Source organism: Lathyrus oleraceus, chromosome 4 (genome assembly GCF_024323335.1).
Source record: "Lathyrus oleraceus cultivar Zhongwan6 chromosome 4, CAAS_Psat_ZW6_1.0, whole genome shotgun sequence".
Classification (NCBI taxonomy): domain Eukaryota; kingdom Viridiplantae; phylum Streptophyta; class Magnoliopsida; order Fabales; family Fabaceae; genus Lathyrus; species Lathyrus oleraceus.
Genome location: NC_066582.1, coordinates 168,701,939 through 168,774,027, shown reverse-complemented (window position 1 = coordinate 168,774,027; position 72,089 = coordinate 168,701,939). Strand labels below are relative to the sequence as shown.

The window sequence follows — 72,089 nt, the reverse complement described above, 5'->3', positions numbered from 1 at the left end:
TTATGTTTCAATGATGCAAGCCTCAAATGACAAAACCTTAAACATAAAAGTTGTATATCTTTTCAAATCAATCAATTTGGAATTACATTTTGCATCATTTGGAGTTTTGATGAGAAAGTTATGGGCACTTGAAGTTGGACTTTTTTCACATTTCAATGGCTTTGGTCCAAAGTGACCTATAATGTTTTATATTATCACATGTGTTTATTTTAGTATTATGAAAATTTGTTCAACATAACAAATTAAGTAGACATATTAAACTTTCCAATTCATTTGATCCCACCTCAAAATCATGAAAAATGAGTGAGTTAGGTCCTTGGGAAGTTGACCCCCAATTAGGGTTTCAGTCAAAATGATCTATAATGTTTTGAAATGGATGATGACCTTACAAGCTTCAAATCAATTTTTTATGAACATGAAAGTTGTTCATATGGTTCTTAAGAACATTTATTCTCTTTGGGTCATCATCATTTGACAAACACATCAAAAGTTAGGTCTCAGTGGATTTCAAAATAGTCAGATGAATTGACTGATCAACTTCTCAAGTCCATACCTCAAACCTTGATGAATGCATGATTAAGGACACTAAAATAAGATCAAATATGCATGAAATTATGAGTGAAATAACTTCCCTTGATTGTATTTGATCATGGATTGAGGTTGCTTCATAAGCAAGGCACAGTTGATGCATAAATGAATTAGGGTTTCCTTGGGAAACAAGCCTCAAGCCCTTTGGTTTAATTTGATCAAATTGACAAAATGAGATGCTTGGGAGGCATATGTGATGATTGAGAGCTTTGTGAACCATTGTCATGCTTGCTTTCACTTCCATCTGGCCATTCTTTGAGCATGGGGGCCTCATAGGAGCCTTGGATCTTATGATTGCTCAAGCTACAAAACAAACAAAGTTAGTGACATATTTTTGTGATTTTGGTTAGTAAACAAAGTAATAAAAGCAATAATATACAATTCAAGCATGCTTGGTGGTCTCAAACCAACTCACAAGTCCCAACCCAAAGGTTAAAGAGCCAAGATGCTATGATCCTTGAGGCAAATGCAAATGCAATGATATGATGCCATGAAGGATCTTAGGGTCAAAATTAGGGTCTTACAGTAACCATATTTTGTTACTAATGCTTTAATTTTATACTATTTTGAAGGAGAAGAAAAAGAATATCTGAGTTCAGATTCAATTGATAGGACGAAAGTCAATTATAATCAAGCCTATGAAGTTCTAACTCCATAATTTTTTAGTTCTCTAAGAACATCGGATATACCAAATCACGTGATTAAAATGAAAGTTGGAACCCTCATTATACTAATGAAAAATTTGGACCAAGTCGAAGGGTTGTGTAATGGAACAAGATTAATCGTGACAAGGTTAACAAATCACATCATTGAAGTCTAAATTATGTCTGGAAAGAGCATTGATAACATAATTTACATTCATCGAATGTTTATGTCACCTTATAAATCACCATGGTCATTCAAATTGATTCGAGACAATTTCCGATCATTGTTTCATACGCGGTGATAATAAATAAATCCCAAGGTCAATCACTTGATAGTGTAGGATTATATTTTCCTACTCCTATTTTCAGTCATGGCCAATTATATGTAGCAATTTCAAGAGTTAAGAACAAGAATGGTTTAAAAATATTAATACACAATAAAGACAATGCATCATGTTTGACTACTATCAATATTGTGTACAAAGAGGTCTTCTAAGCACTATGTTAGTTGGTAAAACCGTTTTCCTTTTTCTTTGATTACAATTTTAATCTCCATCTTTTAAATCTTTCTTTTGCTGATATTTTATGCCAATTGAAGTTAGAGAATCGACCATACAATTTATTCACTTCAACAATTTTTTTAAATATTCAATCATTATAAATGTTTTGCTTTCAGTATATTTGATACTGACACACTTCCTTCCTAATATTCTTGGGGATTTAGTGTGAAAACTGCAGAGAGGCTAATAAGTTATAATTATTCAAATAAAAACATTTAATGATTGGTATATTTTATCTTTAGTAAGATTTTACAACAAGTGTTTGTTTATGCGTTATTATGGATTTTTCATTTTGTAAATTGTAATTATTTTCATATATTTCTTCATACAATTGCATGATGAAAAAATAAGTTATGAACTTATTGTTACAGTGATGAAGTTCGTTGTTGAGACCACAAATTAAATTAGTTGACATAATAATTTTAAAATGTTTAAACATGTTTTCTTTTAATACTCTTAATATAATAAATCACAACTTAAAAAAATTACAAAAATAACTTACTTTTTCAAGTTTATAATTACTGGGTTTTATACTTCTATTGATTTTTAAAATAATAAACTTTTAGAATTATAAGGCCACATGATTATTCAAAATCAACATAGGTTAGCAGTTAGCTTCCTCTAGTAAGAAACATGAAGAAACTAATGAAGAAGTTATTGTTTCAACTAATGAAGATCCTTATATCAATAAAATAGAAAAGATGATATCTCACAAATGGTATAGTAAAATAAATCTCATTATTAAGAATAAAATAGAAAATATGACATCTATTGTATTCACATTATCCATATAAAATGAATAATAAATATTTGTACAATATACAAAGTTATATATAGGCTAATATCCCCCCTCAAGTTGGGCAGTGAATGATACAAACTCCCAACTTGTCCAAACTACTCTTCAAAGATGGTGAATGGAGGGGTTTAGTAAAAGTATTCACCAATTGGTTATGTGTAGAGATAGGAAGCAGATGAATAAGTTTTGAATTGATCTTCTCCCTTATCACATGACAGTCCAATTCAATGTGTTTGCTACGTTCATGGAATGTAGGATTATGTGCCAAGTAAATTGCAGACTTGTTGTCACAAAACACAGACGTGGGCTGCTTAAAATGAACTAAGAAATCTCGAAATAGAAAATTCAGCCATTGTAATTCACAAGTAATAGAAGTCAATGCACGATACTCTGCCTCAGTGGAAGTACGTGAAACTGTGTGTTGCTTTTTGGATTTCCAGCATAGTAAAGAGGAGCCTAACATGACACAATACCCAATGACTGATTTCCTGGTGTCGGGCATCTAGCTTAGTCAGAATCAGCAAAACCAAAAAGTTGTAATTTGCTGTTGGAGGAAAAGAAAATGCCTTTAGCTGGGACAACTTTGAGGTACCTAAGAATTTGAATTGCAACCTGATAATGAGGAGCACGAGGTTGGACACATACTGACTCAGATGTTGTACTGTAAATGTAACGGCAGGTCGTGAGTGGTGAGGTAAATCAACATACCAATTAACCTTCTATATAAGGAAGGATCCTCCAAAACATTGCCTTCATCAACAAATAGCTTTAGGGTAGGGTTGAAGGGAACTGCAGATGGTTTTGCTGCCAAGAGACCAGCATCCTCCAAGAGTTCAAGAGCATACAATCTTTGATTAAGAAAAATACCAGTAGGAGATCTAGCAATCTCAAATCCTAAGAAGAAACGCAACTGACCAAGGTCTTTGATTCAAAACTTTTGATTCAAGAGATGCTTAACCTGTTGAATCTCAGACAAAGAATTACCGGCCAAAACCACATCACCTACATAAACAAGTAATGCAGTGAATTCATGTTTGACCTTTTTAACATAAAGGGAATGGTCATCCTGGGATTGTGTGTAGCCAAGTGAGAGAAGGAGGTGGAAAGTTTTGAGTACCATTGTTTGTTGGCCTGTTTGAGGCCATATAAAGACTTCTGCAGTTTGCACACCTTAGATTCATCATAACCAGATAAGCCAGGAGGGAGAGTCATATATACCTCTTCGTGTAAATCACCATGAAGAAATGCATTGTTCACATCTAACTGTTCTAAGTACCAACCTTTAACAGCAGCTAATGATAAAAGAACTCTGACTGTAGTAACTTTTGCTACAAGAAAGAATGTGTCAAAGTAACCAATACCCTTCATTTGTGTATATCCATTTGCCACTATTCTGACTTTAAATCTCTCAATAGAACCATCTGCCTTATGCTTGATTTTGTAAACCCCTCTGCAGCCTATGGGTGTTTTTCCATGAGGTAGATCAACAACCTTCCAAGTATGATTTTCCTCAAGAGCAATCAACTCTGCATCCATTGCCTTCTTTCAACAGTCATGTTTATTGGCTTGGTTAAAGGTCTTTGGTTCAATATGAGAGGATATAGAAAGGAAATAGTGTTTATAAGAGGGGGAGCAATTATCATAGGACAACACACAGGATAAGGGATAAGCAACATTAGAAAGTTTTGGTTTGGTGTTAGAAGAGTTAGAAGAGTGATGCATAGTATTATAGCAATGGTAATCTGCCAAGTAACTTGGAGGATGAGACACTCTAGTAGGACATCGAGTATGTAAAGGTTCTGCAATATTAGTTGGCTCTGGTTCAGGTAAAGGAACATGTGATTGTCCAGTTATAGCATAAGATTATATAATAATGGGTACATCAGGGGAAACAAGAGATTTTCCATTAGGTAATGGTAAAGGTGGAGATAAGGTATAAGGTGAAGGTGTTAAAGAAGTTCTGATAGGGACAGTTTGAGTAGCAGACCTATGTGCACCCAACAAGGGGCTAGAGTTGAACATTTGTGTAGAGTCATTCATGACAGGTTGTAAAGTTGGACTGAGAAGAGAAGGGTCATTAATGACCAACTGCTAGGGTGTACTAAGAGTAGGCTGAATATGAGAACAAGGCGAAAGCTTGTCATGAGTTGTAGAAGAGGGAATAGGCTGAATAGGTGGCTCATCATACGTGGGAAAGGACACGATAGTGGGGTTTTCAGGTTCAGGTACAGATGTGTTAGGAGTTTTAAAAGGAAAGTAAGTTTCATAAAAAAAAACTACATTCCTAGACACAAAGAGATTATGATGTTGTAAGTCATAGAGAATATATCCCTTAGTCCCTTCCTTAAAACCAAGAAAAATAGCTTTTCTAGCTCTAGGTGCAAACTTAATTCTGTGAGCTTGTAATGAAGTAGCATAACTCAAATATCCAAAGGTTTTTAAATGGACGAGAATAGGAGGATGTTGATGTAGCAATTTATAAGGACTCTTGAGTTTCAGTAGAGGAGTAGGGAGTCGATTTATGAGGTGTATGGCATGTTGGATACATAAATTCCACATATTTAAAGGAATTGAGGAATGAAACAAAAGGGTTCTAGCTACATTCAATATATGTTTATGTTTCCTCTCTACTACCCCATTCTGTTGGGGTGTTTCAACGCATGACTTTTGGTGAATGATTCCTTTAGATAAAAGAAAATCACTAAGGACAACAAACTCACTTCCATTGTCAGATCTAAGGCATTTCAAAGAAGTTTTGAATTGAGTCTCAATGTATGCTATAAACTATATTAAACTATTCTTTGTTTGATCTTTGGATTTAAGGAATATGGTCCATGTATACCTAGTATAATCATCTATCAAAGTCAAAAAGTATCTATGACCCAATATAGAAGTGGTGGCAAACGGCCCCCACAAGTCAACATGTAATATTTCAAAAGGAAAAGAGGAAATAGTATTACTATTAGGAAATGATAATTTCTTTTGTTTGCCAAAATGACATGAATCACAGGGAACATTATTGTGTACATAAGGAATAAATGGAAAAACTTTGGAAATGTATTTCAAACCATCTTTAGAGATGTGGCCTAATCTTATATGCCAAAGATTACAAGAGGAAGCAGAATTGGAATGAAGGGCTTGTGATTGAGGAGTAGCATCAAGCACATATAATCCTCTTTTTAGGTTAGCTATACAAATCACTGCCTTGGAATGGTTCTGCAGAATGGTACAAGAATTAGCAGTGAAGTTAGCATGACAGTCATTGTTATTAACAAGTTTAGAAATATAAAGTAAGTTAACATGGAAGGTGGGAATGTGGAGTACATTATGAAGAGTAAGGATGGGAGATAAAACTATGCTACCAGACATAGAAGCAACTATTTGAGAACCATCTGGTAAAGTAACATGGACAGGAATTATGTCTTTGTATGATTCAAAAGAGGCTAAATCATATGAAATATGATATGTTGCACCTGTAACACCCCGAATAAAATAAGAGAATTATTTAAATTAAGTTAATAATATATTTATTAATTTAATTAAATAAATTGAATTATTGGATTATTATTATTATTATTATTTGGAATAATAATTAGTGGAAAATATATAAGTTGGAATAAGAGAAAAGGGTTTTCATTTTTGGTAAAGAGTTTCATGTGAAACAGAGAAGCGGCTGAAAAGTGGAAAGTGGAGAAAGGGCAAAGAGGAAGAGCTAGAGAGCAAAGGTTGAAGAACGGAAAAGCTTGAAGCTTAGAGATTGCCGGATTATCTCAGGTAAGGGGGGTTTATCGTCGTTTACTGGGTATTATAGATTAACATGTCATGGGTAGTGATAAACCGTTGAAGTGACCCTAATTGGGATGTTGAATGCTGAAATATTGTGATGAATAAGTTGTATTAAAGCTGTAATTGAGTCCGTAATTGTGTGAGTCGCGTTTCCCCGAACGTATAGCTTTTTACGGAAATTGAATCGGAGGTCCGGAAGTCCTCCAACGGCGGAAAATGCGGAGAACTCTGCATTCTGCCTTGTGTTAGCGCAGGAACTGCTGTTTTGTCTGCGTTAACCGGTTAACCCAGGGCGTTAACCGGTTAACACTGTTATATTTTGTGGAAATGTGCTGTTTTGCCTGCGTTAACCGGTTAACCCAGGGCGTTAACCGGTTAACATTGTTGCGTTTTGCCAGAAAGTGTGTTTTGTCCTGCGTTAACCGGTTAACCCAGGGCGTTAACCGGTTAACACTGTTGGAAATTTGAAAAAATTGATATTTTAACGTTGTGAACCTAATTGGTGATTGGCCTATTATAGTTAATTGTGATGAGTAATTTTGTTGGATTTATGTTATGAAGTGTTGATACAAGTATGTTGCTGAGTTGTTCCGTGTACGGAAGGTTGTTGAAAATACGGAGTTGTAGGCTTGGTGAGCCAAAGTTGATTATAAGTTGATGTTGTTGAAAACATTGTTGTATTGCTATTATTATTATGTTGTCGACAGTTTAAAGTCGTGTATGCCATGTACATTCATATGCATTAAGTCGGAGCTTTGCTCACACCACGTTGGCCTGGATTGGCAAATTTTAAGTTGAAAGTTGAAGGCTTATGCCTTGATGCCCAATAAAATGGCAACGATTTTAAGTTGGGAGTTTTACTCCGAATGGTACCACATGCATGACGAGTCGAGTCTCATTAGAGTTGCATTTTGTTGGCTTGTTGTATGGATATTTAATTTAATTGAGGAGTGGAATTGTGTTGATATTAAGTATGATGTTTGAGTTGATGTGCCGTTACTGGATGTATGTTACGATTAGGGTGATGAAATGTGTGAATTTACTTAGCATTACATGATGATTTATAATGCTTATTATATCGATTGAGGAACTCACCCTTACAACTATTTTTCAGGTAACGAACAAATGAGTTGAGTGGAAGCTTATGCTTGGAGTCTAGTGTAGTCTCCTAAGTGGGTCATGCTCTGATAGATGTAACATCGGGAGGGAACATTTTTAATATTGTTGTTGATGATTGTTGAACCAGTTTACATGTAGTATGTTGCATGTTTTGAATGATCGATTTGATCTCTATCCGCTGCGTATTGTGCAAATGTTTTATGTTTTGAGTTAATGAAAGAGCATGACAGTTATTATGGTGTGAAATGTTGTGTGACACCCTTGATTGCATATTTACTCTGATTGATATGTGTTATTTTAATTATATACTTGGGGTATTTTAGAAGGGTGTTACATTAGTGGTATCAGAGCAGGTCGGTCTGTCCGGCCAGTTGTCGTGTCGTTACTGTCTAACAATTGTGTATTGTTACTAATCTAACTTTTAAGTTGTGTTGTGGTGATAAGTTGAAATGGCGGGAAGGAATGACGCTGCAATGGCTGCCGCAATGCAAGCAATGGCACAAGCTGTGCAGAACTTGCCAAATGCTGGTGGTGATGCTGGATCACGTAGCTTGGCGACTTTTCAGAGAGAGAATCCGCCGGTGTTTAAAGGGAAGCATGATCCAGATGCAGCCTTGGGATGGTTGAAAGAGATTGAGAGAATCTTCCGTGTTATGGATTGCACTCCAGCTCAGAAGGTTCGGTATGGTACTCACATGCTAGCAGTCGAAGCTGATGACTGGTGGCTAGAGACTCACGAGAGGTTGACCGTGGCAGGTGAAGTCATTACTTGGGATGTATTCCGTAGGGAATTCATGAGAAAGTATTATCCGGAAGATGTCCGTGGTAAGAAGGAAATTGAGTTCCTTGAGCTGAAGCAAGGAAACATGTCTGTCACTGATTATGCTGCGAAATTTGTGGAGCTGTCCAAATTTTATCCTCATTACACTGGTGCTGGTGCTGAATTTTCAAAGTGCATCAAGTTTGAAAATGGACTGCGCTCTGAAATTAAGAAGGCTGTTGGGTATCAGAAGATACGCATTTTTACTGAATTGGTTGATAGCTGCAGGATATTTGAAGAAGACAATAATGCTCATTACAAGATTGTCAGTGACCGCAGGGGCAAGCAACATCAAAATTGTGGCAAGCCGTATGATGCTCCAGTGGGAAAAGGGAAGCAAAGAGCTGCTCCGGCTCAGAGAGCTAGTGGGGGAGGTGCTCCTGCTGGTATAGTTTGCTTCAAATGTGGTCAGGCTGGTCATAAGAGTAATGTATGCACTGTTGAAGTAAAGAGGTGTTTTCGCTGTGGTAAGATTGGTCATGCAATAGCTGATTGCAAGCACAAGGAAGTGATTTGTTTTAATTATGGCGAAGAAGGGCATATTGGAAGTCAGTGTCAGAAGCCAAAGAAATCTCAAACTGGAAAAGTGTTCGCATTGACCGAAACTCAAACCTCCAGTGAGGACAGACTTATCCGAGGTACGTGTTATATTAATGGCTTTCCTCTGGTAGCTATTATTGACACAGGTGCGACTCATTCCTTTATATCTTTGGATTGTGCTGTGAAACTTAAGTTAGAGATATCTGAGATGTTTGGTAGTATGGTAATTGATACTCCTGCGAAGGGTTCAGTGACTACTACTTTTGTTTGTTTAAATTGTCCTTTGAGTATTTTTGGTAGAGACTTTGGGATGGACCTAGTGTGTCTTCCACTAGTGCAGATTGATGTTATTCTGGGTATGAACTGGTTGGTGTTTAACCGAGTTTCTATCAATTGTTTTGATAAGACGGTGGTCTTTCCTGAGATTGAGGAGGGAAAGAGTTTGTTTCTATCAGCAAGGCAAGTGAATGAGGAAGTAGCTGATGGGGCAGAGTTGTTTATGCTGTTAGCGACTTTGGAGGCTAAAGATAAACTGGTGATTGGCGATCTAGCCGTGGTGTGTGATTTTCCTGATATGTTTCCGGAAGAGGTGAATGAATTACCGCCAGAGCGCGAAGTGGAGTTCTCGATTGATTTGGTACCTGGTACTAGGCCGATATCGATGGCTCCGTACCGTATGTCTGCTGTTGAGTTAACTGAATTGAAGAGTCAGTTGGGAGATCTGTTGGATAAGAAATTTATTCGTCCGAGTGTGTCACCGTGGGGTGCACCAGTGCTATTGGTTAAAAAGAAAGAAGGTACGATGAGGTTGTGTGTGGACTACAGGCAACTGAATAAAGTGACGATCAAGAATCGGTATCCTTTGCCGAGGATTGATGATTTGATGGATCAGTTGGTTGGTGCGAGTGTGTTCAGCAAAATAGATTTGAGATCTGGGTATCATCAGATCCGTGTGAAAACCGAGGATATTCAGAAGACTGCTTTCAGAACAAGGTATGGACATTATGAGTATTCTGTAATGCCTTTTGGTGTGACTAATGCGCCTGGAGTATTTATGGAGTACATGAATAGGATTTTCCATCCGTACCTAGACAAGTTTGTTGTGGTGTTTATTGATGATATTTTGGTGTATTCGAAATCTGAAGAAGAGCATGCTGAACATTTGAGAGTGGTTTTGGGAGTTCTACGAGAAAAGAAGTTATTTGCTAAATTGTCCAAGTGTGAATTTTGGTTAGGAGAGGTGAGTTTTCTTGGTCATGTGATTTCAAGAGGTGGCGTTGCTGTTGATCCTTCTAAGATAGAAGCGGTATCTAGGTGGGAAGCTCCGAAGTCTGTTGCTGAGATTCGAAGTTTCCTTGGTTTGGCTGGTTATTATAGGAAGTTCATTGAGGGATTTTCTAAGTTGGCGTTACCATTGACGATGTTGACTAGGAAGGGGCAAGCGTTTGTTTGGGACTCAAAATGTGAAGAAGGTTTCCAAGAGTTAAAGAGAAGGTTAACTACTGCTCCTATTCTGATATTACCGAGTTCGTCGGAATCATTTGAAGTTTACTGTGATGCTTCATTGTTGGGCTTGGGTGGCGTGTTGATGCAGAATAAGCAGGTTATAGCTTATGCTTCAAGACAGCTGAGAATTCATGAGAGGAACTATCCGACGCACGATTTAGAGTTGGCGGCTGTGGTGCTTGTTCTGAAGTTATGGAGGCATTACTTGTACGGGTCAAGATTTGAGGTTTTCAGTGACCATAAAAGTTTAAAGTATTTGTTTGATCAGAAAGAGCTGAATATGAGACAGAGAAGATGGTTAGAGTTTCTGAAGGATTATGACTTTGGTTTGAATTACCATCCGGGTAAAGCAAACGTAGTGGCTGATGCATTGAGTCGGAAATCATTACATATGTCTATGCTAATGGTTAAGGAATTGGATTTAATTGAGCAGTTTAGAGACTTGAGTTTGGTGTGTGAGAGTACTCACAATAGTGTTAAATTGGGAATGTTGAAGTTAACAAGTGGTATTCTGGATGAGATCAGAGAGGGTCAGAAATCCGATGTGCTTTTGGTTGATAAGTTGACTCTAGTGAATCAAGGTCAAGGTGGTGAATTCAGAGTTGATGAAAATGGTATTCTGAAATTTGGTAAGCGGGTGTGTATTCCGGATGTTATCGAACTTAAGAAGAGTATTCTTGAAGAAGGACATCGTAGTGGCCTGAGTATTCATCCTGGAGCTACGAAGATGTATCATGATTTGAAAAAGTTATTTTGGTGGCCGGGAATGAAAAGAGAAATTGCGAGTTTTGTTTATTCCTGTTTGACTTGTCAGAAGTCAAAGATTGAGCATCAGAAGCCGTCTGGGCTAATGCAACCGTTGGCTATTCCAGAGTGGAAGTGGGATAGTATCAGTATGGATTTTGTTTCTGGTTTACCGAGGACAATTAAGAATTTTGAAGCTATTTGGGTGATTGTTGACAGATTGACAAAATCGGCTCATTTCATTCCGATCAGAATGGATTATCCGTTAGAGAGATTAGCCGAGTTGTATATTGAGAAGATTGTAAGTTTGCATGGTATTCCGTCGAGTATTGTTTCGGACAGAGATCCTAGATTTACATCGAAGTTCTGGGAAGGTTTGCAGAGGGCTTTGGGAACTAAGCTGAGATTGAGCTCTGCATATCACCCGCAGACTGTTGGTCAGACTGAGAGGACGATTCAGTCACTAGAGGATCTGTTGAGGGCTTGTGTTTTGGAAAAGGGAGGTGCTTGGGATTGTTATTTACCTTTGATTGAGTTTACCTACAACAATAGTTTTCATTCGAGCATTGGTATGGCGCCGTTTGAAGCTTTGTATGGTAGGAGATGTCGGACACCGTTATGTTGGTATGAGTCCGGTGAGAGTGCTGTGGTTGGACCGGAGATTGTTCAACAGACTACAGAAAAGATTAAGATGATTCAGGAGAAGATGAGAATTGCTCAGAGTCGTCAGAAGAGTTATCATGATAGGAGGAGGAAATCACTTGAATTCCGAGAGGGAGATCACGTGTTTCTTCGTGTTACTCCGATAACTGGGGTTGGTCGAGCTTTGAAGTCAAAGAAGTTGACACCTCGATTTATTGGTCCTTATCAGATTTTGGAGAGGATGGGAGAGGTAGCCTATCGTATCGCTTTACCGCCGTCACTTGCGAATTTGCATGAGGTTTTTCATGTGTCTCAGTTGAGGAGGTACATTCATGATCCGTCGCATGTGATCCAAGTAGATGATGTACAGGTAAGAGATAACCTGACTGTTGAAATATCGCCTATGAGGATTGAGGATCGAGAGTTGAAGCAGTTGCGGGGTAAAGAGATTGCCTTAGTGAAAGTAGCTTGGGGAGGACCAGCAGGTGGCAATGTGACTTGGGAACTGGAGAGTCAGATGAAAGAGTCTTATCCAGAGTTATTTGCTTGAGGTATGTTTTCGAGGACGAAAACTCTTTTAGTGGGGGAGAGTTGTAACACCCCGAATAAAATAAGAGAATTATTTAAATTAAGTTAATAATATATTTATTAATTTAATTAAATAAATTGAATTATTGGATTATTATTATTATTATTATTTGGAATAATAATTAGTGGAAAATATATAAGTTGGAATAAGAGAAAAGGGTTTTCATTTTTGGTAAAGAGTTTCACGTGAAACAGAGAAGCGGCTGAAAAGTGGAAAGTGGAGAAAGGGCAAAGAGGAAGAGCTAGAGAGCAAAGGTTGAAGAACGGAAAAGCTTGAAGCTTAGAGATTGCCGGATTATCTCAGGTAAGGGGGGTTTATCGTCGTTTACTGGGTATTATAGATTAACATGTCATGGGTAGTGATAAACCGTTGAAGTGACCCTAATTGGGATGTTGAATGCTGAAATATTGTGATGAATAAGTTGTATTAAAGCTGTAATTGAGTCCGTAATTGTGTGAGTCGCGTTTCCCCGAACGTATAGCTTTTTACGGAAATTGAATCGGAGGTCCGGAAGTCCTCCAACGGCGGAAAATGCGGAGAACTCTGCATTCTGCCTTGTGTTAGCGCAGGAACTGCTGTTTTGTCTGCGTTAACCGGTTAACCCAGGGCGTTAACCGGTTAACACTGTTATATTTTGTGGAAATGTGCTGTTTTGCCTGCGTTAACCGGTTAACCCAGGGCGTTAACCGGTTAACACTGTTGCGTTTTGCCAGAAAGTGTGTTTTGTCCTGCGTTAACCGGTTAACCCAGGGCGTTAACCGGTTAACACTGTTGGAAATTTGAAAAAATTGATATTTTAACGTTGTGAACCTAATTGGTGATTGGCCTATTATAGTTAATTGTGATGAGTAATTTTGTTGGATTTATGTTATGAAGTGTTGATACAAGTATGTTGCTGAGTTGTTCCGTGTACGGAAGGTTGTTGAAAATACGGAGTTGTAGGCTTGGTGAGCCAAAGTTGATTATAAGTTGATGTTGTTGAAAACATTGTTGTATTGCTATTATTATTATGTTGTCGACAGTTTAAAGTCGTGTATGCCATGTACATTCATATGCATTAAGTCGGAGCTTTGCTCACACCACGTTGGCCTGGATTGGCAAATTTTAAGTTGAAAGTTGAAGGCTTATGCCTTGATGCCCAATAAAATGGCAACGATTTTAAGTTGGGAGTTTTACTCCGAATGGTACCACATGCATGACGAGTCGAGTCTCATTAGAGTTGCATTTTGTTGGCTTGTTGTATGGATATTTAATTTAATTGAGGAGTGGAATTGTGTTGATATTAAGTATGATGTTTGAGTTGATGTGCCGTTACTGGATGTATGTTACGATTAGGGTGATGAAATGTGTGAATTTACTTAGAATTACATGATGATTTATAATGCTTATTATATCGATTGAGGAACTCACCCTTACAACTATTTTTCAGGTAACGAACAAATGAGTTGAGTGGAAGCTTATGCTTGGAGTCTAGTGTAGTCTCCTAAGTGGGTCATGCTCTGATAGATGTAACATCGGGAGGGAACATTTTTAATATTGTTGTTGATGATTGTTGAACCAGTTTACATGTAGTATGTTGCATGTTTTGAATGATCGATTTGATCTCTATCCGCTGCGTATTGTGCAAATGTTTTATGTTTTGAGTTAATGAAAGAGCATAACAGTTATTATGGTGTGAAATGTTGTGTGACACCCTTGATTGCATATTTACTCTGATTGATATGTGTTATTTTAATTATATACTTGGGGTATTTTAGAAGGGTGTTACAGCACCAGTATCAAATATCCATAGATTAGGGTTCTTACCATGATCATTGTAAGCATGAGAAGTTAGGCCAAAAGGGGATGAGGATATGGAATTAGCTTGAGGTGTGAACTGGGACTGTTGAATTAAGGCCAGAGTGATGTTGTATTGTTCTTGTGTAAAACCAAAACTTGGTTGGGGTTCATCTAACCCTGCATGAACAGATGCAACAACAGACTGATTTGAAGCATTGGAAGATTGGGGTTTACCTTTACCTTTGAAGCCATGTGGATAGCCATGCTTGAGGAAACAAGTCTTAACTGTATGATTATTTCTCCCACAATGAGTGCATACACGGTTGTGTCCTCGAGCTCCACCTTGTGGCTTACCTTTGAAAGTCTGACCAGTCTTTCCATTAGCGTGTCCTGAATAAGAACTGTGAAGCTGAAATGCAGTCACTTCTTCGTTTGTTGAAGCAGTAGGAGTGACCATAGATGACCCTGCATAATTCATCTCTCTTTCTTGTTGAATAACCAATGAAAATGCCTTGTCAATGGTGGGAAGGGGCTGCATCATCATTATTTGAGATTTGGAATGTGTAAACTTTTCATTCAATCCTTTAAGAAACCTGATAACATAGTCTTGCTCTCTGTATTTTCGAATTGAACTGATGGCACCACAAGAACATGGTATGGCACAAGAACAAGCTGGTACGGATCGATAATTCTCGAGTTCATCCCACACTACCTTCAATTGAGTGAAATGGTTCGAAACATCAAGAGAACCTTGACGAAACTTGTACAAATCTTCTTGAATATCTGAAATGCGGAAAATATCACCTTGTGAAAAACGGAGATGCAAGTTCTTCCATACTCCAGTTGCGCTTTCGATCCACAACACGGACTTAGCAATAGATTTGGATATTGAATGGTGAATCCATGCCAGAACCATTATGTTACACCGAATCCATGAAGCGTGTAAGAGATCGAAAATGGGAGGCTTTGTGAGTGTACCGTCAACGAACTTGTCCTTGTTCTTGGAGATCAACGCAATATGCATCGATCTCACCCAAGTATAGTAATTTTTATCATCAAGTAAAGGTGAAACGAGGATGATTGAAGGATTCTCATTCGGATGCAGGTAATACGGATTCGACGAATTTGTGGAAAAATCGGTGAAGCTCTGGTTAGCCATGAAAACAGAAATAAAGAAACAACAAGAATCTGCAAATTGGAATAATTGGTTGAAAGATAACGTAATCGATTGGAGAGGGGAAAGGAAGAACAATGGCTACCAGAGCTATTGAGGCTCTGATACCATGTCAATGTTCAGATAAGAAGATGTAGTAATAACAGAAATGGTGAAGATGGAATCAAGATTCATTGAAGAAGAAGAAGAAGAAGAAGAAGAAGAAGAAGATGCAAAACAGAATTTGTTATAAAACAGTTAGAAGGAAGTAAATGATTTGTTATCTATTGTATCCACATTATCCACATAAAATGAATAATAAATATTTGTATAATATACAAAGCTATATATAGGCTAATAGTTGCTTTAATAGACTCAGGGGCAGATTTAAACTGCATTCAAGAAGGGTTAATCTCAACCCAACATTACGAGAAAACCAAATAATCCTTACGAGGAGCTAATGACAACAAATTACATGTGTCATATAAATTATCCAACACTAAGATTTGTAAAGATCAAATATGTTATAAAACTTCTTTTCTTCTAGTTAAAAACATTCAAGAAGTTATTATTCTATGAACCCCTTTCTTGGCTTTACTTTATCCTTGCATCGTTGATAACGTAGCTATAACTACTAATGCTTTAGGTCATGAAGTTAAGTTTGAATTATTAGACCAACCTATGATTAGAGATCTTAACTCTGTCCAGAGTAAAGATATATCTTTTATTAATATTATTAATAATAAAAGAAAACATATTAATTTCTAAAACAAAGAAATACATTTTAAAAGAATAGAAGAGCAATTGCGATCTTCCTGTGTTCAAGAAAAAATTAAAATTATGCAAAATACGTTTACTAAAGATCTTTATTCAGAACAACCTAAAGCCTTCTGGAAAAGGAAGATACATACTATTTCTTTGCCTTATGAGCCTGACTTTAAAGAAAAAGATATTTCGACTAAAGTCAGACATATACAGATGAATAAGCAATATTTAGATTATTGTAAAAAAGAAATACAAGATTATTTAGACAAAGGTTTAATTAGGCCAAGTAAGTCTCCTTGGAGTTGCTCTGCGTTTTATGTTGTTAATGTTGTTGAATTAGAAAGGGGTAGTCCCCTATTAGTAATAAACTACAAACCTTTAAACAAAGTTTTACAATGGATTAGGCATCCAATACCTAATAAAAAAAGTTTTAATTAACCGATTACATCATAAAAGTATATTTTATAAATTTGACCTTAAATATTATCAAATTCAATTAGAAGAAACTGATAAATATAAGACAACTTTTGTAGTACCCTTTGGGCACTACGAATGGAACGTTTTGCCCTTAGGGCTTAAAAATTCCCCCTTAGAATTTCAAAATATAATGAATTCTATTTTTAATGATTACTCCCACTTCACTATAGTCTACTTAGATGATATTTTAGTTTTCCCAGACTCTATTAATCAACATTTACAACACCTTAATCAGTTCTATGAAATAATCAAAGATAATGGTTTAGTTTTGTCCGAAAAGAAATTAAATTTATTTCAAAGTAAAGTAAGATTTTTGGGTTTTGATATTAGTCAGGGCATGTATACCCCTATTAGTAGGTCCTTAGAATTTGTTAGTAAATTCCCCGACGAATTAAAAGATAAAACTCAGTCACAAAGGTTTTTGGGTTGTCTTAATTATGTTTTAGACTTTATTCCTAATCTTAGAACTATTTGTCTTCCTTTATTTAAGAGACTTAGAAAGAATCCCCCTCATTGGGATGATTTTATGCCCAAAGTGTCACCCAATTAAAGCAAATAGTTAAGAGATTACCTTGCCTAGAAATCTCTGATCCAACTGTCAATCTTATTGTTGAAACAGATGCCTCAGAACTAGTGTTTGATGGTATATTAAAACAACTACTTTCGGGCACGGATAAGGAACAAGTTGTTAGATATTACTCTTGAACTTGATCTCCAGCCCAATTAAATTATAGTACTATTAAGAAAGAGATTTTAGCCATTGTTTTATGCATTACCAAATTTCAAGATGATTTGTTTTCAAAATCATTTTTATTAAAAACGGATTGCAAAGCTGCTAAGAATGTTTTAAAGAAAGATGTTAAAAATTTGGTTTCAAAACATATTTTTTCTAGATGGCAATCTTCGCTATCATGTTTTGATTTTGAAATAGAACATATTGAAGGAATTAAAAATTATTTACCAGATTTTTTAACTCGAGAATTTTTACAGGGTAAAAATGAGCAAGAAACATAATGATCCCGAAGATAATTACGGACCTCCATTATCATCAAATAATAAAGCCATAATTTTAGGATCACCTTCATATATTACAAAAGTTAATTCTCCAATACCTTCTTCCCCCAGACCTTTGATTAAGCCTGTATTATTATCTCATTTATCTTTTACTCAGAGAGTTACTACTCCCTCGTCTTTTCAAAGTAAGCCCACATCAAAATTAGTTTTTTACACTCCTCCATCTTCTACAAAATCTTCTTTTATTACCAAAAATCTGTCATAACCGATTATCCCTTTGGAGCCTATGTATTGTCTTTCAGATGCATCATTATTGCAAGTTATTTCAAGAATTTTCCCTCGTGGATTTTTCTTTTTACCAAAAGACTTATTAAAAACTCGAGAATATTATGAATTTATTTTGGTTGATACTGATTTCATTTCTCTTACTGATCAATATGATGAGAATGATAAATAAAAAATTAAGTTCTCCAAATTCAAAATTATTAAGGTTTTATCTCCATCAGATTGGAAGCAACCCCCAATAGAAGGAAAATCCTTCCCAAGGTCTTACTCTCCTCAAACATACAATTATCTAGATTACATGGACGCCTGATCCAATTTTTTAGCAATTGAGCCATTTAACCATAATTGGTGTATTTGGTTTAATAAAGATATTTCATTAAACTTTCCTTATTGGTTTATCCAATGTTTCAGCTTATTGGACCCAATTTGGATATTTTTTCCAATTATGCTTCTAAAACCTTCAATGACTTTACCTCAGCTACTACTTGTCCTTCGCACGAGGCTTTATTATCTTTTTGTGCAGTTTTCGGGATTACTTGGATTACCTCCTGGACCTTTTCGTCTGAGCAGTTATGGCAAGATTGTTCGGCTTCTCAATTAATTAAGAAATTTTCTATTAAGTGGTGGACAAAGTTTAATCCATACGTGTTATCAATAGCAAAGTTGGAAACCTAGTGTAAAGACCATCCCAACCTTTGCAAAAATACCAATATTAGTTCAGAAGATAGTGCTTTTCTTATGGATCGATCTAAATTACTAACCACATTATCAGCTGCTACCAGTCATAATGAATTTTTAAATAAATTGAAAGATGTTATGTCTGCTTTATCAGAAAGTGATAGTGTTTCCAGCACATCTGACAATTTGAATGATAATGAAGATGACAATTATGGAATTAGAGATCTCGAAGGATAAGGTTGATGTGTGAAGATAAGATCAAATTATTTTTCTGAAGAAGATAATATGGTATTACTTTTCTGAAGATAAGACTGACATTTATCAGCCCATACTGTGTCATGTTACTTTGACTTATTGTATTCATTAAAGGTCGTGTGGTCATATTATCTTTAATTATATATTTCATTATCTGGCCTTGTCGGCCACTTGTTTGTATAGTTTTAGGGTGGTTTGAAATTTATTTGAAATCCGTCTGTTTTTCTCCTCTATATAATAGAAGACAATTTGTCGTAAAAGACATTCGAAAATTTAGAGATTCAATTGAGAAACGATGAGTTTACCATCAACTCTTATAATCACCTCTTGTAAGTGATTTTCATAATAAAATCATGTCTTTAAATACATTCATCCTTACATCTTCATTTACTTCTGTATTTACTTTAACTCTGTTTATTCAATCTATCTTAATAATTATATTCATTATTTTTAATTATAAACCCGTTATATATATATATATATATATATATATATATATATATATATATATATATATATATATATATATATATATATATATATATATATATATATATATATATATATATATATATATATTATATATATATATATATATATATATATATATATATATATATATATATATATATATATATATATATATATATATATATATATCTTGACATTCAACTAGACAGAACCGACCGACCGATATTTTCCTAGAAACTAAAGGATTGGATATAATTTTCTCTAATAAAAATCTTCTAAACATACTACTAATTTTTTAAAGTTATCTTAGGATTGCCGCCAGCCATGGCGTAACTGAATCCTGAACTCTCACCTCTCTGTCGTCATGGAAGCTCTACACATGCTCTCACTTCGTCCCCTAGCACAATTCCAACCAGACACCAACCAAATTCGACGCAACCTAATCAAAAAAGGTGTCACTCCCACACCAAAAATCGTCCACAACCTTCGCAAGAAACAAATTCAAAAACATAATCGTAAACTCAACCGCCAAGCGCAAGAGTCCCCTCCACTCTCCAACACTCAGAAACAAACATTGGAGGAAGAACAGCACTTTCAGGAACTCAAATATGAATACAAACAGTTCACAAAAGCGTTGGAAATAAATGCGGAAGAGAACGAGGGTTTGTCTCTGGTGGGGAAACCATGGGAAGGGATTCAAAAAGTTGAGTTTTTGGAGAGAACGAGAGAGTTCCAAGGAGGAAAACTCAAGAGTGAGAGTTTAATGGAGTTGAAAGAAATGTTCCGTGCTCGGAAAATGGATGAATTGAAATGGGTTTTCGAGGATGACCTTGAAATCAACGAGCTTTGGTTTGATGAAAGTAGTCATAGGAAAAAGACTAGTAAACGCAGTGAGGTTCAGGTTGTTAGGTTTCTTGTTGATAGGTTTGTGTTTGGTTTTCAATTTTCTGTGAATTGCTTTGTTAGACTACTTTTTTGTAACTTATGGAGGATTTTTGTTGTTGTTGTAGATTGTGTGATAGGGAAATTGGGGCTAAGGATTGGAAATTCTCGAGATTGATGAAGCTTTCGGGCTTGCCTTTCACAGAGGGTCAGCTGTTGATGATTCTTGAAATGCTTGGTGTTAAAGCTTGTTGGAAGCAAGCTCTATCTGTGGTTCAATGGGTGTACGAATGTAAGGATCGCAGAAAGTTTCAAAGCAGGTGTTTTTTCTTCCGAAAGCCACCAAATATTATGCATGATTTTATTATTCACATTTTTGTTGTTGTTTTACATGCTTAGTGCTTTGCATATTCGGTTCTCTTTTACGATGAAATTAATAACGATTTTATAGGTTTGTGTACACAAAACTTCTTGCAGTTCTTGGGAAGGCGAGAAGGCCAAAGGAAGCTCTTCAAATTTTCAATTTGATGCGTGTAAGAATCAAGTGCTTAGTTTCTTTTTCAATCTAAAGACTCGTCTTTAATTGTTGTTGTACGTTGCTGGATTGATTTACTCTCAACTTGTTCAGGGAAACATTCATTTATATCCTGATATGGCTGCATATCACAGCATTGCTGTTACACTTGGTCAAGCTGGTTTTTTAAAAGAGTTGCTGAATATCGTGGAATGCATGAGGCAGAAACCCGAAACATTTAAATATATGTATCGCAAGAACTGGGATCCAAGTCTTGAACCTGATGTGGTTATATATAATGCTGTAAGAAAGCAACTAAATATATTTCATATAACTTTCTAATGAATGCCATTTTGCAGATTGATTAAATCTACGGGTTTCTTCAATTAATGTTAGGTACTTAATGCTTGTGTTCCATCAAAGCAATGGAAAGGCGTGTCATGGGTTTTTCAGCAACTGAGGGAAAGTGGTCTGAAACCTAGCGGAGCTACTTATGGACTTGCGATGGAGGTAATTACAGGATTACAATATCGACAACAAGTAACTTATCTTGAAAAAAATAGATACTAAATAACTTGGCTCTTCTTACTTTTCACTACAAGGCTACACACATAATCAAATTGATAACTGCTATTCTGAGTTGGTAGTTATTATGCTGTCATCTTTGTTTATAACAAAAAATTAAAGACGGTACAAATATAAGATGTTTTGGGAGAACTATTCACGAACGATCTATTTGGTTGATTTATTATAGTATTACTTTTTTGAAAATGTGATCAAGTCTTACAGGTGATGCTTGTTATAAGGTAATGCTGCAATCGGGCAACTATGACCTTGTCCATGAGTTATTTCGAAAGATGACGAGCAGTGGGGAAGTTCGAGAAGCCCTTACATATAAAGGTAGTGTTTTACTTCTTTAATATCATTTGCAACTGTTATTCTGATGGCCTGATATATACTTCCTCTCTTCCTTAGTGTTGGTGAGAACTTTTTGGAAAGAAGGGAAAGTTGATGAAGCTGTGAAAGTTGTCAGGGACATGGAAAGGCGAGGCATTATGGGAACGGCTAGTGTATATTATGAGCTAGCATGTTGCCTTTGCAACTGTGGTAGATGGCAAGATGCTATTCCGGAGGTACTTTTCTTTTTCCAATTAAACTCCCAAATTTGTCATTCAGATACTAACAAAACCCTGATTAAAGTATATTTTTTTTCATTGAAATATGACTTGTAGGTTGAGAAGATAAGAAGACTTCCTCACGCTAGACCCGTGGAGGTTACTTTCACCGGCATGATTAGGTCATCAATGGATGGTGGGCACATTGATGATTGTGTATCTATATTTGAATTTATGAAAGAACACTGTGCTCCTAATGTAGGGACGGTAAATACCATGCTGAAAGTTTACAGCCAGAATGACATGTTTTCTAAAGCTAAAGTTTTATTTGAGGAAGTTAAGGTTGCAGAGTCAGATTTACGACCCGATGCATACACGTATAACTTAATGTTGGAAGCATCTACTCGCGCACACCAGTGGGAATACTTTGAGCATGTGTACAAAGAGATGATTCTCTCGAATTATCATTTGGATCAAGATAAACACTTGGCATTACTTCTTAAAGCTTCAAGAGCTGGCAAGGTAGAGAATATACTCGTTTTTCCTATAATGTCTCTGTTTCTTTCCTGTTAGTTATTACTAGTGGCCACGGTTTGCCAATGGAACCACAAAAACCTCTCATCACTTCTTAATATTGAATTTGACGGCATACTATGGTTTCAATGCAGTTGCATTTACTGGAGCATGCATTTGACATGATTCTGGAAGCTGGAGAAATCCCTCGCCATCTTTTCTTTTTCGAATTGGTGATTCAAGCTATGACTCAGGATAATTATGAGCGAGCAGTAGTCTTACTCAGCACCATGGCTTATGCGCCATACCGAGTAACTGAAAAGCAATGGACAAAACTGTTCAAAGAAAACGAAGACAGAATTGATCATGAAAATCTAGAGCTGCTGTTGGATTCTCTTGGTAACTGCACGGTTGTATCAGAAGCAACAGTCTCAAATTTATCGAAGTCATTGCATGTTCTTTGTGGATTAGGGTCATCCACAAACACTTCAAGTATCATCCATTTTGGAAGTGAAAATGTCAATGGTCTGAAAGAGGCAATTGAAAGTGCTGAATCTGGGAATGACATTTTTCTCAGTAGTGATCAAGCTGAACCAGATACATTTACCTTTAACCATAATCATGTCGACGGAGTAAACAATAATGTGGTGGTTTCCAAGCCACAAAACTATGATACTGGAGATAACGTAAGTTTACATGCCGATAGACTGAATTCTTTTGATCATCTGGCACATGAGAAGTCTTCAGATGATGAGCTCTCGGATGACGAAAGTGACAGCGACGAAGATGATGATGTTGGTGAGGGAGTAATTGACAAGCCTTCAGCATATCAAATATTGGAAGCATGGAAGGAAATGAGAGAGGTGGATAGGAGTTTGTTAGACTCTGAAATTAATTGTGGCTAGTCATTGCAACTTGTTTTAGGCTATGTTTAGGAGTTTAGAGGGTTAGTATTTTTCATTATACAAAATCCTTTTAAAATGGAGAAACTAAAAGCAAAGTCTATAGCATGTCTGACAAGTGTTAAAGATGTATAAAAGCAACGAAAGAAAATGTTAAAACACTTCGTTGAATGCATGTGAATCTTTCAAAGAGTGTTCAATACTTTATAGGTATCCTTTGATCTTTGCGCCATGAGTCTCTATATATTATCTTGTTCTTGTTAACCATCTTTTCTCTGCTTTTTAACTATTATTTAATACTGTTTTCAAAATTATATACAACATAAACTATTGTTTAATCAATATATTTATTGTATTGAGTGAAATAAGAGAATGAAATATTAAATAATGAAAAACATACAAATAACTTATTAAAAATTAATAAAGTGCAATAGTTTTTTAGAATATATAAATAACTATAAAACAACTAAAATGAAATAAAGGAAGTAAACCGAATAATATAGTCATGAATTCCCTCCCCGGAACAATAGATGAGCAAGGATTCCTAAATATATGTAACTTCATCACAACTGTGAACCATCTTATAAAATTTGGGTTTTTCCACATTTATTGTGTTAGTTCGTCACGTTGAAAAGTCACAAAAATTTATAATTTTTGGAATGGGATTTCTTAGTGCGTCATATATATTTCTTAGCCATCACACAGAAATACTTAAATGCCCCAAGATTCTGGAAATATTTTTCCGGACACACCCAAGTCTAAAATCGCGTCAGAATCCTTCTTCTTTCTCATTTCTCATATTTCTCAAAAATCACTCTAAACTTTCTCAAATTTATTCTCATCAACAAGTTTAAAACACAAGCAACAAAGGTCAAAGTAACTTCAATCAACATCAGAACCATCATCCAACACTAAAGCAAAGTGAAAAGTTGTAAGTTTTTTGATGTTTTGAATAGTTTTTGGATTTTTGTATAAATGTGTAGAAATTGATGTATAAGTTAGGAAATAAGTAGAAATTAGATGATTGATAGTTTATACGTAGTGTAAAACATGATAATTGGTTGAAAATGATGATCAATGCAATATTTTTTAGTTTCCATGCCTGCATTGTAAGCCATTGATACAATTGTTGAGTTGCAGAAAATTTCAGAGATACGTCTCAGGAATTTTTCAACTTTTTATTTTCCTAGCAACCGGAGATGCATCTCCGGAATTTTTTCTGTTATTTTTGTGTTTGTTTTTGTTGCTTGTAGTATTGTATGCTTGCACTAATTATTTGTTTTACTTTAACTTATAGGCATAATGGTTTATATACACGATCGACTGAGGCACAGGAGGATTGCACAACACGCAACAGTGTGGCAAGAGAAGAGTCAGCAGGTTTCGGATGCTCCTGATCCCTCTGGTCATGCAAAGTCATCTACTTTTGGGGTTCATGCTTCTCCATCTTCTTCTTCCCATAGGAGACGGATTTCACCTTCGGACACATTTGTCCCCCCATCCTCCTACAGGCGCCAGGTTTCACCTATTCAGACGCTTGAGGTACCCGAGTCACCAGTGGTACCGGAGACACCACTACCTCCTCCTATTGTTGATGTTGTTAAGCAAATGTCACCCCCGTAAGGTGAGACTGTTGAGCCAAAGGCATTTGGAGGAGGCCTTGTAGATTGTCACTACTGCCTTTGTACCCAGACCATATTTCTAGACATATATGGGACGGAGATGTGACATTAGTTGTCTTCATTCTTTTTAATTTATGTTTATTTTCACCGATAAATTTTTGACATTGTTTTTTATTTTTTTCTGGATCGTGATCCGCTGAAGTTTATTAACCACAAGCGGAAGATTATTGACTTGCCTCAGCAGAATGAGGAATGGTTCCAAGCTGCTTTGTCCTTATCTGGTCTGAAGGACTTATGCATGACCAGTTATACTACGATCAACCACATGATTCTTAATGCATTCATGGAGAGATGACACTTCGAGACCTCGTCATTTCACCTTCTGCTTATCACACTCGATGATGTATCGTGTTTGTTGCATCTTCCAATCAGAAGGAGACTCCTAGATCATAGGAGGATTACCAAAGACGGGACACTCGTGATGATGGTAGACTATCTAGGGGTTGACCCAACAGAGGCAAATGAGGAGTTGGATAAGACTAGGGGGCTCATGTTAGGTTTGAATACATGAAGCAAATATATAAAAATGAGATCCATATAGCACATTTGGCTACAAGTGATGTTGAGGATGTGGGGCTCCACAGAGCGCATGTTATGAGAGCATACCTGATATATTTGGTTGCTACAGTGATTTTTATGGACAAGAGTGTCACTTATACAGATGTCATCTACCTACGGTACTTCGAGAATTTCGAGCGGATCCATAAGTTCAACTGGGGTGCCTTTGTTTGGTCTACCTGTACTCAAAGTTATTAGATGGTTGTAGGTGGAAGACGAAGCAGGTCACAGGAAACATCACACTACTGACGGTAATATATATTGGTATTTTGATCTTTCTGTGTCATTTTCATTTCATCTTTACAACGCCATTACTTATGATTCGTAGGTTCCAAACTTTTCAGGCTTGGACCCTCTAGCACTTCCCGCGCATCTCGGGTTGGACGAGTGTACCGACTTACTCTAAGGATATGTCGCGTGCTATTGCATTTTCCATGCTCAGAGGGAACCAGACGAATGAGTCGATCAAGGTGTATCTTGACTACTTGGTTGTTAAGGACATGCACTTCAACAACTATGTCGATCACTGTGGAACGCAACCATTTGACGAGATAGTTATATGCTTTGGATGGTTGGCATGCGAATCACGTCTCACTGCTCCTCATCTGCCCGATCGTATCATATGGCAGTTTGGATACACTCAAACCATTCCCAAACACTCTGTTGTATCTGCTCCTCATGTTTTGACACATAGACAGATGGATGACATGTTTGATGATTATGAGAGTCATCTGGTTCTGGAGGAGGCACAAAGTACCATAGCCCCGACTGACTGGAGCTACGTGGACGAGTACATCAGGTGTTTCTTCAAGGTGTCACATTCGTATATGGTGCAGGCTGCTCCAGGAGATCCACCTAGGTCATCTCATTAGAAGATACTAGAGGAGGAGCAGGCACAATTAGATCATGATGAGGATGTCTTGCCTAGGTATCTTCATATTGTGGAAATTACGCAGACAGGCATTGACATAGGTATCTTCCCTGATGGGCCTGATGGGAGGCAAGTCCTAGATGCCATCATGACAGAGGCACGAGGGGCATTGATGTCCTAGAGACAGCACCAGAGGACGGGGGACTGATGGCCGAGGAGGCAGAGGCAATGTAGTCCGACATACACAATAGTGTATTAGTATATAATAGTATTACTATGGATTGTACTATATTTTGACATCATGCTACTTTATTGTTGTTTTCGACATTTTTGCCATTTATTGGTCTTTTATTTATATATAACATTTTTGGACCATCTGAATTTATATACGTCATTATTTGATTCTCGATTATATGGTTTATATCTCGCCACATAACATGGTACATAACACTTATAAATCTTCATCTGAATACGCATAAATAAAACGTAACATGAAACATGTTATTTTGATACGTTACTGAGATGTAACTCCATAAAATAAAAGGAGATACATCTCCGGAATATTTTTACGTTCAATCAGAATTTGGTGCATTTGGAGATGCATCTCCGAAATCTGAGGGCATTTAAGTATTTTCGCGTGGTGGCTAAGAAACATATAGGATGCATAAAAAAATATTATTTTTGGAGATACATCTTCGGACATATCTAAATTACACACCCTCAACACTTTAGTGAATAAGTCACTCCATTTTGCCCAAGAATATTTTCGGAGATGCATCTTCCTAATAATCCTTAATTTAAAAGTCAGTGTTTTAGCATTCAATGAGGTTTACAGAGATACATCTTTGAATGTGGTTTAATCGACATACCTCACACTGGAACCTTTCATCTTCCTTCTTTATTTTCTACACTTTCACAAACCCTTCAACTTCAAAGCTCACAGGAAAGAACCAACAAGACCATTTTTCAAGTTTCAATACTACTTCAACTACATTGCAATCAATCCTAGTAAATTTCATTCACAGTTTCACACAACAAATCTCTCAATCGGTAAGTTTCTCATTTTTTTTCTATTTTTGAGTTGTGATGCATGTATTAGATAAAATAGGTTGTTTAAAAAGCATTAGTTTGTAGTTACATTTAAAATAGGTATTTTGTTTAGACATGCAAACAAATTTGTTGGTGTTTTGGGCATTCTCTATATTTTTTGAAAGTTTTGCAATGTCGCACCTTTTTATAGAGATACATCTCTGATTTTTTCTGGAATTTTTTGTCTTCCCGGCTTTACAAAGATGCATCTCCGAACTTTTTTGGATTTTGTTTTTCTATTTTACGTAGATCCATCTTTGAAATTACTTGCCTTGATTTTGATATTGTTGTCTATTTTGTATTATAGTAACAATGGCTCATAACCAGGACAAGTTGAGGCAAGGTCGTGTATCCCAACATGCGTCCTTGGTAAGGAGAGGGCAGCGCGCTCGAGGCCATGAAGTAGTGCTAGTTCATTTGGCACAGAAGTGTCGACTTCACGTGGTCGCATGTATCATGCTTCATAAGTTCGAGTGTTTTGGGCCTCGACCTCCCGAGGGAACGTGTCTCCTGCTGACCCTCCAGCTTATGAAGCCCCCTGAAACCCCTGCTAATGTTAATCTCGTTCCTTATTATTTTCCAGGAGGCCCATATGACACCTTATTACTTCCTATATATGTTGAACATGTTGATAGGCATGTGTGGGAAGGAGAGATACTTTTATATTTCATTTGATTCATACTAATTGAGTTGCGACTGATGTTGGTATATTTATTTTTACAAGAACATGAAATGGTAAAATCTATAAACTATGCCAGGAAGATTTTAAACCTTGATCAGAATGCAGACGCATGGTTTCAAGATTGTGTTCGTTACTCTGGACTTGCAGGTTTATGCTCCACTAGATACATGATTGTTAACCATGGCATGTTTGTGACTTTTGTGGAGAGATGACACAAGGACACGTCATTTTTCCACTTCCCTCATGGTGAGATGTCCACCACCCTTGGTGATGTCTCACGCCTTCTGCATCTTCCGATTAGGGGAAGATTACTAAACCATTCTCGGATCGACAAATTCGAGAACTAGAACTGGTAGTAAACTATTTAGGAGCTGACCCAGGTGAGACCCAAGAGGCGTCTATGCCCGATTTTCATACTAGGATTACATGTACAAATCCAACCCGGTTGCAGCAGTGGAGGCCGAAGGTGATGACGAGCAGGTTTTGTTCCACAATGTGAATTGAGGTCGTACTTCCTATACTTGGTTGGCACGAAAATATTTGTGGACAAAAGTGCAACTTGCGTCAATGTAGTCTACGTGACATACTTCACTAATTTAGAGTGGATCCATGAGTACAACTAAGGGGCGGCATGTTTGGGTTATCTATACTCCAAACTAGATGAAACTTGTCTTTGAAAGACAAGACAAATGATTGGAAGCCGCACACTGTTTACGGTAATTTATTTACGACCTTTATTGTTACTTATATTTTCATAACGCTTGTGTTACACTTGTTACTAATTTTTTATCTGAACCATTTTCAGGCGTGGATCATCTCTCACTTTTCTCACATATCCGGGTGGCAACTTGAGATGGAGTATAATGAGGATTGGCCATGTGCTTGCGCCTTTGTCCCGTATAGAGGGATTCCGGCGATAGAGTCGTACATGGTGTTTATTGACCGCATTGTAGCAGATGACACATGCTTCGGCCCGTACGATGGCCAACATCAAATGTGTCACTTGGATGACATAATCTTCTACTCTAGATGGTTGACTTATGGGTCACGCCTGATGTATCCACAATTGCCTTAGTGGGTCATGCGCCAGTTCAGATATCAATAGATGATTCCAAGATATCCTACATGCCTGCTCCTTTGATAGTTCGCCACAGAGATCTTGATGCCATATTAGATGATTTCTATAGTGATCTGATACCAGGGGAGGCACGCAGTGTGTTAGCGGGTGACCCATGGGCTTATGAACAGGGTTACATCCAATGGTTCTATCGAGTGTCACATCCTTACACGACATCATATGTTGCAGGAGCACCACCTAGAGATGCACATCATGAGATATTGGAAGAGGAGCGGGCTGGAGATGACCACCCAGCAGACTTGTTATCGATCTATCAACATATTATGTAGGTTACGAGAGATACCATTGTTAGAGGAGATATTGCGGAAGATAATCCTGGTATTGTCCCCTTATAGACCATCTTACTTGAAGTCCAAAATACCTTGGGGTACAGGTGGCAGCAAAGGAGAAACAAGGGGGTTAAAAATACCCAGAAGTTTATTTGTATTTGTATTTTGGTAGGAATTGTACTGTGGTAACATTTTGATTTGTATTCTTGTTTGAATTTATACAAAAACATCCTTAAATTGCATTAGTATAATTAGCATGGTATTAATATATCTCTAATATAATCATCATTGGATAATCGCCATTAGTATAATCGTTATTGCATAAAAAAATATCAATTCATGAGATATTTCGGAGATACATCTATCACCCATAAAACTTTACACTCCAATATATATTTTGAGAATTTTGGGATAGACGGTTCACTTATGAGTGTTGTGTGTATTTTAAATACATCCAGAGATTAATCTCTTGAAATATGAAAAGGCAAATTCATATTTCCAGATTATTCACACTCACCCCATGACATGGATAAAATAATATCATAAAATCTTCCCAAGCAAATGCCTCTAAACTTCATATATTAACATACACACCTCGACAAATCCAAAAGACAAATTAGGTTTGTCATGCATGTAAAAATAATTGTGACAAACCTCAAAAAAAAAAGGTCACAATATATTGCTTAGCAATATAAAAAGTGATGTAACAATGTCTTAGAACAAACAATGTAAATGACCTGCATGTCAATGACAATCCAAATTGCTATTAGAGCACTAATAAAATTGATATCTTTCATCTAGCCCAAATGAAATGTCTATGTTGATCATTCCATTTCAACAATCTTCTTTAGTACTTTGTAACATTCTTCATTGCCTTCCTTAAGATTAAAAAGGAAAAAGTAAGATAAAAGCTATCATCAACTCCTGATAAAATGTTTCAAGAATCGTCCCGCATATTCCAGATTTACAAGCCGAAAGTTATGTACAGCTACAAAAAAATTGGCAGTAGGCACAGCAGTTGAACCATTATCTCAAACCAACTCGGCCGATGATGAATACCTAAAGTCCACGGCATCTGCATAATTCACAAACATTAAGCAAGCTTAACCAAAAGAACTAGTAGAAACTACTTCTACATAGCAACAGACAAAAACAGCACTGATTAATTAAACTAAACTAAGAACTAACAAATTCCTTGTGTAAAAGCATCAGAAAAGTGCAGCAGTGGTTAAAGCTTTAAAATAATTAAATATATAAGTATGTGAAGATTCTAAAGGAGTGACAGATTGAGGAAGCTACCAAATATGAAGCATTTTGCATTTAAGCGCCTTCTTCGCTGCTTTTGCAAAGACTTGAGCAGCCTCAGCTTCTGCTTCTGCAGCCTCTGCCTCCCTAGCTGCTGCCTCAGCCTGTGCAATGGCAACTTCGGCCTCTGCAACTGCTTTTGCAGCTGCAGCTGCTGCTTCTTGAGCTGTCATGCTCCTCGCTTTTGATAGCTCTGCGTCAATTTGAGATTTTGAAACGATGTTGACATCACCACTCTTCTCCACTTCTAGAAAATCTTTGGGCCTCGCTTCCATGAGCATCAAGGAAGAGCTTCTTTTTTCAGAGACTGTTGGACTTGGCATAACTTTGTACTTGTGCTTTTCCTGTCAATATATATGTCATTGGCAGAATAAACTCATCATATCTAAAATTTGACAGCATGTCAAGTTGGTATGGTACTATCTCTTTCTAAAGAAATTGATGATATCAAGTTGTTCTAAGAAAAGAAAACACAAATCTATTTACATCTATACATAATTCGAGAACAATAAAGTCTTATTCTCCTAAATAGGATCCGCTACAGAGATCAAACAACACCGTAATGTTCTATCTTATATCATATCTCTATCCAACCTATTAATCTCTAAATCTTTTTTAGTAATTCCTCTTATAGTTTTAAGAGTGATTTGACTACCCCATGATTTATGCAAACTGTGATTTAACTACCAGGTGATTTGTGAAACTACCCTACATTTAATCTACTCTTCCACCATGCTTTTCTAATTTTGTTTTGTCTAGTCTTACCATTCATCTAACACATCATCCCCATCTTCGTTTCGTTACTTTTGTTTTACTCTCGTGTTATTTTGTTTATCGTTCAATACTCACCTCCCATACACATCAGCTTGAGCGATATTTTGCATCACATAAAACACTTGATACCCTCCTCCATTTCAGTCATCTCGCTTGAATTCAATAATTTATAAAAGACCAAATAAGGGTTGTTAAGAAATGTGTTTGGGTCCAACTCAACCCTACAAAACCGGTTTGTAGGGTGAGAATTGCCCCCATTTATAAAGACATGTTCACATCATATATTGTCCGATGTGGGACTCTTAACACACACTCTCACGCTCAGGACTGGACATCTGGAGCGTGAAAATAAATGGTGGGTGGTCCGATAACGGAAACCTAATAGTAGGTGGCCCGCCAAATCTTAAACGAGGTTCAGATACCATGTTAAGAAATGTGGTTGGGTCTAACTCAACCCTACAAAACCGACTTGTAGGGTAAGAATTGCCCCCGCTTATAAAACATGTGCAGACCATATATTGTCCGATGTAGGACTCTTAACAGGGGTCATAAGAAAAAAAAAGTATTATATAATAATGAGTGTGGTAAGGACATATTATAAATAAAGAGTGAATTAGAATTCTTAGTTGGCAGGTTGGTTAGTTATGCCTTATTACTATAAATAATGATATTTTAGTGAATGGTACACATCTACGAAGCTCTGACACGTCATTCACACGGCGTGTCGCTGTGTCGGACACGTGTCAGACACCGACACGCGTACGACACGTATCAGACACGTTTTGAAGTGTCCAACTAAAATAAAAAATTTAATTACTACGGACACGGATACGACACCTTATTTCAAACAAAGGACACAACCTAATTCATAAAATTCCAGAAGTTTTTTTAAAAATAAAAACTCAACTCAAAATTTAAAAAATAAATACGTTTTTTAGCTTTCATATTCCACTTTTTTTAGTATAAAAACAACACAAGGATTCCTTATTTTTTTATATTTCACTGTTTTGTCTCCACAAAATTCTTTTATCTTCTACGATTATTTTCATCTTTGCACACCATTGTTTCGGTTTTCACAAGGTATCTATGAATATCAATTATCATGTTTGAAATTTGTTTGAAAATGTTGAAAGAATTTTTTATTATTTTATTTTAAATAAACATAAATTTTGCTTTTTATTTTAAATTTTTTACAAATTTTGCCCATAAATTATATTATTATATTAATATGTAAAATATATATAACCGTGTCCGTGTCCTATAATTTTTACATTAGCGGGGTCCTCGTGTCCGTATCTGTGTCGTGTCCTGTGTCTGTGTCCGAGTCCAGGCTTCATAGGTACACATTAGGCTTCATAGGTACACATTATGTTTTAGAATATTGAATGAACCTTAAAAAGCTATCTCCTCTAAAGAGCTTTGCTCTAGGGTAGATTGATTTTCATTTCTTTCTATTGTTCTCTTTCTTCGTAAATTAAATATTTTACATTATTGATATATTTTCTTAACTTCATTTCTACAATGGATTTTAGAGTTCCATCAATTTACATCTCTTTTTTCTCCGTTGTTTTATACTATGGTCCCAAGATATTTAAACCATGTAATTTGTGGTATGACATGATCTCCATCTTTCACCTCGAAGCTAGAAATGCTTCGTCTTTTTGCTAAAACTGCATTCCACATATTTTGTCTTACTTCAACTCGGACAGAAGCCTAACACTTCTAAGGCTTGTCTCCAACCTCCCATTTAGTTCCTCCCTCAACTCTCCAAAAAGAATTACTCTCTCCATCCTACAATGAGTGGCCCATTTGGAATAAAAGAGTGTCCCAAAATGAATGATCCATTTCAATTTCCAATGCATCTTTTCCAATTTTACCCTCTAATTAATATTACTTTCATCATTCCCAATACATGATAAGGGTACTTTAGTAAAAATATCATTCTCTCTCTTTTAGTTATTATGTTTTCTTAATTTGTGTGAAATGGTCAACTGGGTCACTCATTATGGGACGGAGAGAGTATACCATTGGCAAAAAACACTATTGGATGTGTTTTATAAGTGTTAAGAATGTGTGATTGGGCCTAACTCAACCCTACAAAATCGGTTGGTAGAGTGAAGACTGCCTCCACTTATAAACACATGTTCAGACCATATATTGTCCGATGTGGGACTCTTAAACACACACCCCCACGTCCAGGACTGGACATCTGGAGCATGGAAATAAATGGTGGGTGGTCCGATAGCAGAAACCATAATAGGTGGTCCACCGGATCTTAAACCAGACTTTGATACCATGTTAAGAATGTGTGATTAGGCCTAACTCAACCCTACAAAACCGGTTGGTAGAGTGAGGACTGCCTCCACTTATAAACACATGTTCAGACCATATATTATCCGATGTGGGACTCTTAACAGTAAGGACGTCCAAAATTAAAGTAAAATGATAAGGACTTGAGTTGACCTTTGTTGTAGTCTTATGGTTATGGAAAAATCTATTATGGCCTCACTCTATGTTGTCAATCGGGGTCCCCACATGTATATCTTTGATAGCTCGAATATAGACAATCCGAACACCTTCTCCAAATCAATGAAAACTAAGTGTAAGTTTATCCATCCTATAACGCTCAACCACACTTCATAAGAAGTAGATCGCTTACATGGTCGATAATTTAAGTCTTTTTTCTTAATCTCGCACAATGGTATGACTCGTTAGCTTAATTCCCCTATGATTTGTGCAACTTTGTATATCTTGTTCACAAAATAAGAATTAAAGATTTTCTTCTCCACTCGACCGACATTTTCCCTGACCTGATAATTTTGTTATAAAGCTTTGTGAAGCATCCAATGTCTCTATCTCTAAAAAATTACATACCTCAATAGGTATGTTGTTTGGACCAACAACCTTGCCATTATCCATCCTTTTCAACGTTTATTTTACCTCGTGTTCTTGAATATGATGATAGAAGGTATAATTTTAGTCTTCATCTCTAGTATCTAGCATGTTAAAAGTTCGATAGGATTTCATATCATTCATCAAAATAGTTATGGAAACAAATCTTTTATCTATTATTTATATCATCATTTCTTGAACCAAAACTTTACCTTTTTCATCCTTTATACTTTCACTTGTTGCAAGTCTCTTGTCTTTCTTTCTCGCCCCTTAGCAATCCTATATCTAGATTTCTCTCCTTCCTTGTTACCAAAGGATAGACATAACATATCAGAAGCTTTATTTCTTCTTTTGCCCACTGTCCTTTTGGTCTCTTTTTTAACTTTCTTATATTTTTTCCAATCATTTTACACCTAGGTCAAGCTCTAAAGCACTCTATTTTTATTTTTTAACATTATATTGCACATTTTTTCCACCAACAAGCAGAGTTATCAATCGCGGCCGCGAACGGCGCTCGATCTTGGACGGTCCAGCCAGAGCAGCCACCCACCTAGTGAAAAGACAGGAGCGTTGCGGCGTTTAAAAACGCAGGCAACTTTGGCGCAATCGCGGGTCGCTCTCTGGGCGGAGCGGTTTCGCCTGTTTTTTGTTTTTTATTTTTTATTCAAAATTACTATTTTGCCATTAGTTTTGAAATTTTTAAAACTCTTTTTTCCTCTCGTTTATGTTTACGTTCCAGACTCCTCTTTTCTTTCCTGCCCTAACATTCTTGCTTCTTTCCTTAGTCACTTCATTGCCTCAACCCTAACGCTCACTTCTTCACTTCTTCCGGCAACCGGCACCCCCCTTCTCCGACGCTCCTCCTTTGTTCTTCTTCTTCAAGTAAGCTCTTATGTTGAGTTTTTTATATGTTGAGCTTTTTTATGTTGAGTTTTTTTTAAGTTCTTATCCCTTTTCTTTCATTCTGATGAGTTTTTTTTATGTTGTATTCATATTTCCTAAACAATATGGCAACATCTTCCTCTACACCGAATTCTATCTCGATTGCGTCATGTGGTCAAACCTTCAAACCAAGCGGCAGTAATATTGACATAGCATGGCAATATAATCATTGGAAGGATATAAATAACAAGAAGAATGTGACTGTGATTTTTGTAATCTAACTAGTAGTGGGGGAATTAGTAGAGCAAAAAAGCATCAACTAGGAATAAAAGGTGATGTAGTTCCTTGCTTGAAAATACCAACGGAAGTTAAAGCAATATTACATGCTGATATGGTTGAGAAAGAGAGAATTAATAGAGGAATAAAATAGGTGTTAGTGCGGTTAGATGCGGATGATACAAATGAAATTGAGGAAATAAGTAGAATTTGAAGCGGAAAGAGACTTGCTGAGACCTCTTCAATGGTTGTCAAGAAGACTAAAGGACCATTGGATTTAGTGTTTAAGAAGACTAAGGACACAAGCATTAATGATGTGTGTGATAAAGAAGCGAGGGCAAGAACCGTACAATATATTGCTCGATTTGTTTATACGTGTGGAATTGCTGTTAACGTAGCAAATGCAAAAGCCTTAAGTTGATGTTGGAAGCCGTTAAAAGCTATGTTGGAAGCCGTTTGCCAAGTACCGTACTCGTGGTACTTCATTTTTTCTCATTATTCGATTTTGAATGAAATTTGTGGTTTTCTCAAATATCAATATAGTATATTTATGTGTTTTAATTTTTTTTGTTATTGTATCTTAACATTATTTTTGGTTTTTTCAATTTTTTATAGTGGTTTTTTTTATGAACCTAACAATTTAGTTCTTTACTCATACATTTTATAGAAAATTCTTATTTCTTATTAACGTACTTGTATCTTGATTTTTTTTAAATGCAGTATCTCATACCGCTACCAGTACACGCACCGGGTACGTACCCGTACCTATACATCATATGCTACAAGTCTCTTTGGTATAAGAACATCAATTAGACAGAGGTCGACAGTAGCTCCAGGTAAGATGGAAGTTCATTTTTTTACAATTATTAGAATTTGACAATTAGCTTCAGGTCGACAATTAGCTCCAGATCGACAATTATTGATTTTTTACTTGCAGCCGAGTGGTGGAAGTCTTATGGAGCCGAAACTCCAGATTTGCAATTGTTGACTGTTAAAGTTGAGTTTGAGTTGCAGAGCTTCTAGATGTGAGCGTAACTGGAGCATCTTTGAGCATGTAAGTATTATTTTTTTACTAGGATATTAAAGTATCTTACATTCAAGTATTATTAAATTAATACTTCAAATTATTGTATTTTAGATTCATTCAAAGAAGAGAAATAAGTTGGAACATTAAAGGTTGCAAGACTTGGTTTTCATCAAGTAACCAAGCTTTGATTGAAAGATTTGAAATTCAGGACAAGATTGACCCTATGGAATTTGGCAAAATTAATTATCACACTGAATGGTTGGTAGGAGAGATGGGAGAGATAGGAGAAGATGGTGAACCTTTAGAAGAAGACTTGGTTCATGAAGATGATGATTTAACTTGGTCTCAATTGTCGATGCAAGTGGAGTTAATGAGTCTGTAATCTACACTGGGAGGTCAAGGCTACTTGAAGTTGCAAGTACATCTAGGGCACAACAAGTGGTGGTAGAAGATGTTGAAGAAGATGATGAAGATGAAGAATGGGAGGAATGTTTTGATGATCTATGAAGAATACATCTTTGATGATGATCTATGATTTCTATGTTTGTTTGAATTTTCATATAATAATTCTAAGTTTGAATTTTAAGATGTGATGTTTTGAATCATCTACTATGTTTTGAATTTTCTATAATATTTTGAATCTTGATTAAGCATTGTTCTTTGACATTGGATTTTATAAATCTTTTAAATGTTGTGTTATTTATTTAGTGTTAAGAGTCCCACATCGGACAATATATGGTCTGAGCATGTGTTTATAAGTGGGGACAGTCTTCACTCTACCAACCGGTTTTGTAGGGTTGAGTTAGGTTAAACCACACATTCTTAACATGGTATCAGAGCCTGGTTTAAGATCCGGTGGACCACCTACTATGGTTTCCGCTATCGGGCCACCCACCATTTATTTCCACGCTCCAGATGTCCAATCCTGGGCGTGAGGGGGTGTCCAATCCTGTTTATAAGTGGGGACAGTCCTCACTCTACCAACCGGTTTTGTAGGGTTGAGTTAGACTAAACCACACATTCTTAACATTTAATTTTACATTTAAGTATATGACATAATGTTTTATAGATTATTATAATTATTAGTACAAAAACTTATCCCGCTATCTCACTATCCCACTTTTGGGGTCGACCGCTCCGTTCCGCTATTCACTATTAATTACTCTGCCAATAAGATTTTTTAACCCTAGGTCTAAAACCTATCTATAGATTCTCCTATCTTACTTACTACTTTTTTAGTACTTTTTTTAGTCCTCTGTGTCACCTTGTCCCATATAACATTTATACTTCCTTGTGGCTCTGAGAAAGCTCACTCTAAAACCTAATGTTGGAAGATCATTTTGTTTTTCACCCTTAAAATTTCCCCACTTGATCCATCGATCCCTACCGTGGCTCCTTCTCTTAACTCTCCTCATAACCATAAATGATACTCTGCGCTAGGTACTCTAGCTCTCTCTACATATGACTTTACAGTCCAAGCAAACTTTTATGTTTGACTTTCTAATAAGAAAGAAATCTATTTGAGAACACACCCCACTCTTGTATGTAATCAAATGATACTCTCTTTTCCTAAAGCATTTATTGGCTATTATAAGATTAAAAGTTGACAAAAAATTCAAATGATTTACCATCCATACTCACCTCCCTGAGGCCATACCCATACCCTGTGCTTGCCCTCAAAACCTTTTAGTACACTCTCAAAACCTTTTAGTACACTCCCTACATGCCCATTTAGATACCCTCCTTGAATTATTTTTTCTTCTAGAAGTATTTCCTAAATTAAGTCTTCTAAATCCTTCTTAAATTTTAGTTTAAGGTGTTCTTCAAATCTCATTTAAGGTTCAAATGCACTAATAACATTAAAGGTGTCTTGTTACACTACATATTTTCCGTCTATGATCTGATCCATACATAATCTTATAAACAATTTATTTCTTTTTTGTCAACCATGTTCTTTTCATTACTACCAGCAAGATCAAATAAGTTATTAAAGTACTTCTGCAATAGATGAAAGACTTGACGTACCCAGCTACAGAAGTGACTGATTATAAAATTACCTGGACTATTTTGCCACTTGTCACCATATGCTGCAGTTTTTTTGACAGTAACATTTGAAGATCTGGTGGACACTGATATTTTTCCTAAAGAGATGAAAAGTTTCATAATTACTTTCAATGCAACGATGGGGACATGATTTGCAGCCTATGCATGGTAGTAAGCCTATGGTATTATTGTTGATAAGGACCCCTTTTACAAAAATTTAAACTATTAGGGTTCCATTAAAAAAAAAATTTAGGGATATATTTAAAATTTTAATAAAGCTATAAGGATCTACACAATAATTTAACCTAAAATATATAGCTCTTAGTGGAACCGAAGAGAAATATTTGCAGATAGTTTCAAAGATTTCTAATGCTTGAAAGATCAATCACAAAGAAGGGTGATACATAATTACATCTATTTTGAAACAGAAAAACATAATTAGCTGATAAATGTAAAAAAGAAATTGTTTGTTACAGCAAGGGCAAATAAAACTTCTTTTCTGTCTAAGTCTTCATATAAAATAATCCATGAGTAGGGAGGCCATTGCAAATGCGGGAACTTTGGTAGTCTTTATAGCACTAAGTTTTCTTAATAATAATTTGCTTCTTGTGATGTTAGAGTTTAAAACCATGAGTGAAGTAGAAATACCTCTATGTAAGAAGCAATGGCAGCCTTGTCAGAACCTTTTGGATCCTTCATATTGACAATAGCCTCTAGTACATGATTATCCCCCAACCTGCCATCATTGAGAAACATATTTCTTTTGTAATTCAAAAGTATCGCTCACGATTTCAACAATTCAGCTCAAGATGGAATGTTGTTAACAGAAAAGAAATCAAAAGAAAACTATTATCAAAAGAAAACTATTTAATTAAAATTTCTCGAACCTTGATACTTGTTCTTTTGAATTAGAAGATTGCAATGCTCCACCAGAAATTGTTAGAGGCTTAATGTCGAGAATGTCTTCACGTTGAACTACTTTACTCAAGGCCAATTGATTATTGTCAATTTTGGGGGCTGGAAGGTTCTTTTTAAGAGCAAGCTTTGCTTTCTGCCGGGATCCCCATATTGCTGTGACATTTATATTCCTCCATTTATCCTGTTCACAGTTCAAAGCATACAAACTAGTACACCAAAGGTATGAAATAGTTTTGTCAATTTGATCAAATAAAAATGCTCTATTGTTATATATTTCTCTTATGATACAATATACTTGATTATTTGGATAGTTCAATTTTGACATTCTCAGCCTGAAAGAACCATAAAACTATCTATTTGTGATGCTTCGAGGAACCTGCTAGGCTGTTGAAAAGACTTACCTTGAGATCTACATTTGAACGAGTACGCAAAATGGCACAAAAGTCAGGATCAGTAAGTATAGTGCGCCATTTTCCTGACCCATGTTTGAGTACTCCAGCTTTTAGCGCTGCTTCTTCTTCTGCAGTCCATTTCTGCTTAGGAGCACCCATGGAAGGAAAGCTGGCACCTTTTTCGTAACAGTTTAATCTTTGCTTCTACGCTAGAGGAAAAATGGACTTTCAATGCGTCCCTTTTCTACATGTGCATCTTTGCATAAACAAAACTTCACTGTTAATTGTTGACCAACAAACAACATCAAAATGAAATAAACAAAAAATGTCAATGTGATTATTCTGTGTTTATACTAACCAGTAAAATACATTTAAATAAATACTAGTATAAATCATCCTAAATATTGACCTTAGTTCTAAATTCAATTCAGTTTCATCCACTAACACCTCACAACAACAACAAACAAGCCTTATCCCACTCAGTCGGGAAAGCTATATGGATCAATTTTCGTCATAATGTTTTGTCCAAGACCATGCTTCTATCCAAATGTTAGTCTCAAAATCTTTCTTAATAATTTCTCGCATAGTTTTTATAGGTCTTCTTCTACCTCTACATCAAACTCATCCTCGAACACCTCAATAATCTTAAACTATGTAGCATCAACACTAGATGGAAGACATGTCTAACACATACCAACACATGTTCGATAAAACGTGTAGTTACTTTCAATTACTTCCATTTTCTCAAATTTATTATCAAACTCGACAAATTATTATCGGAGTCAAGGTGTTTGTGTTAATGTCATGTGAGGGTTTAATGCATGTATCCGCAAATTCCAGCCACCAATAGCCTAGAAAAATCTAGAATTATACATTGCATCAAAATGCAAAATCTAGAGATGCTAATTTCTTAAACCAAAAAAATGAAATTCACATTGAACTAACAAAATGACAACGAAAAGGAAAATCACCCATAACATTGAATAAGAGAATCACAAACACAAACACAGTCGCAATAAACAACCAACCAAACATAAAGAAGAATCGCATGCAGAAAGTCGAAAATGAGAGAAGAATCGATGGGTAAACGTTTACCTAATCACTGGGCAGTGATGAAAATTGGGTTAATCCGAATGAGTTTGTTAAAGAAAAGAGAAATAACGAGACGCATGTGTTCTATTCGACCGAGGGAACAAGTTGTGTCTCTTCATTTCGTTTTTGGATTAAATCTCTCAAAATATTCTACTTTTCGTCCTTCTTTAATGGCAATTATTTATTAATAAAAAGTTAGTAGAGTAATTAAATGAATCTAACCAAAAAGTATTAGTTAAATGAATAAATAAAAGTAAGTTAAGGAAAGAAAAAGACAATAATTATTGTATTAATAATTTAAATAGATAAATAATTTGAGACAGACAAATATGTAAAAGAGTATATGATTGTAATATTTAAATATTTATTACAAAATAATATTGAAATATAAATTAAATTATTGAGAGATTGAACCCGAAAAAAAAAGGTTAGAGATAGTTTTTTTTTTACACTTTTATGTAAAATATTCATATTAATTATTTTAATTGAAAAAAACAATTTCATTTAATGTATAAAATGTTTAAATTTTATCTTCACAATCGTTATTGATTTGGCTAGGAGGATTATCAAATTCAAACTCGGTATTTTTCTTTTTACTCAATTATTTATTTAAAGTATAAGTGATAATCAAAAATAATAATTCTCAATTTTATTCCATATTCAATAAGTAATTTGCAACTAACAAACTATAAATCATCTATGCAAAATGTTCAATTGAAAAATATTGAAGTTGGGTGTTGTTTGTATTTCAAAGCTTTCTAATTAGTTGTTTCAACGAGAAGTTGAGTTGTGTTTCGACATAGAGTTAAGGTGGGGTTTTCAAAGTAAACTCCCAAACAAATATGTGAAGTCGACAGGAAATATGTGTTACACAAATTAGTTAGTTAGTTAGCTTTGTGTATAAATACTATTGCAATACACTCATATGAAGAACAACCATTCATTTTTGTCCAAAACATCTTCATTCATTTTCTTCTTTCTTAACACAATATAAACATTTGTTCCAACAAATTGGTACCAGCGAGTCCGGTTGTGATTCAGTTAGCAATGACAAACGGTAACACAACATCAATGCAATTTCCTGCAAATTTACCGATTTTCAAATGTGATAACTATAAAAGGTCAACCACCGGGATTCGAAATCAAATGGCAGAAGCAAAAGGTACAAATTGAGAAAGGCTAAATATGGCTTGAAGCAGGCCTCAAGGGCTTGGAATAAGAGAATGTTGCATAGCAAAGTAAGAAAGGAAATCATTCAAGCATGATCTGCCTACGAAGGCTAAGAAAAGGTTGAGCTGATGCAGGAATTCAAATGGATGGCCTAGGAAACTTGTCGTATTTTCTAGGGATGGAATTCAAAGACACACACTATGGAGTGTTCCTGCACCAACAAAAGTATGCTCAAGATATCTTGAAAATATTGAAGATGAACAACTATAATGCAGCAGGCACACCATTGGATACAGGAGAAAAGTTAAAAAGAGAAACAAATAATGAGTTTGTAAATGCAACATTATACAAACAGATCATTGGATCTCTAAGATACTTATGGATAGAAATGTTGTTAGATGAACTTAAAGTCATGGAATCGGGAAAAAAATAAAGTTGTTTATAGATAACAAATCAGTTGTAGATCTAGCCAATCATCTGATGTGTCATATAAGTGATGGGTCATCATAATGGGAAAATATTTACATTGGGTCAAACATTCACCTAACTATCAAAGACTCACCTAAACAAGTGAGAGAGACACCACATATTTATCTAAAACCTTTAGGTGATAGGTGTATGGATCCCCTTATTTATAAAATGCTCAACTTCCATATTTCTAAGCAACGTGGGACTGAACTAACATTTGTTTCTCAACAATCTCCCCCTAAAGTGTGAGTTCATCCATTATGTTTCCCCCCAAATATAAGTTATTTTCATCCACATGTTTGTACTACCATTGACGGACACCCTTACTCGTCATGGACACTTCAACAGAACACGTCATCTGACCACCATGTCAGGAAGACTTTCGACACAATGAGTCGGTCCCTTACTCAAACCATTGGCTCTAATACCACTGATTAGTCATCATGAGGGAGAAACATGCACATCGGGTCAAACGCTCACCTAAAGGTCAAAAACTCACCCCAAACAAGTGAGAGAGACACCACATATTTACCTAAACCTTAAGGTGATAGGTGTATGATTCCTCTTACTTATAAAGTGTTCAACCTCCAATTTTCTAAGAAATGTGAGACTTATAACTCACACTTATTTATCAACAAGAAGGAGTAAGCTCTGATGGTGAATTAAGACGCAATAACATACCAATACGCATTGAATATAAAATTCCTCAAACTTGTAGGACCTTGAGGATCAATAACAAATATAAGACGACAAATTAAATAAATAAAGGCACAAAAGAACACTGATATTTTTAACGTGGAAAACCCCTCAATATGATAGTAAAAACCATGGGTCGTCCAAACTAAAGAAATAACTCCACTATAATCAATTAAGAGTGCAAGCGAGTCTTAAAGTGATTCACAAACTAATGCTAACAACCGCAAATCACAAAGCAAACTAGTTTATAAATAAGAATCAAAAAGCTAAAAAAAATCCCAAAACTATAACTTCAGTGCGAAGCATATAACTCTCACCTAACACGTTGTTTTGAAATTCTGAATAGTCAAAAGTTAGATATATGTGTTATGAATCTACCCTCCAAATTTGAGCATGATCTGATGGTTAATGAAACAGGGATCGTCAATTTAGTGAGACTAGTCGAAGAAAAACGAGAATGAGTTTCTCTCCTTTTTTCTCTCTTTTGAATCCTTATATTATGTCCCTCTCCCTCAACACTAAATTGATTCTCTCCACTTAAATAAGGGAGACAACTAGGATAATCATATTTGGGTCTTTCTCCATATAGGAAGGGAGCCCAGACCCAACAAATCTCCCCCTCACAACTATGTGAAGGAAATTACCAAACCGGCAATATCAGAACAAACTTCAAATTTCCCTCTTGGTAATATTTTAGTCATCATATCAAAACCATTATCAACTATATGAACTTTTGCTAACGCCAACAACTCTTAGCATCCAAAATATCATGTATCCATTGATATCTAACATCAATGTGTTTGGACCTATTATGAAAAGTCAGATTCTTACCCAGATGAATAGTGTTTTTACTATTAACAAATAACACATATTTGTATTGAACAAAACCAAGATCCTGCAAAAAAATCTCCAACCATAGTAACTATTTGCATGCTTCGGTAATTGCAATGAACTCAACCTCTGTAGTAGATAATGTTACACATTTTTGCAATCCGAACTACCAAGCCATAACTCCCCTTGCAAGTTTAATCATGTATCTCGAAGTGGACTTTTTGGAATCAATATCTCCATCCATATCAGAGTCAGAGTACCCCACCAGAGTAGGCTTATCTCCTCCAAAACAAAGCCTCATAGAAGTAGTATCACGAAGATACCTTAAAATCCATTTTACAGCATTCCAATGTTATTTACCTAGATTTGATAAAAATCTACTGACTGTACCAATAACATGTGTTATATCTGGTCTTGTACACACCATTGCATACATCAAACTACCCATAGCATGCGCATAAGGAACACATTTCATATCAAACGCTTCATATTCACTTGAAGGACTTTCATTAGAACTCAACTTGAAATGAGTAGTGAGAGGAGTGGTTACTGCCTTAGAACTTTCCATTTTAAATCTTTGCAACACTCTTTCGATATAACGTTCTTGTGACATCCAAAGTTCCTTCTCTTCTCTATCATGCATGATTTTAATGTCAAGAATCTGCTTAGTTGCTCCCGTGTCTTTCATGGAAAGTGACTCTTCCAAATGCTTCTTTAACCTATTAATGTTAGAAATATTTTTCCCTACAATAAGAATATCATAAACATATAATAACAGGATAATAAAGTCATCATTAGAAAATTTTCTAACAAACACAATGATCTGAAGTTGTCTTCTGGTATCCTTGATCACACATAACAGACTCAAACTTCTTGTACCACTGTCGTGGAGCTTGCTTCAACCCATACAAACTTTCTCCCAATATTCACACATGATCCTTTTTACCTTTAACTTGAAAACCATTGGGTTGCTTCATGTAGATCTCTTCCTCCAAATCACTATGAAGGAAAGTTGTTTTCACATCCATTTGCTCAACCTCTAAATCAAGAGTAGCAGCCAAACTCAACATGTTTCTAATTAATGACACCTTTACAACATGTGAGAAAATATCATTAAAATCAACACCCATTCTTTGACGGAAACCTTTCACCATTAATCTGCTTTATATCCTGGAGACTTGTTGTTCTCGTGTTTAACTATATAAATCCATCTATTTTCCAAATCCATTTTCCCGTTAGGCAGCTTCACTAAAACATAAGTGTGATTATCATGCAATGATTTCATATCATCATGCATTGCATCCATCCACTTTTGATTTTCATCACTTTCCATGGCCTCTTAAAAACACTCGAGTTCACCCTCATGAGTCAATGTCACATACTCATCGGAATTATACCTTATAGAAGGTTGTCTCTGCTTGTTAGACTTTTTAAGTTGAACTTAAGATGCTTTTGGAGCTTCACCAAGATCCTCATCATGTGACATATTGATAATCCACTTCTAGTGTGTTATTATTATCCCATTTTATTTCTGTTTATGTGATGAATTTAATGATTATTTATTAAGTTTTGGTGTTTTTATCTTATTTTGCTTGGAGCACACTAGGTGATCCTTTCGTAGTTTTATGTGTTTGTTATTGAATTTCAAGGCAGTTTAAGACAAGTGTTCGCTTGCAGTATGAGTGTTATCATGGGTAAGAATTTGCTTATTGTATCCACAAGGATTAATATGATATCAATGTCGTTCAACAGATACTAAGATTTTAAGTGTATGTTTTCAAAAAAAAAAAAAACTACACTATGTAAAACGGATAACAAAAAAATAAAGTTCCAGAGAGGTGAGAACTTGTCAGCATTGAATTTCATATACTAATCAAATACATAATTTACTAATCAGTTATACACAATCATAAACACCCGTCAATATCATCATGCATCGCTCACAAAAGAGTTCATGTCTAAACTTCCAATGAGATTTCTACCTGATTGTTTAATCGACGATCTCTCAGCCTATTAAATAATACGGGGCATTAAGAATCGATACTCACGATGAATGTTAAACCTAAATCTATGTATAGAGTTTAGAATCTAACAGAATGTTCATCCTATATCTATATTCGAAGTGTACTTCTTGGTAACAGTTCAAATCATAAGATAAATATGTAAACAAGAATAACATCGATAGAGATTCGTGAGTATATTGTATACAATGCCATGATTAATAAAAATACATACTATAACAATAAACTTACATCCAATCCCAACAAGAGAGGGATTTAGCTACACATAGTAGCTAAATATTATTGTTACATTATTGGTGGAATTACATGAGTAATAATGTATTTACTATGTTGATGAGTAATGTTGAGCATGTGTAATAATTTTCTTACCTTGTCGGTGTGCATATTTGAGTAATAATACGTTTTACTTTGTTGATGCATTCATACTAATTTTCTTACATAGCCAATGGGTTTACATGAGTAGTAATATGTTTGAATCGGTTGATGAGTATTGTTGAGCACATGTGTTAATATTTTTCCTATTGGGGTGTAATGTTTGATGAATATATATATATATATATATATATATATATATATATATATATATATATATATATATATATATATATATATATATATATATATATATATATATATATATATATATATATGCATGTGTTGAGTTGTGATTACATGTGTGTGTGTGTGTGTGTGTGTGGGGGGGGGGGGGGGGGGGGGGGGGTGTGTGTGTATGTATGTGTATGTATATTATTAAGATGAGTAGTTTATATGAGGAACTACAGTGGTGGCCTGATATTGGCGTAGTTGTCGGTTCAAATGAGGAGTTGTTGTTGAGTAGTATATTGACGTTACATGTTATATTTCATGCATCATATTCATTGGTGGTCTCAGAATCATTGGTGGAATCATTGATTCAAATGAGGAACTAGAGGCATTGGTTAATCAGTAACATAACTCTGAAATTCAAAAACTTGGTACCACATGCATGTTGAGTTAGGAGTGATGAGCCATATTGCATTACATAAATTTGCATATGTGATTGTTTTATTTCTATGAACTATTTTATGTGATTGTTGAATATTGTTGTTGAAACTATCCTAATTGTTTATATACACCTATAACATTATGAACGTATTTCTCACCCCTTTTTGTTTCTTTGTGTGCCTCATTATACCGATGGTACATAGATACCCATGTAGAGGAGTATTAGCTATTGATGTGTGGAAGGATTGGCGTGGATGATTACTTCATTTTCCTTACCGTTTTTTAGTTTAATTACTATTTCTTTATTATGCTCTAATGGTGTAACATCGGGGCAGGTTTTCAGTTGTTTGATGTTTTCTTGAGAGTTTGTTGAATTTTTTCCCTTATGTTGGAACTAAGTTGTTTTATGAAAGTATGAGATATTTATGTTGAGTTGGTGATGTTTTAGTTTCCGCTGCTTAATTTTTAAGTTGAGAAGGATGTTTTATGAGAGGGATGTGGCACGCTATGCTGATTATAAAATAAATAACTTACATGATCTTTTTAAAAATTCATTTTTGGGGTTAGGGTGTTACACCCTACATGCCAATAATTCCTTTCCTACAAAAAAGTATGTATGTTAATATAGGGGCCCAATCCAAAAGGTCTGCGGAAATATTGAAAAAAATCCACACCAATGTATCATTTACTGAGGTCATATCTAAAAGAAGAAAATTAGAGGACCATGAAATTGGGAAATTATTGATTTTAAGAGGGGAGTGTTGACCTTTGAGGTGGAGGATGAAAGGATTGAAGTCAAACATGAACATGTTATACTTAGGATAGAACTAAAACCACCCTCACATGTTCAGAAGTATGAAACATTCCATAAAAAGAAGAAAAGGAAGAGTAATTGATACAAGAGATGACTTGATAAGTAGGCATGAACACCTAAGATTATTGAGAATAAGGCGGGAGAATCATTTTTTAGGAAACTAGTATGAGTGCTTGCACTCATGGGCCGTTGAGCTAAAATGAAGTTAAACAATGCGATATGTGGGAGGCAACCCATGTTTTTGTTATTTAACCTTTGTTTTATTTTGAAGGATCAAATAAAGTTATAGGGGGAGATACCCATCAAGAAGAAGCTTGGAAGGAGCATTCAGAGGTCACTACATGACCTCATGTTGCGCTTTCCGCCTCCTCGACGAGGTTTTGTGAGTTTTTCCTTACCTCTCCCTACTTTTATTGGAACATTCAGGTCAATGTATGATTTAAGTTTGGGGCGTATTTCTCTATTTCTATTTTTATTTTTGTATTTTTAATTTCTGTTTATTGTGTGTTATTTTGTGTTATTAGGATAATATGTTTGAATAAATGTGTGTATCATTGTTAATTTCCCCTAAAAATTGAGTTGTTAATTTTTTTTTTCAAAAAAGATTTTGATTTTGAAAAATATCTAGAAAGTATATAGGATTGAAGTAATGATTGGCTAAGTTTAGGGGCTCATGAAAAATTGATTAAATCGGTATTACATAAACACCCTTAGTTTCCCGAGTAGGTTACAAGTTTAGTGTGTACTCCGTACCATAGTACTTGGATTCTAAGAAGTATTTTCCGAGTAGTTTATTTCGATAGTCTGACATGTTTTTTATTCACATGTATGTACGATTGATTGAGAGAGAAAAATGTAAACACAAAAAAGATGAAAAAATACGGTAAAAGGCAACTGCACACCCTAAGTTGGGTAAACATCACCCAATTATTCAGCCCAACGGTGGTTGAACCCCGACGTCAACAAAAATAAACACATAAAAGTGTTCAAATAATTGTTTATTCGGTGTAAAAAAAAATCTCGACCGATCTTGTGCATGTGATGATTATCATAATTCCAATTTCCTTAAGTTGTTTGTCCAAACAAAGGGGAAGGAAAATAAAAAATGAGACTTAAGTCAAAAGAATATCTAGAGAGGTGACCGAAATACGAAACTTTTGGTCATATTTACTTTACGGTTTTGTGTTCTTATAATGCTTTGGGTGTTAGCGAGTACGACGAAACTTAGGTCTTAGCCAACAAACCACATATGAGTACCAATGATTTAATCTTTTAAGCTTTTGAGGAAACAAGCCACTTGATCTTATTTTTTTTCTAAGCAAGCACGCAACCTCTTGGGTTTGTGATTTAGGAGGAAGCAATGAAAGTATACAAGTTGCACAAAGCGCTTTATGGTTTCAAGCAGGCACATAGGGCATGGAACAAAAAGATCGATTCATACTTGGTCGAATCGGGATTCATCAAATGCAAATATGAGTATGGTGTATATGTTCAGGTTGTGGCACAAGATATAAAAATCATCTACTTATATGTTGATGACTTGCTAGTAACTGAAAATAGCTTGAAGAAATTATCAAAGTTCAAAGAGATAATGAAGAAGGAATTTGAAATGTCGGATCTGGGAAAGTTGTCATACTTCCTAGGCATGGAATTTCAAATGTCTAAGTAAGGTATGATGTTACATCAAATAAAGCATGTCAAGGAGATACTCAAGAGATTCAGGATGGATGATTCAACTCTTGCATCTTTGCCCATCGAACCAAATTTGAAGTTGGAAAAGCATGGAGAGGAATACAAAGTTGATACAACTTTGTTCAAACAAATTATCGGATCTCTGAGATATGTGTACAACAGTCGACCTGATATATATTTCTCAGTCAGATTAGTGAGCAGATGTATGAGTGAACGAAAGGTGTCACACATGAAGGCTACAAGAAGAATCCTGAGATACTTAAAAGGATCGATAAACTATGTAATTTTATTTTGACGAGACTCTGAAAGCAAAAAAGTTATGGTTACTTGTTATTTAGATGCTGATTGGTGTGGAGATAAGGAAGATCGAAGAAGCACTACTGAATATTTCTTTGAAGTATTTTGTGCCCCGATCTCATGGTGCTCGAGAAAACAATATGTTAAGGTATTGTCATCATGTGAGGCTGAATATATAGCAGAATTCTATGGCGCGTGTCAAGCAATTTGGAAGTGAAGAAACCTCTGGTACTGTAGATCGACAACAAGTCATCCATAAATCTTGTAAAAAATCAATTTTTTCATGGAAGAAGTAAGCACATAGAAACTGGATTTTACTTCTTAATGGAGAATGTGAGTCAAAGTGAACTTGAAGTAAGACATTGCTCAAGTGAATCATAATTGACCGATATTTGCACTAAAAGATTAAAGATCTACATGTTCCCAATGTTGATAAAGAAATTAGGAATAATTCAGATCGACAATGATTAGTGTGTTTTGACAACTTGGATTATAAGGGGGTATGTTGAGATATTAGATATAATCCAAGTTAAGTTGTGCGGCCCAAGCCCAAAACTAATTAGGGTTTAGAGTTTGTTACTTGTTATTTTACTTAATAGTTAAGTCACTTAGGTGTATATAAATAGACACCTTATATTTCAATTTTAATCAATTATTCAATTCAATAATATAATTATTATTTCCTTATTCTCTGTTTTCCTCCTCACTAAAAATGTCTCGACATTAACATCCGTCATCAATTCCTTTGCGGTCTACGTAGAATCACTGATTCAAAATATCCTTCTTCAAATTTAGTTTTTATAAAACTCAAGAACAACAAAATAAATAATTTTGATATGCATTTTGCTAAGTTGTACCTTAAATATAAATTTAAATATTTTCCTTTTAATATTCTTTGTTGTTGTTGTTGTCATGGATAATTTTGGACATTTGTTAAAAAAAATTGAATAGTGTTGTTAACAATGATAGAATAGAATATTTTGTTATAATTAGTCATAATTAGTTTCCTATAATTATGTTGTATCATAATTAGATAGTTGACCAAATGTTACACATTGATGTATATATATTTGTTTTAGATCAATGAGAAGGACACGATTTCCATTATCTTACATGGTATCAATCCTATTTCTACCGATTTGCTGACCATTCTTCCGTGGATTTATTCCACCATTTCTACTGATTTGCTGACCACTATTCTAGAACCCAACTCCACTGCAATGGAAGCATGGAATCGCTTAGAAGATATTTTTCAGGACAACCAAAATGCTCGAGCTGTCACTCTTGAACAAGAGTTTTCTAACACTCATATGGAGGATTTTCCCAATGTCTCAGCTTATTGTCAGTGTCTTAAGATGCTTTTTGATCAGTTGAGAAATGTCGGCTCTCCTGTCAACAATCATCGCCTGGTCCTTCAGCTGATCTCTGGTCTCCCAGAAGCTTACCGCAATGTTGCTACTTTGATTCGCCAAAGCAAACCTCTTCCGGCATTCTATCAGGCTCGTTCCATGCTCACTTTAGAAAAAGCCAGTATGGATAAGATGGCAAACACATGCTCTCATGCTACTATGCACACCACTCAGTTGAAACCTATTAAAGACACCTCTCAATGTGGCAACCGCCGCCCCGATAACCATTCCCACTCCCATGGCAACCAGGGTCGCAGAGGGGGACGTGGTAACCGTAGTGCACCTCAGTCTGGAGCTCCCAGCGCTCCCTCACCTTGGTCTGCTCCTCCTTGGCAACAACAACAGCAGTACCCAACTTGGCAACCATGGGGTTGGACTCCACCACCATGGACTATGCCATCGTGTTCATATCCCACCTCTCAGTTGACACGCCCCGCCGTTCCTCCTAAGCATCCAGGCATTCTAGGACAGCGTCCTCAGGTGTATGCAACATCTACCTCATCTCAGATACCGACAGACATTGAGACCACAATGCACACCACGTCACTCCACACTCCTGACAATCAGTGGTACATGGACACATGCACAACATCTCACACAGTCGCATCACAAGGTAATCTCTCATCTTATTTTCCAGTAAGTAATTCAAATCATGAAGTCATTATAGGCAATGTCCATGGAATTCCAATTCACGACACCAAACACACACAAATAACCACATCTCACCAACCCTTTAACCTTAACCATGTCCTGTATGCCCCGAAAATTATTAAAAATTTAATTTCTGTGAGACGACTCACCACTAACAACAATGTTTCTGTTTCCTTTTATCCTTTTGGTTTTACTGTCTCTGATTTTCAGACGGGGATCACCCTTCTCAGATGTGACAGTCATGGAGATCTTTATCCAGTTACCACTCCTCCCAGTTTTGCCGATCTCATATCCAGTCTTTGGCATAGTCGTCTTGGTCATCCTGACGTGTCTGTTTTGAATTCCCTTCGCAAAAATAAGTTCATATGTTGTGAACCTTTTAATTCTTTTGTTGCTTGTGACTATTGTGTTTTAGGCAAACGGGTTAAATTGCCATTTTTTTTATTCTCAAACTACGACTTTGATGCCTTTTGACATTTTACATGGTGATTTATGGACGTCTCCAATTTTAAGTTCTACTGGTCATAAATATTATGTCTTATTCTTAGATGATTTTATAAACTTCTTGTGGATTTTTCCTATTAGCAGAAAATTTTTTGTGTTTGAAACGTTCAAGTCACTTACTCAACTCATTCAAACTCAATTTTTGCAAAAAGTCAAAACATTTCAATCTGACAATGGCGGTGAATATAATAATGAGCTTTTTCAAAAATATTGCACTGATCATGGTCTAGTTTTTCGTTTCTCTTGTCCCCACACATCCTCACAAAATGGGAAAGCGAAACGCAAAATAAGAACCATTAATATTATGATACGCACTATGCTAGCTCATTCTTCTGTTCCCCCCTCGTTTTGGCATCATGCTCTCCACATGGCAACTTACATGTTAAATATTATTCCCTGTAAAACACTTCATAATCAGTCACCAACACAACTCATGTATCATTATGATCCCATCTACACATATCTCAGAGTCTTTGGTTGTCTATGTTATCCATTATTCCCGTCATCTACCATTCATAAGTTACAACCCCGCTTTACTCCGTGTGTCTTCTTGAGTTATCCACTGAATCATGGAGGTTATAAGTGTTTTGATTTGTATAATAGAAAATTAATAATTTTGAGGCATGTTATCTTTGATGAAACTCGATTTCCCTTCACCAAGATACACTCCCCTTCACCTCTCTCTTATCAATTCCTAGATAATGACCTTCACCCCTACCTTATACTCAGTGGCAAAATCAAATTTCACCACCTGTTGCACATAACCAACCAACACCCACAATCCCAACTGACCAACCACTACCCTCAATAAACCAACAATCATCATCTCCTACCTTTTCGATCAACACACCCATTACAATAAACTCTCCATCACCACCATCAATTCAACCGCATCCACCTCCACCTACACGAACCATCACCACCCGAAGCATGAAAGGCATTGGCAAACCCCACACAATATCTAACTTATCAATCTCTCACTCTGACCACACCATCTCTCTCATACCTAAAAACCCTAAACTAGCCTTATCAGACCCGAATTGGAAATCCACAATGCAATCTAAATTTGATGCTCTTATTCGAAATAAGACGTGTGATTTAGTTCCTCGTCCTTGTGATGCTAATCTTATTCGATGTATGTGGATTTTTAGGCATAAGAAAAATTATGATGGCTCCTTTGAGCGTTATAAGGCTCGTCTTGTAGGTGATGGCAGGTCACAGGTTGCAGGTGTGGATTGTGATGAGACTTTTAGCCCCATGGTGAAACCCGTTACCATTCGAATAGTGCTTACCATTGCTCTCTCCAAATCCTGTCTCATTCATCAACTAGATGTCCAGAATGCCTTTTTACATGGTGATCTTCATGAGACTGTTTACATGCATCAGCCATTGGGTTTCCGCGACCTCCATCATCCAGATTATGTATATCGGTTGAAGAAGTCATTGTATGGTCTCAAGCAAGCGCCTAGGGCATGGTACCAACGTTTTGCTGACTATGTCACCATCATTGGCTTTCTCCATAGCACATCAGACCACTCCCTCTTCATATATCGATAAGGTTTAGACATGGCCTACATTCTGCTGTATGTAGACGACATCATCCTCATCACCTCTACTTAGGTCCCCCGTCAATCAATTATGTCACTCTTAGCATCTGAGTTTGCAATGAAGGATTTGGACCTTTTGAGCTACTTTTTGGGTATTGCAGTATCTCGTCATCCTGATGGCATATTTCTCAGTCAAAGCACTTATGCATCAGAGATCATTGAACGTGCTGGCATTGCGTCCTATAAACCATCAGCCACTCCTGTTGACACCAAGCAGAAACTCATCACCTCATCCGACACTTCTTATGAGGATCCCTCCTTGTATCAGAGTCTTGCAGGGCCCCTACAATATCTCACTTTCACTCGACCTGATATATCATATGTTGTTCAACAAGTTTGTCTTCACATGCACGCCCCTCGCACAGAACACATGCTTGCTCTTAAGCGCATTTTGCGCTATATTCAGGGCACCTTACATTTTGGACTACACTTATCCCCATCTCCCATTACAAAGCTTATCTCCTACACTGATGCTGATTGGGATGGATGTCCTGACACCAGACATTCTACATATGGGTACTGTATTTTTCTAGGTGACGACCTTATTTCTTGGTCTTCCAAAAGGCAACCAACTCTCTCCTGTTCCAGTGTTGAAGCCAAATATAAAGGGGTTGCCAATGTTGTCTCTGAATCATGTTGGATTCACAATCTTCTCATGGAACTCCATTTTCATATTCCTTAGGCCACTTTGGTGTATTGTGATAATGTAGTGCCATCTATCTATCTGGTAATCCTGTGCAGCATCAACGCACTAAGCATATTGAGATGGACATTCATTTTGTTCGGAAAAAGGTAGCTCGTGGTCAGGATTGCGTCTTTCATGTTCCTCAAGACATCAGATCGCAGACATCTTCAACAAAGGACTTCCTCGCATTCTCTTTGATGATTTTTGGATCAGTCTAAGCGTCCATGAACCTCCCGCTTCGACTGTAGGGGTGTGATAGAATATAATATTTTGTTATAATTAGTCATAATTAGTTTCCTATAATTATGTTGTATCATAATTAGATAATTGACCAAATATTACACATTGATATATATATATATATATATATATATATATATATATATATATATATATATATATATATATATATATATATATATATATATATATATCTATTCAAATAAATGAAAAGGACATGATCTCCATTATCGTACAAACAAAACACTTTATAAGCCACGTGATTATTTAAACATATTTTTCTTTATTTTTTTTGAATAAATAGTACACATTGAGTTATATGCTTCTCCAAGTGAATATCAATCGATTGAAAAAAAAAAGTTGAAAAATAAATGTTAATCTTGACCGAAAGAAATAGAGAATTTTTTAAAAATATACAAATTTTTAAAAAAAAATCCAAAAATACCCCCCATTTTCAAAAAAATTACAAAAATGGGCATTTTTTGCCCTATTTTTGCCATGGGCGCCACCCTAGTTGGCGCCTACCCTTAAGGGTAGGGCAAGTCGCCACTAGGAGTGGCGCCTACCCTTTAATTTTTTTATTTTTTTTTTAATTTTTAATATATATTTTTTAAAATCTTTTTTAAATTATTTTAAATTTATTAATTTATATTTATTATAAATTGTATTAATTTATATTAATACATATATATAAATAATGTTATTTACAAGATATATATATATATATATATATATATATATATATATATATATATATATATATATATATATTTAATTTATAAGTAATTAATATTATTTATAAATTTTTGGAAAAAATTTAATTTATATACATGTAAATAAATAATATTTTGTATATATTTGTAAAATACACAATATATATATATATAAATATATATTAATATATATATATATATATATATATATATATATATATATATATATATATATATTAATTTATATATATATTAATTTAATTTATAAGTAATTAATATTATTTATAATTTTTTTGGAGAATTAGGGTTAATCATGTTAGGGTTAATTAATCAATTATAATTAGGGTTTATTGATCGGTTATAATTAGAGTTTGGTAGTTATGACCTAATTCAAACCCTAATTCCCCCTAATACTAATTAATCAAGTGCGACTCTAATTAGGGTTAGGTACATTAGTGTACAACCTAGATCTTTTCCTATAAATAAAGTGTTATTTCCTTGCATTTTCTTTACCACTGTTTCCTATCACTTTCTCTATCAAGTTGAGTTCATGGCATCCCCCAGACCGTCGTCATGGCAGCGAACATCATCAAGGGGCCCGGATCCTAAACCAGTAATCTTAAAAAGGGATGGGCATGTTATTTTCTCGCCTGTGAAACCCCCAATGGAGATGAAATTTTGGAACATCCGTTCGTTAGACCAACTAAAAAGGTCCTTGATGTCTTGGTTAGAGGGAGATTACGAACCTGGTGAAGTCATCAGAAGGATTCAGAGGCCTAGAAGAAGTATCTCATTTGAAACTGGAGAAACGGTATGTTCGTGGGTTGAAGTTGAAAGCGACATTGATTGCATCCAAATGATGCATGGATCAAACGACATAGTGTTGACTGTTGTAATTTCCTAGATATTAATGGTTGTTTGTGTTGTTGTTGTTGTATTTGTTATTGTTCTAGTACGTGTTCTTGTTTTAGTACCTATTTTAGTAATTAGTGTTGTAATGTTAGATGTTTGTGTTTGTTGTTCCAGTGTCATCTTCTATTTGGAATGAAAAGTAAACTTTATTGATAAATAGTATTGGTACACATAGTTATGAGTATGAAAACTATGTTGTGGAACTAGATCCACGATATGAACATTTGTTCTTATTATGCCCTAGTTGTCTACATATGATACACTTCCTCTGCATTTTCTCTGCAACGTCCATTTCAGTTCTAATGCGCCTGCTATTTGGGCGACCACTTTTATTCCGCCGCATCGATTCGTTGTGCCAAACAATTTCCCCGTCATACTCTGGCCAATATGCCTCTAATGCTACCACCGGAAAGGGATTGTCATATACATTTAGCAATGTTGCAACTTTGTAGATGGAAGACACTAGCGATAATGCATCGAAGTGGCTGTGTGAACACGCTGCAATGACTTGGGAACAAGGCATACGATAGGCCTAAAATTGACCACAGTCGCACCAACAGTCTGGTATTAGGACCCTATACTCTTGTCTAGGAAGCCCCTGGTTGTGGTCAATTGTTTCCTTGACACTAAAAGTGTGGCCATGGCGGTCGAATTTCGTAACCCGATGGTTGCTGGCTTTGGCAGATTCCTGCCTCATAAACTTCATGCAGGCATCACTATATACTTGACTCGTCTGTAACATTTCATGTCAGCGCTTACCTCTTGTTACGAACAACGTAGCCATCCTAAAATAGGTCGCACTCACCAAAGCGGTTACCGGGAGGTTACGTATGCCCTTAAAGACGCCGTTCATTGATTCCACAAGATTTGTTGTCATGTGGCCCCACCTCACCCCATCGTCGTATGACCTAGTCCACTTTGCTCTGTCAATATTATCGATCCACCTCCCTGCATCAGAATTTGTCAACACTATTTCCCGGCGGTAGTATTGGAATCCAGGTTGGTTTAATGCATACCCCGCGTTTATCAAATTTTGCTTCAAGAAATTATCTTTGAACTCCCGCATAAAATTTTGAGCAATATGCCTGATGCAGTAGACATGCGTAGACGGGGGGTCATGCCAACCATTTGCTGGATTATTGTATGCACTGTCTATAGAAGCGTGCTTGTCAGAAATCATACAGATACCAGCTTGTGGAGTCACGTGCGTTCGGAGATTCTTAAGGAAGAAACTCCAAGCAGCAGTCGTTTCTCCTTCTACCAATGCAAAGGCTATTGGGAAAATATTAGAATTTCCATCTTGTGCGACAGCCATCAGTAACGATCCTTTGTACTTCCCATACAACCAAGTTCCATCGACCTGAATAAGCGGCTTGCAGAATGTGAAACCGATGATGCAGGGACGGAATGCCCAGAAAAGTCTATGGAATATTCCATTACCTTCTATACGAGTTCCGTCAGGGGATTGTGCCGGCAAGGTCTCCATTATAGAAACCGTCCCAGGTGAATACAAATTTAGTGCAGCCAGGTAGCGCGGAAGTTGTTTGTATGATTCCTCCCAATTACCGTATACCAGTTCAATTGCCTTGGTTTTCGCTAACCAAGCCTTTCTGTACGACGGTGTATATTTGAAAACAACAACACAATGGGAGATAATAGTTTTGACCTTGAGTGACGGGTCAGCCTCAACAAGAGGTATTATGGAATGGCAGATCATATCATGGCTAAGTTTGCGATGATCCTATGCCATGTTTGTGTTGACGCAAGTGTGAGCTTGAGAAATGGACCCTATCACCCACACATTATGTTTCTTCTTGTACGATGCCATCAACCTATACCCACACTCCGGATTTTTGCATAAAATAACGTATCTTTCCGGGTTTGATTTGTTAACATTGTAGTCAACACAGTTTTTCAAGTGTCAGTTTTTTATTGCTAACAGACACTCTTCCTTGGTCAGAAATTGGTCACCCTTCTTTAACTCCTCATCAGACCTCATATATGGGTTGTAGAACATATCTGATGAGGGCTCATCCTCGCCCAAGTTAAGGGTTGTGAAGTGCGCAGGCGGTGAGTAGCGTTGCGCTATAGGTATTTGTACTTGGTCTTCGTCTTCGGAATCACGATTCACCAAGTCATCAACCACGTTTTCTGCATCATCAACCACATCGTCTTCAACGTGGTGTTCAACATCTTGTTCATCATCATCCACAGGATCAATAACCTGTGACTGAATATTCTGAGTTGGTTGAAATTGTTCCAACACAATGTATAACACTATATATTCGTAACCAGAATACTCATGGTTACGAAACATGCATTGTGCCTCCATGTCATTTTGAATCAATGACTTATAAAACCTGACTGAGTTATTTTCAGAAAAAAAAGGTTGTTGATAAAAAATTTGGGACACGGGTTGTCTAAGTTTGGACTCAATCTTTTTTTCAGATAAGAGAAGTCAACTCCTCTATTTAGACAAAAACGAGTGCAATCGGTGTTTCTAAATAGGAAACCAGACATATCACATTCATAAGTATTACCATTCACGTGAGCTTTGATTTTGTATTGTGATGAGGATGCCATAATATGCGAAGATTTTGTGAAGATATTGTGAAGATATATGTGAAGATATTATGAAGATATATGTGAAGATATTGTGAATACCTTTGTGAAAATTTGTGTGAATACTTATACTCACATATTAACCAAGCCTTCCTCACGCATGCCTATCCATCAAATGCCTTCACCACCTAGTCTGCAAGATTCCCGCGCATGCCTTACACGTGTCGCATCTTTGCATGCAACACTAACACCAAGCCTTCCCCTAGACAAGACAAGTGCAACCTACTTTGTACCAATGCATGCTAACCTACCCACCTAGACTGCACCTAGCCTGCAAGATTCCCACGCATGCCTTTTCAAATATGTTGTCTCGGCTTTAGCTTTGTTTGCACCAACATTAGCTTCGTCTTCATGTGCAAATTGAAAGTGAATAACTCCATAGCGAAAAGTTAAACTTCCTGAACTTCCAATACTGAATATCACGCTTCAAAAAAATTGGAAGCCATAACAAGTGAATGAAATAAAACATCTACTTAACAACTTGTGAGCCAGAGGAGCAGGATACAATGTTATTCAAAAGCTAAACTATCTCTTTTTTCCATTATGTGTTTAAAATAATATTCAATCTTATTTAAGCTTAATTATTTATTTTAAACAACCTGATTAACTAAATTGAATTAAAAACCAATTTAAAGTTTCTAAAACCGTTGTACTAAAATAATATTCAAAGCAAGATTCCCACGCATGCCTATCCATCAAATGTCTTCACCACCTAGTTTGCAAGATTCCCACGCATGCCTATCCATCAAATGCCTTCACCACCTAGTATGCAAGATTCTCGCGCATGCCTTACATGTGTCACATCTTTGCATGCAACACTACCACCAAGCCTTCCCCTAAACAAGACAAGTGTAATCTAATCTGTACCAATGCATGTCAACCTACCTACCTAGCCTGCACCTAGCCTGCAAGATTCCCACGCATGCCTTACACGTGTCACATCTTTGCATCATCAGGTTCCACCAAGCCTTCCCCTAGACAAGACAAGTGCAACCTAATCTGTACCAATGCATGTCAACCTATCCACCTAGCCTGCAAGATTCCCACGCATGCCTTACACGTGTCACATCTTTGCATCATCAGGTTCCACCAAGCCTTCCCCTAGACAATACAAGTGCAACCTAATCTGTACCAATGCATGTCAACCTATCCACCTAGCCTGCAAGATTCCCACGCATGCCTTACACGTGTCACATTTTTTCATATTCATACTATTTAAAAACGGGTATAAATAGAAGGTCATTCTTGCAAGTTTTCATCAACCACTAACACTTTTATTCAGAGAACTCCGGCGAAACTTCTCATCCACCAAGCTTCATTCTGCATTGCAATCATGTCTCTTCTTACCATGGGCCAAGAACACAAAGGCACTAGGGTAAACATTGCCTCATTCGTAAGTTTTTCTTGAACATTGCCTCTTTCGTATCTTTACAATTTATTTTTTAAAAGTCCAATCCAATGATTGTCTATATTGTTTGTCTTTAAAGGATCCCAAGAAATTTCGCCAACGTTCACACCCTATGCCTTATCCAGACCCATGGTGCGTACCTTGAAGGAGAATTGCCATCCAAGGCGCAGCGGAATTTAAAAATTTATCCATTTAGTGATCCTCACGAATGGGCATGATCAGTGATAGAATCGTTACCTCTTGTGGCGATTCAAACCTTGGATGCAAATCCACGGGGCGATCACGAACGTTGAACGATGACAACGTCTCTACTCAGTCCACACGAACTGATTCCTTCAATCGCAGTGCTAGCTGTTATGAATGAAGGCTTTGAGTGAGAGAAAGAGGGAAACAAAATTCCAAGTCTCTACTTGAATTTCTGTCTGAGTGGATTGGAGTGGAGAGCTAGCTTCTACCCAAGGGGTTCTATTTATAGAACCACTTGTGTGGGCTTCAAGCTAAAAAGCCCACTTCAGTGTATTTTGGCCCATATCTTATAATATGCCCAAAATCACTTAAGTATTTGGTACCTTACCATATTTCGTCTCCCACTTAAGTGCACCGTACCTTACGGTGTTCCTTAGTTACTCTATCTCTCATCAATCCGTCCTTTGTGTGTGACCCTATAGGTTTTCGCGACGTTGGCAATTATATTAAATCACGCATTTAACATAATAAACAGTGAGCGGTATCTAGCAACACATCACTGCTACCCAAGTCACGAAAATGTCATGTGATCTGACAAAACCTCCTGTGATAATAATTATGTGTATAATTACCCCTTTGCCCTTATGTCTATATTGAACACAAGGTATAGACTGTGTCACCCTTGTCCAGTTCAATATTGGGCCCATAGACATTTATCCTGTTACGCAGGATTGGCAAATTCCATCTAGGACACTCATGTCCCTCAGCATGCTTCGTGGAGTACCCATCAACTGTCTTTATGGTTATCTAGTTACAGACAACGTTGGATCAGCAATAAAGCACTCGACTCTACATCTAGGATCCATAGTGGTTTCAGGTCGAAGAGTGGTATACACTATTATCACCATGAGAATAACTTATGACACTTTGCATTACTTTCTATATAGTATTCTCATAGCGGGTAAATCCGGTATAAATATTACTCCTAATATTCATACCTATGTTTAAGACTTGATAACTCTTTATCCATGATCCATGAGATGTGATCATCAGTCTACAAACATAATAGTCTTAATGCTTTAATGTTATCCCACTTCACATTAAAGCTCGACTACTGATACTTTAAGAACAGTGCCCTTATGTTTAATGTGTTCTCATGATTAAGTCACACTTAATACATTAAACGGACTATCTATTCTAGGGACTTTATTAATCAACCATAAGAAAGAAAATGTCTTTTTATTATTAATAAATAATTCGATACAAGTACCAAAAGTATTGACCTCTAGGGCTTACACCAACAATCTCCCACTAGCACTAGAGCCAATCAGGCATACCCCGTATGCCCATTGATCTAGTATGGCCATCATGCTTCTGCTGCGCAAGAGGCTTTGTCAGTGGGTTAGCAACATTGTCAAGTGTAGGTACTTTACATATTTTCACACAACGCCTAAGTATGTGTTTGGATCGTTGGTGAGATCTAGGCTCCTTAGCTTGTGCGATAACACCATTGTTATCATAATAGAGACCAATGGGATCCATAATGCTAGGGACTATGCCAAGTTTATTGATCCAAACAACTTCCTTTGCCGCACTTAAGGCAGCAATATACTCGGCCTCAGTTGTAGAATCAGCAACTGCATCTTGCGTTGAACTTTTCAAGCTCACAGTGCCACCATTTAAGCAAAACACATAACCAGATTGGAATCATTCATATTAAAGCGTCTCAGCACTTTGTTTATGTACTCTGACTTAGGCCAAGCATTTCATGATCTATCTCTATAGATTCTGATAGGCTGCTTCACCCAGATCCTTCATAGAAAAGCATTTCCCCAACCAAGACTTTACTTGTTGCAGGGTAGGGATATCGATTCCAATGAGTAATATGTCATCTACATATAATACCAGGAATACGATCATGCTCCCACTAACCTTCTTGTAGACACAAGGCTCATCTTCGTTCTTGATGAATCCATACAGTTTTACTGTTTCATCAAGGCGAAGATTCCATGAGTAGGTTACATGCTCATCTTGATCCATGAGTAATACATCACCTTGATAAGATATCCATATATCTCAGGTAGGTGACGTATCCTGCCTGACCTACGCTGGTCTTGTTCTACTTGAGCAGGTTGCTCTTACACAACTACTTGTGTTTCCTGCTCTAATTCCTCCATAGGTGTATCGATGCTTTGTGATTTTTGAATTTCTTCAAGCTCTACTTTCCTCCCACTGGTTCCTTTGGAAATAAAATCCCTTTCTAGGAAAACTCAAGTTCGAGCGACAAACACTTTGCCCTCAGAAGGATTGTAGAAATAATATCCTCTTGTTTCTTTAGGATACCCCACAAATAAGCATTTGTCAGATTTGGGCTCAAGCTTAGTTGAAATTTGTCGTTTCACATAAACTTCGCAACCCCAAATCTTCATGTAAGACATATGTGGTCTCTTACCACTCCATATCTCATATGGTGTCTTTTCAACCTTTTGGATGGAACACGGTTAAGTGTGTAAGCTTATGTCAATGGTGTATGTCCTCAAAAGGAGTTTGGAAGATTGGTGTGACTCATCATGGATCGGACCATGTCCAATAAGGTTCGATTTCTTCTCTCAGATACACCCTTCCATTGGGATGTGCCAGGAGGAGTAAGTTGGGATAGGATCCCACACTCTTTCAGATGGTCATCAAACTCTAGGATTAAATACTCACCACTTCGATCTGATCGAAGAGTTTTAATATTCTTACTAGTTGGTTTTAACTCGTTAGGTTTCACCCTTTTGTATTAATGTTATCAATAGGCATTTCAAGATCAAGGACATATAGTCCATTGTTCATTTGTGCAGTAGCATAGAATATATCATTCAAATAAATTGAGCAACAATTGTTCTTTATTATAAATGAAAAACCAAACTTGTCCAAACAAGCAATGGAAATAGTATTCCTGCTAATTGCAGGTACATAATAACAGTTCTCTAACTGAATCATTAAACCACTAGGTAAAGTCAATACAAAAGTTCCTACGGCTAAAGCAGCAACCTTTGCTCCATAGCCAACTCGTAGGTCGACTTCACCTTTTGCCAAATCTCTACTCCTTTTTAGTTCCTGCACGTTTGTACAAATGTGAGAACCGCATCCAGTATCTAATACCCATGATGCAAAAGTAGATAAATTAATAACAAAAATACCTGAAGTTGAAGTCTCTACTCCATTCTTCTTATCTTCCAGGTGCTTTGGGCAGTTCCTCTTCCAGTGTCCGGTCTTACCGCAATGGAAGCATGTGCCTTCTTTTGTTATGCCTCCACTAGGCTTCAAAGCAGCAGTGGGTCTGGGATTGGCAACTTCCTTGCCCTTCCCCTTATCACTCTGCTTAGTGGGCCTTTTGTTCTGTCTCTTTCCATTTCCGATCATCAGAATGGACTTCCCTTTTGACTTCAGATTCTGCTCGACAGTTCTTAACATGGCGAGCAGTTCAGGAAGAGATTTGTCCATATCAATCATATTGAAATTTAGGACAAATTGACTGAAACTATCTGGCAACGATTGCAAGATCAAATCAGTTGCAAGTTCCTTTTCGAGGGGAAAACCCAATCTCTCAAGGTTTTCCACATACCCAATCATCTTGAGTACATGGGGACCTACAGGGGCTCCCTCAGCTAACTTGCTTTGAAAAAGGGCTTTTGAAACTTCAAACCTCTCATGCCTTGCTTGCTCTTGATAGAGCAACTTCAGGTGTTCGATCATATCGAACGCTGACATGTTCTCATGTTGCTTTTGCAATTCTGAGTTCATGGTAGCCAGCATGAGACAAGCAGTTTCATTGGCATCATCGACATGCTTCTTATAAGCATCTCTTTCTGCCTTAGGTGCAGAACTAGGAGGTTCCTCTTCAGGAACAGGTTTCTCCAAGACATACAGCTTTTTTATCATGTTTGAGGACAATCCTCAAGTTTCAGTGCCAATCCAAAAAATTTGTCCCAAACAATTTTTCCTTATCAAGGATTGATCGCAGGATGTTGTTAGAGGTGTTTGCTGTCATAGTAATCTACATAAGGATTGATGAAAATATAAGTATCATTGACATATTCAATTAGGCCTTTAATTAAACATGCTCCCACTATTTTACTCAAAACAAATGACCCTCATCATCTGATTCGGAAAATCCCGTTGGAAGATTTTCTAGTGGGTCGAGATCCATATTTCACTTCGTTCTAAGTCCGCGTAGGCGGATTACACAAAACTAGGTTATTTAGGTAGGAACTCCTTCCAATTGTATCTCATACAACTCTCGAAAATTTCAATTGGGTGAATAACTCCTTATTCCAATCCATCATATGGATTATTCCCAACTCTTGCTTCTAAACATATATAAGAAAATTATAATCAAGTTTGACTCATCGTTTTAGCAGTTGGATATTACAATTATCCCATCGCACCTTAACTAATACAAAACATGCACCTCGCGTAGGCGAAACCTACATTATTCGATACCAGTCTTGATGAGTGCTAAAACTTGGAAAGCAAACATATATAATATTCTCATAATTTGTTTAGTTAAGTTTGGCCCATTGTTTTAACAGTTGGATATTACAATTATCCCATCGCACCTTACTAATATATAGATCATGCACCTCGCGTAGGCGAAACCTACATTATCCATTACTAGTCTTGATGAGTGTTAAAACTTGGAAAGCATAAACTTAATATTTAATTTGAGGGAATTGCAATTTTCCTGATCTCACCGGCTTGTTTATCATATAAACCGTCTCTCACATGCATCAACATACATTCACATGCATCAACATACATACATACATAATGAAACAGTTATGGCCCCTAGCGCAATTGTTCTCCCAAGCCAATGAGAGAACCTAAGCTAACCTACAACGATTTAAGCTTTTCCAAGCAAGATCTTTAAGGTTGTCCTCCTTTGACACTGACTTCTTTACTTTCTTCATATCATTACATTATAAAAGAAACTCGTTTTACATACGAGGGAGTGAGATGAGAAAAGAAGTTACATTTGAGAGATTAAGAGAGAGGCACGACACGCAGGTCGTATTTTAAAAACCCAAAACAAAACAAAGGAAAACTAAGGCCATAACCGATCACCACAAGACAATAATAAACACTTTATTATTATTATAATTATTAATTCCTTTAATTAATAAAAATCAAATTAAATTTTGACGACCGATCACACTACGCAGAGTTAGCCGGGGGTCCGCTGACCGTTCAGCGGACAGGGGTCAAGGGGGCAGCGCCCCTTGCGGGGTCGAAGGGGCAGCGCCCCTGCTCGAAAATTTTAATGAACAATTCATTTAAAATTGACGTCATTTTTCGTATCAACACTTGATACTTCAAAGCACTTTTTCTAGCCGAACGGGTGAATTTTTTCTTGCGTTAACCGGTTAACCATATGCATTAACCGGTTAACACTGTTTGAAAACTTTTAGAAAATTCTTTTCTGCCTTGCGTTAACCGGTTAACCATATGCGTTAACCGGTTAACACTGTTGAAAAATTTCTTGGAAAACTGTTTTCCGCCTTGCGTTAACCGGTTAACCAAATACGTTAACCGGTTAACACTGTTTGAAAATTAAAAAAATTATTTCGTATTGCGTTAACCGGTTAACCATACGCGTTAACCGGTTAACACTGTTCGAAAAAGTGTTTAGAAAGCACAACTCTTGTGCAGTCAAGCCCCAATCACATAACTCTCTGACAACACAACCCTTGTGCCGTCACTAACTCTGATGCACCAATTTCAGACCGTCAAACACATCTCGATTGTTAATTCAGTATGATTGATCAACACGTCATTGCTTCACCATACTAATGTCGGATCAAGAAGCAAACGATCATTGACCGCTCAAAGGAAAACAATCATTGAGGGTTTGAATGAACGAAACGAGAACACTATATCATATATAATGTATTTTGCATCAGGATTACATATATCACATATATGTAACTTGATCGATCTCAATTTAACCTTTGATTCATTTTGTCTTTAATCATATTATTACAGAACAAAAACAGTTATTAGATTCATGGTTTCGTAACCAGGCTCTGATACCACTGAAGGAGAATTGCCATCCAAGGCGCAGCGGAATTTAAAAATTTCTCTATTTAGTGATCCTTACGAATGGGCATGATCAGTGATAGAATCGTTGCCTCTTGTGGCGATTCAAACCTTGGATGCAAATCCACGAGGCGATCACGAACGTTGAACGATGACAACGTCTCTACTCAGTCCACACGAACGGATTCCTTCAATCGCAGTGCTAGCTGTTATGAATGAAGGCTTTGAGTGAGAGAAAGAGGGAAACAAAATTCCAAGTCTCTACTTGAATTTCTGTCTGAGTGGATTGGAGTGGAGAGCTAGCTTCTACCCAAGGGGTTCTATTTATAGAACCACTTGTGTGGGCTTCAAGCTAAAAAGCCCACTTCAGTGTATTTTGGCCCATATCTTATAATATGCCCAAAATCACTTAAGTATTTGGTACCTTACCATATTTCGTCTCCCACTTAAGTGCACCGTACCTTACAGTGTTCCTTAGTTACTCTATCTCTCATCAATCCGTCCTTTGTGTGTGACCCTATAGGTTTTCGCGACGTTGGCAATTATATTAAATCACGCATTTAACATAATAAACAGTGAGCGGTATCTAGCAACACATCACTGCTACCCAAGTCACGAAAATGTCATGTGATCTGACAAAACCTCCTGTGATAATAATTATGTGTATAATTACCCCTTTGCCCTTATGTCTATATTGAACACAAGGTATAGACTGTGTCACCCTTGTCCAGTTCAATATTGGGCCCATAGACATTTATCCTGTTACGCAGGATTGGCAAATTCCATCTAGGACACTCATGTCCCTCAGCATGCTTCGTGGAGTACCCATCAACTGTCTTTATGGTTATCTAGTTACAGACAACGTTGGATCAGCAATAAAGCACTCGACTCTACATCTAGGATCCATAGTGGTTTCAGGTCGAAGAGTGGTATGCACTATTATCACCATGAGAATAACTTATGACACTTTGCATAACTTTCTATATAGTATTCTCATAGCGGGTCAATCAGGTATAAATATTACTCCTAATATTCATACCTATGTTTAAGACTTGATAACTCTTTATCCATGATCCATGAGATGTGATCATCAGTCTACAAACATAATAGTCTTAATGCTTTAATGTTATCCCACTTCACATTAAAGCTCGACTACGGATACTTTAAGAACAGTGCCCTTATGTTTAATGTGTTCTCATGATTAAGTCACACTTAATACATTAAACGAACTATCTATTCTAGGGACTTTATTAATCAACCATAATAAATAAAATGCCTTTTTATTATTAATAAATAATTCGATACAAGTACCAAAAGTATTGGCCTCTAGGGCTTACACCAACATACCTTACATAGAGCGTGTGGGGTTCGGTCATGTTATGCATGTCGTAAATGCCACAATTGATGTCAAATTTATTCTTGCTTTGTGTGAACGTTGGAGTCCAGAGACACACACTTTTCACCTACCAATCGGTGAATGTACTGTCACACTAGAGGACGTGTACATGCTTTTGGGTTTTCGAATAGATGGTAAGCCTGTGACTGGAAATGTTCAACAGCCCAACAAACTATGTGTTCAAATGTTGGGCGTAGATCTGGTCGAGGGTGAGGGATCTGCAAAAGCAAGGGGTCAGGGTATTACACTATCGAGCCTCCAATTCTACCACGACTCTATAAATTTGACTGAGGATTCGTCCGAACAAGAAAAAATCATAAAAATAAGGGTTTACATTATGTTATTGTTTGGGAACTTGCTATTTCCCGAAGGCACGGGAAATATCATAAACTTTATGTACTTGAGTTTGCTCGAGGACATTGATAGAATAAGCACGTATAGTTGGGGTTCTGCTGTATTGGCTTTCCTATATAGCTCTTTGTGTAAAAATGCACAAAATGACCACTGTACATTTTCCGGATGTGCTTTTTTGCTCCAAACATGGGGGTGGTGGAGATTGCCGAGGCTAGCCCCAGAAAATCCTAACGTCTACTCCTTCCCCTACGCAACTAGGTAAATTTATGATGTTATTTCATTTTGTATATTTATTCTATAAATATTTGTAAATAATATTATTTATCTTTTTTTGTTTAGGTTCATTACAACCGGACTAGATTACAGTCTTACCCCGAAAAATAAAATAATATTTTGTCGTCAACTCTTGGATCGTCTCCGAGCACAAGATGTATTACCACTAAATCACTCATCTTCTAACTGATTTATTAATATCAAGCATTCTCAATAAATAACATATTTACTTTTTTCTTTGCAGTTTATTTGGAGGCCATATTTGGGATTTGAACATCAACCCAACCCCGAAGATGCAGCTGTTTGGACAGCAAAAACGGTTATAATGCGGTTCACCACTGTGGAGATGCACCAAAGTGACCGTGTCAAACTGCAATTCGGAATGCATCAAGAAATCCTAGGCCCCCAATGTCTTTGGAACCTTGGCATCTTAAAAAAGTCAGCTACCAGTGGTATGCCCAAAATTAGAAGGAATTTGCAAAGGAGTTCCGTAAAATGTGGAAAGACCGTGCCCATTATGTTCTACAATTTCCGGTGGCGCCCAACGAAATGAAGCCGACAAGGGAATATGTGGATTGGTATAGAGCAAATACAAATCCAGAAATGATTGTGTCTGACCCGTTCTATTTGGACGATCCCCGGATGCAACAACCGTATTTCCAACAACAACAACCACCACAATATTCCCAACAACAACAACCACCACAGTATTACCAACAACAACAACCACCACCATATTACCAACAACAACCACCACCACCTTATTACCAACAACAACCACCACCACCGTATTATCAATAACAACCACCACAACACATGTCCACCCCCAACCAAATCAACACTACATACCACAAACTCAACCCCAATACCATGAAGATTACCAACACCAACCTCAACATTCCCACCACCATCAACAGTCCCAACACCTACCACAATATCAATCCCCCCACATCCATCAATCCCAACACTTCCATCACGACGATGTCCCGAGCTCTTCCAGTCCTCCACCTAGCCCCGACACGGGTATACAAGAGGATTACCAACAAGACTACTACACACCACAACAAACATTGTTCTTTAGCCAACCCGATTCAACCCTTAACTACCAAATGCCACATTTCAAGGGTGCACCCAATAGGAGTCAGTTTGTCCCACCGAGACAAAGCTTTGAGGGCGCAGAGGGCACCCGCCTTTCCTACAGCATTGAAGGGACTTCGACCCAACCACAACGGCAAACGACAAGGGGACGCGTTAGGACTAGGGGTGGTAATAGGGAAGCACCACCACCACGTGAGCCGTCTAGGCGAGTAGTTAGACCTCCCCTGTGCGAATCGTACTAGGGACCGCATCATATGTGATAAATCCCAAATTAATAATGCATTTTAATCATATCTTTATAATATTTATCTTATGTATTACTTTAATAAAAATATATTGTGTTTATTATCTTTATATCTTTATCTTTAAAGATATTGTGTATCATATATATATATATATATATATATATATATATATATATATATATATATATATATATATATATATATATATATATATATATATATATATATATATATATATATATTAATTTACATGTATATAAATATTTATTTACATGTATATAAATTAAATTTTTTCCAAAAATTTATAAATAATATTAATTACTTTTAAATTAAATTAATATATATATATATATATATATATATATATATATATATATATATATATCTTGTAAATAACATTATTTATATATATGTATTAATATAAATTAATATAATTTATAATAAATATAAATTAATAAATTTAAAATAATTTAAAAAAGATTTTAAAAAAATATTAAAAATTAAAAAAAAATAAAAAATAAATAAAGGGTAGGCGCCACTCCTAGTGGCGACTTGCCCTACCCTTAAGGGTAGGCGCCAACTAGGGTGGCGCCCATGACAAAAATAGGGCAAAAAATGTCCATTTTTATAAAATTTTTGAAAATGGGGTATTTTTGGAATTTTTAAAAAAAATTTGTATATTTAAAAAAAATTCTCAAAGAAATAAATATATCATAATATGTTGCTAATTTTTTTAAAGCAAATATGACTAGCATTTTTAAATTAAAAAACTTAACAAGTAATGGAAACATTTGTAAAATTTAAAAGTAAAAGGGCCGAGTAAAAATTCCATCGGAACAAAATTGGGCGAGAAAGGTTTGGGAGGTTCATTTTGCCTTTTGCTAGCATCCTCCGCAAAATCAAAATCCTCATCGAACAATGACGAACATCCTGCTACGCGCCGCGAGTCGTGGTGGTTCCCTACGCGCCACCTTGACTAGACGGTTTTCCACCGACGCATTGGTCGAGGCCAAACCAGGCGAGATCGGATTGGTTTCTGGAATCCCACAAGAACACCTTCGTAGGAGGGTATTATACTTTCTTTTCCCCTTTCAATTCACTACTTCAATTTCTTTCCCATTTATAAATAAGTTTAGAAAACCCTAGCATTTGTTCATTTGTGAATCATAATCGCTAATTTTCTTATAATTGTTTCATTATTATGGGTCGAATATAATTCTTTCTTCTTAGCTTAGTCTTGTATAGATTTAATTGAAGCTTTGTTTAGTTAGGATTTATTATAGGGTAATTTCTATATAACAACTTGAAGTTTTGCAAAACAATTGATGCATCATTAGATCCTATTTAATGGACCCATTAATTTCTTGCTGACAATTGGAACTCAATTAGGTGATTGTATTGTTCTTGCAATGTATTGGCAGGTTTTGATTTACTCTCCTGCTAGAACTGCTGGTCAACAAGGATCTGGGAATGTTGGAAGATGGAGGATCAACTTCTTATCAACCCAAAAGTAATTTATATCTTTTTATCATGTTTTTTTTCACTGTTTGTTTTTCACTGTTTGTTTAAACATGGCTTTAGGAGTTTTAGAACAAAATTCTTTGTTATTTTTCTCTAATTAGTTTGATGTGTCTTCACTGGATATCTATTGTCCATATGTGTCTGCACTAGAAATCTGTTGTCCATATATTCATAAAAGCAAAAC

The 72,089-nt window shown here is 36.3% G+C and overlaps 5 protein-coding genes across 8 annotated transcripts in view; 4 read left to right on the top strand and 1 right to left on the bottom strand.

The window, feature by feature from the left end:
- Positions 1-19,417: 19,417 nt before the first annotated feature.
- On the top strand, positions 19,418-23,369 carry LOC127074357 (pentatricopeptide repeat-containing protein At5g67570, chloroplastic). Of its 2 annotated transcripts, none has more exons than XM_051015665.1 (9): positions 19,418-20,135; positions 20,222-20,413; positions 20,545-20,626; positions 20,722-20,910; positions 21,004-21,117; positions 21,414-21,507; positions 21,583-21,740; positions 21,840-22,244; positions 22,391-23,369. In XM_051015665.1, the coding sequence occupies exons 1-9, from the start codon at positions 19,576-19,578 to the stop codon at positions 23,138-23,140; spliced, it is 2,544 nt and encodes an 847-aa protein (XP_050871622.1). In that variant the 5' UTR covers positions 19,418-19,575; the 3' UTR covers positions 23,141-23,369. The 2 variants fall into 2 exon arrangements, with proteins under 2 accessions (XP_050871622.1, XP_050871623.1); XM_051015666.1 differs by having other exon boundaries at positions 19,814-20,112.
- A 2,418-nt stretch (positions 23,370-25,787) lies between these two features.
- On the top strand, positions 25,788-26,249 carry LOC127136550 (uncharacterized). The gene has a single exon (XM_051063095.1). It carries the CDS (start codon positions 25,788-25,790, stop codon positions 26,247-26,249), a length of 462 nt encoding a protein of 153 aa, XP_050919052.1.
- A 3,835-nt stretch (positions 26,250-30,084) lies between these two features.
- LOC127074356 (telomere repeat-binding factor 2) lies at positions 30,085-41,193 on the bottom strand. 3 transcript variants are annotated; one of them, XM_051015662.1, is made up of 7 exons: positions 41,031-41,193; positions 39,945-40,191; positions 39,513-39,724; positions 39,274-39,361; positions 38,640-38,723; positions 30,726-31,075; positions 30,085-30,501 (listed from the first exon to the last, which is right to left on the bottom strand). In XM_051015662.1, coding segments are annotated over exons 2-7 (885 nt in total). In that variant the 5' UTR covers positions 40,095-40,191; positions 41,031-41,193; the 3' UTR covers positions 30,085-30,500. The 3 variants fall into 3 exon arrangements, with proteins under 3 accessions (XP_050871619.1, XP_050871620.1, XP_050871621.1); XM_051015663.1 differs by having other exon boundaries at positions 39,945-40,212; positions 41,031-41,173; XM_051015664.1 differs by lacking the exon at positions 38,640-38,723.
- A 13,009-nt stretch (positions 41,194-54,202) lies between these two features.
- Positions 54,203-54,853, top strand: LOC127136549 (uncharacterized mitochondrial protein AtMg00810-like). Its single transcript, XM_051063094.1, has one exon. It carries the CDS (start codon positions 54,203-54,205, stop codon positions 54,851-54,853), a length of 651 nt encoding a protein of 216 aa, XP_050919051.1.
- A 16,311-nt stretch (positions 54,854-71,164) lies between these two features.
- Positions 71,165-72,089, top strand: part of LOC127074355 (NADH dehydrogenase [ubiquinone] iron-sulfur protein 4, mitochondrial) — a 4,197-nt gene continuing 3,272 nt past the window's right edge. The window contains exons 1-2 of the mRNA XM_051015661.1: positions 71,165-71,452; positions 71,806-71,894. Of these exons, the coding sequence (XP_050871618.1) occupies positions 71,303-71,452; positions 71,806-71,894 (239 nt within the window). The 5' untranslated portion in view covers positions 71,165-71,302. The remainder of the gene's footprint in view (positions 71,453-71,805; positions 71,895-72,089) is intronic.

What these genes read in the sequence shown, in the direction of transcription:
- LOC127074357 (XM_051015665.1), top strand. Translation starts at nt 19,576, where the DNA reads ATGGAAGCTCTACACATGCTCTCACTTCGTCCCCTAGCACAATTCCAA. An exon ending in ATGTGGTTATATATAATGCT is followed by an intron (nt 20,911 to 21,003) that starts GTAAGAAAGCAA and finishes AATTAATGTTAG; the next exon opens with GTACTTAATGCTTGTGTTCC. An exon ending in AAGCTTCAAGAGCTGGCAAG is followed by an intron (nt 22,245 to 22,390) that starts GTAGAGAATATA and finishes GTTTCAATGCAG; the next exon opens with TTGCATTTACTGGAGCATGC.
- LOC127136550 (XM_051063095.1), top strand. Translation starts at nt 25,788, where the DNA reads ATGTCGCGTGCTATTGCATTTTCCATGCTCAGAGGGAACCAGACGAAT.
- LOC127074356 (XM_051015662.1), bottom strand. Translation starts at nt 40,094, where the DNA reads ATGGGTGCTCCTAAGCAGAAATGGACTGCAGAAGAAGAAGCAGCGCTA. An exon ending in TCAAAAGAACAAGTATCAAG is followed by an intron (nt 39,362 to 39,512) that starts GTTCGAGAAATT and finishes CAATGATGGCAG; the next exon opens with GTTGGGGGATAATCATGTAC. An exon ending in CCATTGCTTCTTACATAGAG is followed by an intron (nt 38,724 to 39,273) that starts GTATTTCTACTT and finishes TCATCTCTTTAG; the next exon opens with GAAAAATATCAGTGTCCACC.
- LOC127136549 (XM_051063094.1), top strand. Translation starts at nt 54,203, where the DNA reads ATGTCACTCTTAGCATCTGAGTTTGCAATGAAGGATTTGGACCTTTTG.